At 44.2% G+C, this 71,907-nt stretch overlaps 1 protein-coding gene, 1 long non-coding RNA gene and 1 pseudogene across 5 annotated transcripts; 2 read left to right on the forward strand and 1 right to left on the reverse strand.

Annotated features, from left to right (window-relative positions):
* The first annotated feature begins 17,403 nt into the window (after positions 1-17,403).
* Positions 17,404-36,975, forward strand: GJA5 (gap junction protein alpha 5). Of its 4 annotated transcripts, none has more exons than XM_008528209.2 (3): positions 17,575-17,713; positions 18,211-18,357; positions 33,800-36,975. In XM_008528209.2, exon 3 carries the CDS (start codon positions 33,832-33,834, stop codon positions 34,906-34,908), a length of 1,077 nt encoding a protein of 358 aa, XP_008526431.1. In that variant the 5' UTR covers positions 17,575-17,713; positions 18,211-18,357; positions 33,800-33,831; the 3' UTR covers positions 34,909-36,975. The 4 variants fall into 4 exon arrangements, with proteins under 4 accessions (XP_008526430.1, XP_008526431.1, XP_070463695.1 ...); XM_070607594.1 differs by having other exon boundaries at positions 18,211-18,333; XM_070607595.1 differs by lacking the exon at positions 18,211-18,357 and adding an exon at positions 29,817-29,944 and having other exon boundaries at positions 17,585-17,713.
* Positions 25,643-27,419, reverse strand: LOC139081524 (tigger transposable element-derived protein 1-like; annotated as a pseudogene).
* A 21,833-nt stretch (positions 36,976-58,808) lies between the features above and the next one.
* Positions 58,809-60,588, forward strand: LOC139081514 (uncharacterized). Its single transcript, XR_011536663.1, has 3 exons — positions 58,809-58,942; positions 59,877-60,063; positions 60,187-60,588. It is a non-coding gene; the product is annotated as an uncharacterized lncRNA (long non-coding RNA).
* Positions 60,589-71,907: the final 11,319 nt, after the last annotated feature.

Consider the following 71,907-nt stretch of genomic DNA (forward strand, 5'->3'; position numbering starts at 1 on the left):
TAGATATCTAGTTATATATAGGTAGATAAATCTGAGAGACATAACAGATACCAACCTATTTCTTGGATCCTGTGTCAGGACTCTCTAGAATACTGCACTTAAAAAAAAGATATTCATAATTTTAAAAATCCATGACTTTTATGAAAAGTCACATATGTGTCTATATAGCTATATGGATATAGATAGTGATATATAGATTAAATAGATGTAATCACTGAATGTTATTTCAGGGTGGTGGCATTTCACATGATATTTTACTTTATGATTCATATATTGTTGAATTTTTTTTTCTTTGAGGATCTATTATTTGTATAATCAGAAAAAACAGTCCTTTTCATGGTGAAGAGTACCTAAAAGACTGTAATTCAGATACAGGTATAAAGATAAAATTATTAAAGGTAAAGATTAGCAAAATGTTGATGTAACAACTAAACGTAAACAGACAATACCAAGACTGTCCTAAGGTAATAAACCTCTAACACATGTTTTGAAATGCACTATTTTAGATGTTTTTCTTCCATAGTTGAGTTCTAGGGCTTCTTGGATGTCTCATAGGACTGATTACAACCTGGAGATGCTAGAAAATGTTTAGTGCAAGGACAATTTAGCCTTTTGAGGACAATCAAGTACTTCAACACTTGGGTAACACATTTCTTTGTGTAGACTAAATTTTCTTTAGTTTTACAAAACTATTCGATTCATCACATTTGTATCGGGTGTTTCAATATTAATACTGGGGCACCCTTAGACTGGTGCCCTGTCTCAGCCTGCCCCCAACACTCACACACACACAGAAACACACACACACACTTACACACACACACATGCACACATAAGAACTCAGTCCTCATTTAAAAGAGAGCCCCTTCCCAAGGGCAGTCCTGCCCCTGTGTTGGCCCAGGCCGTCTGGGCTGTGGTTCCCACAGCCAGGCTATCAGGAGAGCCGTGAGCGCTGAACAATAGCAGAGGAAGCTGGAGCAGGCTCTGAGCTGATAGCCTCCAGACTGCACATCCGGGGTAAGTGAGGGACCTGGGCACACTTCCTCCACAGTGGAGCTTGTCTCCTTTGCTCTGGATCAGGTTCTTCTTGGGAACAAAGAGTCTCGTTGAACAAAGAGTCCAGTTCCCACCGGTCTGGGGGTGGGGGCAGCAGAGCACGAGGGCTGACATAAGACCCGGTGCCTCCAAGACTGCTGCTGATCTGCTCATTTGCCCCTCGTGGCCTCAGGTGAGGAACCCCCAGAAGCCACTCAGGCGATAGCCCAGCTGGCTAGAGAAGAATTCTGCTTAATGATGCCAGCCCCACGCATTCCTCTTGTCTGAGCTCACTCTCATTTTTAAAACTTCTACTCAAAATGCTTATTTAATGCTTAATACAATGGTAGTAGTGAATACTTACTAAGCACTTATAAAGTGGCTGGGGCCAAGCTAGATGCCTTATGTGTGTGAGCTAATTTAATCTTCACAGTAGCACTAGGAGGTAAAATCTGTTATCATCCCCATTTTACAGGTGAGAAAACTGAGTAACACGGAGTTCCTTTCCCTAAGTCACACAATGAGTAAGTAGCTTGCTAGAATCCAAACCCAAGTCTAACTTTCCCTTGAACCCATGCTTTTATCCTCTGTTCTCTACAGCCACCTACTCTGTTCAAAGCTGTGAACAAGGCAGGTATGGACTCTGCCTTCAGGGGGTTCCCAGTCTAACAGGAAGGAAGGACAAAGAAGAGTTAATTACCTGTGTGCAACACGAGTGAGAGGAGAACGCCAGGTTTACATCCCTCACAGCACAGAGAGCTAACCTAGGCTGGCCAGATGCCTTGCCTATATTTGTGAAACTGTATTCTAGAATATTTTGTGAACATAAGTCTAGTGTAGAAAACAGAATCTTACCGAAAACCTTGTCTCAATCTTGCTGTTAAGGGACTATAGACACTTGGGTGATTCAAGGCTTGCCATTGGTCGGGTTTGGGGTTGGTGGATAGGAACAAGGGGAAACAGAAATGCATATAAACTCAATGTGGAAATTAAGCACTCTCCTCCTGCAAATCCTTTACTTCATCTTGCCCAACAATTTTGAAATTCTATCTGACAAGGAAAGTGGGAGACTCTTTTCTCTCCAAAACATTTCTTTTGGCAAATATTTGAGGATTCTGAATGTGACCAGTGATCTATTGGGCCTTTGTCTGAGAGGAAACAGAGTGATTCCAGGACAAGAGCACAAGCACAGCCGCTCATCAGTTTCATCCCCAAAGCCTCTTTCGTTTCCACGTCTCGGTGTGGAAGCTCGCAGGCCAGACACAGTAGGAAGGGTTAATATAGAGTGTTGGCCTCCTAGAATAGAAATTTAATTTCAAAAAGTACATGATTATTCATATTTCTGTCTCCATGAAAATAATAAATTATATTTTATTCAAAGTACTCCAGTAAAGAAAGGATTTTTTTTAAATCTGTTCTTTGTGAAATAGAAGATAGTGTCAAAATATATTCCAACTGATGCCACTTCTTCCAGGCAGGCAAATGGCTTTAGAGCTTCATAAAGTGTTTATTAAGAGAATGGCAAATGTCAAAGCTTTCTCTGAAGCCTCTAGTTGCCACGTCAACAATTTTGGGAAATTAAAGCTCTGTGCTGCCTGGTAAATATCCTTTCACATTTTGATTCATTTCAATACTCAATTACTTAGCTCCTAATATATAATGTAGTGGGAGAAAGGACCCAAAAGTCTGGGTTCTAAAGCCATTTGTTAACTGCTTGACCTTGACTAAATTCTTGAAACTCTCTGTTCTTCAGTGTCTTCATCTGTTGAATAAAGATCATGCTTACCAGACACGGTCATTTAAAGGATCCATACAATGATTTCAAGGGGCCCAATAAATGACATCCCCATTCTCTTCCCAAGTTAGGAAAAAATGGAGATTTAATCCTGGCAGGCTGACCCCAAACTCTCACCCTGAACACGCCGGGGCTCAGCCTCCTGTAACACTTGGAGTTTCACATCACTTCTTCACTATTTGTGAGAAATTGGCTTCTCTGCTTTTCTCCAATTAATTTCAGTTTCTCAAAGTTCTTCAGTATTTGGAATCTTTGTTTTGTTGTCTTTCAAGTTATCCTTTATATACCCTTTTTTGCTCTCTCACAATTTTGTCATTTGGCTGTTTCTTATTGAGAAATGATTAATTCTCTTGTATCTGTATTTCATCCAGTCCTTTTGTTATAGATATATAACAATTTAATTGTTATATATCTGTTATTTACTTCTCTTTTTGCTCCTTCTTTCTTCCATGTTCTTGCAATGACCAGAGGCGTTCTCCCTTTTCCCTCTAGCAGGACCAGGCCACCAGGAAGCATCCGAGGGTTTTATCTCTTAGCATCTATCCCCCTTCTTCACCAACACCAAAATTCTACTTTCGGAGACCTGCCCGTTCCCTGTTGATATCAGAGGAAATATAGCATGGTGGCGCCACATTGCCTCGGCTTGAATCCCAGCACAGCCGCCAGACCATCTGTGCAAACTTGGACTGGAAACTCAAACTCTCTGAGGCTCAGTTTCTTAATTATAATAGTACTTGCCTCATAGGGTTATTGAAAGAAGAAAACATGTGTAAATATAGTGCTTAGAATAGTTGCCTGGTAGAAAATAAACACACCATAAATATTAGTGATTGTGATAATCAATCTTTCCTGAGGCTAGGCGGAGAGAATGCTCTTCCCCTGGAATCTGAATCTGGAGCAGAACGGCAAAAAGACAGAAATCCATTAGGGACAAATCCACTGATCTGTTAATGGTTAATCAGTTCCTGCTCCCCGGATCCTGGGGCAGTCCTTGTTCTGGTTGTTCTTGTATCTGGATCTTCAGAAGTTTCTTTTATTCTGTATCCCACTCCCAACATTCTTCCAACAAATGTCCCCTCTTTCTCCTCATTTTCCTCTTCCTTTTCCTCCTTCTTCTCCTTCTCCTTCCACCCTCTCTCCTCTTCTTTGTCCTCCTCTTGCTTAAAGTAGTAAACTTTGGTTTCTGGTGCTTTCTGCCAGGGAAACTTTACTGAGCCAGAATCCCTTGAAAATGGCCCCTTAGCCTTGGTTTAAATATTTCCATTAAACAGCTCACTTTCTTTTTCAACTGGTAGCCTCTGAAGGTACTTCCTCATATTAGGCAAAAAGCCCTTATAGGCCTCTGGAGCCGGAAGGTTTGGGTTTGGAGCCTGGTTCCATCATTTACTGGCTCTGTGCCTTAGACATGTTGTTTAACCTCTATGCTTTGGTTTCCTTATCTGTAAAATAGAAACTAATAATAGTAACCACTTCATGGTATTGTTATGAAGATTAGCTGTCTTAATACTTGTGAAGCACTAAGATGCCTGGTAAGAGTTAGTTAATGTTAGCTCTCTTCCTTCTCCTCTTCGCTCCCGCCATGGATCCTAGCTCCAGCCTTTTGAGTTGCACAGAATAAGCCAAATCTTCCTCTTCATGCCAACCTTTCACATACCAAGATGCTCTGTTCATGTCTCTCTTTCCTCCAGGGGCACCATGCCCCACTTCCCCTCACCCCCAGGGAAGGTCTGTGCCAACAGCTTCCGGACTCCAGAGCCATTGAGCACTACTCCACTACCTGGGCCTGAGGGTGGAGACAGGGGTCAGGATGAGAAGGGTACAGGAAGGCGCATGGGTACAATAGCAGCGGGGAAAAACATTCCCACCTCCCCTGCCTGGCCCCACCCAGGCTTGTGCAGAAGCTGACCAGACACACTTCCTGCACTTTGCCTGCTCTGCCCTAGAATTACAGGCTAGGCTCTGTGCTGAGCTGTTTCTGGTTGCTGACATGCCACTGACAAGCCTGAATAGTTTCCCCTCACAGGAAGAGTTTTTCCCAGGCGTGGAGAGCAAGAGTCTGATTGATAATAACATCGGTTGCATGGCACTGCAGTTTGGAACACATTAGTTAATTACTATATTATGATGGATTTATCGGAGGCAGAACAGTCTTTTTACAAAAGGAATACCCTTTTTAAAATGAGGACATTAGGCTTGGAGAGGTTAAGGGACTTGCCCAAGTCACACAGCCACCAAATGATAGAGCTTGCATTTGAGTTGAGTTTAGAGTTCTTTGTTGGATTATTCCTGTGATTGCATCACTTTGCCCTTGCAGCTGCATGACCTCCAGTAGCCTCTTTCCAAATGGTCAGCAGAGACATCAAGAAGCAGGTGGTCTGAGAGCCCCTGGACCTAGACTTTCTGCTTATGAATAGGGGAACTTTTGGATATAGAGATGTAGCTTGTGACTTGAAAGATTCCTTATGTTTGGTAAGGCTGCAGTGTGTCCTGGAGAGAAGGATCATAGACTGGTGAATTGGAAGTCGTGTGATGGGGAGAGTCGATTTCATTGTCTATTCATCCTTTCACTTATGAAGTCCAAGGGAGCCTTCGCATATTTTTGGAGATCTTTCCGGAGATTTTAAGGAAAATAAATTCTTTTCTGACCTCCATTTGGATTTTCTTGGATTCAGGGCAAAAGAGGAGCCCAGTATTCTATGCGTAATGCTGCTAGGGTGTCCTGCCCAGCTTTGCCTTTGAGCAACTATGCATCCTTCACTTTCCAGCCCTGGACTGGCAGTAGGACTGAAGTTACCCAGCCCTGAACTCTACCTGTAATTGCTGGGGGTTGGGGTGCGGTGCTGAAAGCAAGGAGCAGATGGCCAAATGACTTTATATTGGGTGTGATCCAGGATAAGGCAACTGAGAATTCATCCTGTAGATCCCTGAAAATTGTAGAATAGTCTTGACTCATCCATTTTCTTGGTTCCTTGCTGCCTGTGGAACAAATTAACGTGGTTTGCAAAGCTCTTAACAATCTTAAGCTCTGGCTTCTTTGCAAACCAAGCTCCCATATACCTTTTGGTCCAGCTGTGTAGAATTATTTTTTAGTCTTCAAAAATGCCACGTCCATTTCTCACCTCATGCCTTTGCTCATGCTGTCTCATGCTGCTTGGGATGTACTTCCCCTCATTTCTCTGTCTGGAGAACTTCTACTCATTCTTTAAGACATGCCACAAATGTCCTCTCCTCTGTGGAACTTCCCTGGCACTTTCATTACTTTCTCTTTTCTCACTTCTCATAGCATTCTGATCTTAGCTCTATTGTTGCACTTCCCACGTTGTCATCTAATTTACTTTGTGGCTGAGTATGCAGATGTTGAAACCAGACTGCCTGGATTCACATCCCAGCTCTACCACTAACCAGTTGTGTGACCTTGGACAAGGTCTCTGTCCTTGCTTTCCTCCCATGTGAAATGAGGACACTAATACCTATCTCACACAGTTATTATGAAGGTTAAACGAGCTAACATGCATTAAGGACTAGGCCACTTTCTGGCACTATAAGTGTTAGTTATTATCTGTTTGAAGTCACCTGTCATGGTCCCTTCTTATTTAGGTCTACCTGTGCTTCAACCATCATGATTAGGCCACTTGCAGGCCCGCGGTCAATAAGGCAGACTTGGGAGTGAATGGCACTCTCTCTCTGCACCCTTCTGTGTGGGGTGAATAGATGCTGATGTGCATGGTTCCTGATTTCCATTCTATGTTCCTCTGAGGTCAGAACTCCATTTTGATCCCTTTTACAGTCCTTGCCAATTCCTTCCAGCATGCATTGCCCAGCTTCTCCATATGGATAGACCCCTTGGATATCATGATGTCCTCACAGACAGTGATCTAAACCAAAACAGCATTTTTTTTCCAACTAGTTCTCCCTGCCCATGGGACTCTTGGCTGGTAATATCACTCAGCTGGCTCTCAGAGGAGTCTGGGAGCACCTGATATTTTATGACATCCCCAGGTTTTGGTCTTTTTTAATGTAGATGCCATGCTTAAATCACTTGTGTATCTAGTTCCCAGCACAGTACCAAACTTAGTGAGTTTTTTAAATGGATAGATGAATGATGGAATGAATAAATAAATAAATGGGTAAGTTATAAGTGGGCCATCCATCAGCTTTAACACACCCTATACATTCCCACAGTGTTGTGGGTCAGTGTGGTTGACTGCCCCTGGATTTTCTGTTATTAACAGCTGAAAGCATCCTGATTGAAACACACCTCCAAGTGTTTGCTCATTTCTATTCTCCTTATCTGGAATACCCTTGAGATTTCAATACAGTGCCACCATCTGAATACAAAGAGTCTAAGACCATTTTGTACTCCCCAGAGTGCTGGACAGGTAAGGCAGAGCAGAGCTACAAGAGCTGATATAGTCGGGTATCCAAGACAAACGCCAATTTCTTCCAAGCTTTGGCTTAGTGTGAGAATCATAGAGACACTGAATTTTAGGACTGGAAGGAAAAGTCAGTGTAATTTAGCCCAATCACTTCTTTTCACCAACATGGCAGCTGAGGGCCAAAGAGCGTGAGTGACATCTCAAGGTCACCCGACTCTTTAAGTATCAGGACCTGAGCTTAGGTCTCCTGAGTCCCTGATTTAGGGACATTTCTTCCCCGGTTGTCGCTGTCCCATCACCTTTGTCTCTCACACAAGCCCTCACCATCACAGGCAGAGCTGCCGCCTCAATCCCGGGGACACACAGGAGCTCACTGAAGCCTGGGCAGGACTGGAGGCAGGAGGCACAGGTGACAGTTGTTCTAGGGGCAGCAGGCTCGACGTGGGTGGCAAGAACTTTTACCAAGTTTGGTTTAGCTGCTCAGGATTTAAACATCCACCCCTGTTTACCCACAGAAATCTTCTCCCAAGATTTTTGAAGGGTTTTCTCAGGGTCTGTCAAGGTCACTGTTATCTCTCCCCGTGTTTCACCACTCACCCAGCACACTTCCTTCTGTGTGTTATGTGTGTGGTGGGGAAGGGGCTGATTGAATGGGGCAGGCTAGTATTTTTCATTTTGTTTTGAATTGTTTTGTTCAGATATTCTGTCTTTTCCCACGAGCTGTTTGCAAGGCTTTGAAACAAGGGTGTAGAATCACATGCAGTAACTTATTTGGGGAAGAGAGAGGAAAGCGTCAGCAGCACCAAATTAATTTGTTTTAGAAATTGAAAGGTCACTGCTTACTTTCAGCATAGTGATATTTATATTAGCAAAAAATCGAAATGCCCAATAATAGGGTATTAAATGAACTTTGGCAAATCCACAGAGTAGGAAACTACGCACCCCAAGGACTTAGCAAAGGGTGGAGGGGACAGATCAGTCTAGGGGGTGCCGCACAGATGCTAGTCTTTGTGAATTCTAGTGTGATGATAACATCCTTGTAGAGAGAAAGGCATAAACACATTATGTTGCCTTTGGGTGCCATCTCCTCTCACCATACTCCTGGTAATCGTTAAAAAGGTGAAGAAGGTGTGTATCTATTGACATAGAAAATGTCCTGGGCATATTGTTAAGTGAAAAAAACCAGATTACAAAACAGTGTTCATAATACAATTCCAATTTTGTAAAAAAAAGTTGTAAGGATAAAAATGTGGTGGCCAAGTGGTTAAGTTTGTGTGCTCCGCTTCAGCAGCCTGGGGTTTTGCCAGTTCGGATCCTGGGTGCAGACATGGCACCGCTCATCAGGACGTGCTGAGGCGGCGTCCCACATAGCACATCCAGAGGCACTCACAAGTAGAATATACAACTATATAGGGGGGCTTTGGGGAGAAGAAAAAAAAAAGAAGACTGGCAACAGTTGTTAGCTCAGGTGCCAATCTTTAAAAAGAAAAAAATGTGGTGGATAAAAAAAATAGATATTGATATTTTAACAGTGATATAGGTAATTTTAACTTCTATTTATACTTTTTCTGTATTGCCTACGTTTTTACAATAATACACTGTTACTTTTGATGCTTGGACAACACTATAAGGGTTTTAAAAAATAAAGCTTTCTATTTGTGGCTGGGCTCAGAGATTCGTTTATGAAGGGGATATTGCTGAAGGGATCAATCCTTGCATTAAGAAAGTTAGGTGATCAGTAAATGTTATTTCCCTTTCCTTTGGAGAGAGGGAGGCAGGAAGAGGCCCTCCTCAGTGTAGGAGCGCCTCTTGAATCTGAAACCCTGGAGAGGGAGATGTATTCCTGGGATCCCCAATCAGAACTTGGCATCATTATTTCCCATCCCAAGCCCATCTTTATTAGGTTCTTAGAGTCTCCAGTACTCCCAGCACTGTGGTTAAGCAACATTATGCCTTAAGTAAACTTTTAGAGGCTAGCCGGGGAAGCTATCTTTTCCAACATTATTTCTATGGGAAAATATGCTCCAAATTCCACACCATCAATTTACCTTGGAGCTTTTAGGATGCAACCATTTTCAGTTTGGAGACCTTCTTGCCTCTTTCGCCTTTATTCACTAATTATTTGAAAAATCCCTATTCGTTTGTAATAGCTTGTAAATCTGTGGACAAATCCTTTGGCTTATCCTTCATTTGTTAGTCTGGCGCACAGTCAAAGGTTTCCAAGACTGGAGGGATCTTAGAGATTGGCACCACTAACTAATTTTTGAAAGAGTTTTACTTCTCACCATTCAAGCTGGCTGGAGTTGCCCAGAGATGAAGCAGTTACACTATTGACTTATTCTTCTCCTATTCTCAGTGTGATGGTTAATTTTATGTGTCAACTTGACTGGGCTAAGGATGCCCAGATAACCAGTAATATATTATTTCTGGATGTGTCTGTGAGAGTGTTTCCAGAAGAGATTAACACTTGATTCAGTAGACTGAGTAAAGAGATCCACCCTCACCAGTCTGGGCCAGCATCATACAATCTGTTGAGGGCCTGAACAGAACAAAAAAATAGAGGAAGGGTGAATTCTCTCCCTCTCTCTTCTTGAGATGGGACACCCATCTTCTCCTGCCCTTGGACAATAGAACTCTTGGTTCTTGGGCTTTTGGATTCTGGGACTTACACCATTGGCTCACTGGGCTCTCAGGCCACTGGACTCAGACTGAATTATACCACTGCCTTTCTTGTTCTCCAGCTTGTGGATGGCATATTGTGGCATATCTCAGCCTCCATAATTGGCTGAGCCAATTCCCACAATAAATCTCCTCTTGTCTATATCCTATTGGTTCTGTTTCTCTGGAGAACCCTGACTAATGCACTCACTTACCTTTCCCCAATTGTTGGGAGAGGCTTTAAGGAAAGAATTCTTTGTTCTAGCGATGTGCACTCATTTGCTCAACACATTTACAAATTCACGCGGTGAGAGCTAGGTCCTATAATCCTGAAGCTCCGCTGGCACTTGGGACAATTTCATGACCATCTAGAAAGTGCTTAATAAATACTTGGACATCTTATAAGGCAGTGGAAAGAGTGCTGGACTGGGTGTGATTAAAGCTGGTACTGGTCTTCGTTAGCTATGTGAGTTCAGAAAAGCTACAAAAGGAAGGAATGGACAAGCTGAGCTCAGAGGACCTTTTCATATCTGACAGGTGAAGACTGAACTGAGAAGCTCATCTCATGTCTATGGGACAGATTTCAACCTGTTTGATAAGAGGCCCCTAGCTCAGGGATGCGGGGGGAAATGTTGGCTTCTGTTAGATTTGTCAGCCGTCTCAGTTACTTTGGAGGTTGGTGGAAAATAACCCTTCTTGACCTTCTAGACCTAGAGCAATGATCTTTGACTTTTTCTGGGATAAGAGTGCTTGGTGAATCAGATCAAGACTATGGTTCCTTCTCCCCTAAACCTTTGTGTGTGAACGCAGGGGTTTCTAGCCCCCATGAAACCCACCATAAGTCTTCTAGGCGTACATGCATGTAATAATAAGATCCTCTGGCCAAACTCCAAATCATCAGGTTCACGATTTGGCCAGAGATGTTTAAAAACAGCTCAAGAGCAAAAGTTTTGCATTTCCTCTCAAAAATGTTCAGGATTTAAAGTTATCTCTGGCTCTTGGAGACGAGTTGATCTAGAGTCTAGAAATCATGTCTTGGGGCCGGCTCGCGTAACAGTTACATTCGCACACTAGCTTTGGCGGCCCGGGGTTCACCTGCTGGTTTGGATCCTGGATGTGGACCTATGCACCGCTTATCAAGCCATGCTGTGGCAGGCGTCCTATACAAAAAATAGAGGAAGATGGTCAGGGATGTTAGCTCTGAGTGGATCTTCCTCAGCAAAAAGAGGAGGGTTGGCCGCAGATATTAGCTCAAGGCTAATCTTTCTCAAAAAAAAAGAAAAAAGAAAAGAAATCATGTCTTTTCTGTAGTTTTTAATAAGATAAGCTCCAGGGACTTTCAGCTAAGAGCCTTAGTGGAGGTCAGAGGATCTATTATCAATTAATTGGCCTGTTTGGCCCTAAGGGAAGTCCCCAGGTTTCCTCCATTCTTTGAGAGATCTGGCTTCTTCTCCTGGTGTTGGACAAGCTGTTTCTCCACTAGGACCTCAGCATCCTCATCTAGTGCAGTAGCTCTCTAAGTTCTCTTTAAGCTCCAGTGTGGTGTTATCTGTGAGTCCTTGATATCTGCGTAGCACTGAGACAACCCTCTAAAAAGTCCTGCTTCGGGATACTAACTTTGGTCTGCTCCTGTCACTGAGGAAATTTCTGTCCAGAGAGGAATTTCTACAGTACCCTGTCTGAGAAGCAGTTGGCTTCCCAGAGGCCCACAGGAGGAGGGCAGGGAACAGAGTTTTTCTGGTTTTCTTCACTGGGAAGAAACTTCATAAGAGCCATCTCAGAGGGCAGACGTCTGCTGGGCACATATTTGTATCCAAATGTAACCCTCACCCAGAGGACCAGGAAAGGCAGGCCAGTAGCAGCGATTTAGCTATGCCCTGAAGAAACAGAAATCTCTTCTCCATTCTCAGGCATTCTCCAACCTCTGTGACTCACCTCCTCCCATTCCAGAAAGTCATGCACAGGAATTAATTTATAGGTCCTGTCCAGAGGTCTTTAAGTAAACAGCGCTACCAGGCCTTTCAGTTAGCCAGACAAGCTTGAGTTTGGGCCCCAGGGAGGAAGCTAATGACTTGTAGTTACTTTGCTATTGTTTTCCGAAAACAATTTGACTTCCTTTCTGATAGCCTCAGAATTCCTTCTTTACGAATTAAGGCACTAGAGCCAGGGAAGGGCTGAGCTCACCAGCTGGGGCAGAGCCACGCTCCAGGGCAAGATCTCCTTTCTGCAGCAAGTTACAGAGGCTCCTTAGAGGATGTTGCGTGGGCAGCTCTGGGGATGCAAGACCCATCTTGGAATGGAAGGGACCTCTGTGCCTCTGCCTCTCTCCTGAGATCTTACCTCCATACCAGAGCTTGTAATAATAATGAAGGTGTCCAAGAACATACCTGGGAAGATGGTATTGTGATCATTTTACAGACAAGGATGTTGAGGCTCAGTGGTTTGCCCAAGATCACACAATAAGTAAGGTTCAGACAGGGTTGAGATTCTACCTCCATCTTCTGACTCCGAGTTACAACCTCTTTGAAAGAGGCCATATAGATGCAAAGAGAGGCCATTTGTCCAGAGCTGGCAGACTTTGGTTTGTTGTCTGAGGACTGAGTCTTCGTGTTAGATAAGAATCTACATTTGAAATTCACTGGACGTGGGTTTAAGTGATAGATCCCTGTCCCTTCTCCTCTTTTCTTCTCTCTCCACGCACTTCAAAGCTGGGGTTGGGTTGGGTCTGGTGTTGGGGGAGCTATTTCTGAACGTTCGTCCTGCCAGAGAGGCTTGATGGAGGTTCTCAGCAGAGTGGCCAGTCTCTTCTTGACATAAAAAAGATCCCCACTGACTTTCTCTGGCAGTCTGGATCCCATTACAGAGATATCTTGACTCTTTCTTATTATGATGCTTGTGGGGATTTTTATTTTTGAAGGGAAGTAGACTTTCTCACTTTTTGCTATTGTTGATCATCATTCTACCCCCTGCCCCACTACTACCACTACTTAGAAGGAAACCTGGTAACCCTCTAATACCACTTCGTATATATGCCGATTTAGCATTCAGTACATTGCATTCTACTCATTGGTGCACACGGCTCTCTCCCCAGCCTTGGGCAGCATCAGGGCAGAACTTGTGTCTCTTTTATCTTTGTATGCTGGGTCCTTGCACATAGTCCTTGTGAGGTGGGAAGGGTAGATCAACGAGAAGTAATTTGTTAGAGAAAGAGGTGCTCACCAGGTATGCACTGCAAACTCTAGATGTTGTTTATAATTGAGCCAAAATATCATAAGACTCTCAGTCTTCTTGCTTTCAAGGACTTCCCTTCAGACCTAGAGGGCAAACACCATCCCAAGTTCTCCCAGGGAAAGGTCCCAGTTTTGTCCTGGGATGAAATCCTGGGACCTGGGACTCTCAGAGATCTAGGGAGGCTGTATCCAGCTGTTGTCTTCATGCCTTGACTTCAGTGGGAGAGAATCAGGCCTGGCTGATCCTGGATTCCTCCTCCTCCTCCTCTTCTTCTCACTTCTGTGGAGGCTGCTGGCCTCAGCCCACCACAAGAGAGTTCTTAAGTTTGGGATCCTAAAAGATCCTATCTGCCTTAAGCCCAAGAAGAGGTATGTGTGTGACTTTGGCCTTTGCTTTGGGATTAAAATTTGAGATGTGTTGAGCGTAGATTCATAGACCAAAGCACCAGGGGCAAAGAAGTCTGTGTTTCTTTCACTTTCTACTTGTTGGAACGGGGTGTTCTTGCCCATTTTAGCTACTATCTGGAAAGTAAAAGTCTTAAAGGGGACGGCTTACGCCTGTGGTATCTGCATCTCCACCGCAGAAAAATGTGACCTCAGCCCAGTAACCTTGGCTCCAGTTACCCATTTTTTGCCCTCTAATGAGGCCTGGGGGACTCATTGCTCTCGCAATTAGATGCTAACAGAACTTATTTGCATGTGTAGTCTTGTAGGCTATAAGGGAGGCAGCTCTTTAAACATCTGGACCACAGTGTCTTGGGAAGGAAACTCGTAGAATCAGAGATTCATCTGGTCGAAAAGACATTGAAAGGTCTTTTTATTTGCCCTCTTACCTCTAAGGAGAAGCAAAAAAAGAGCAATTTTCAAAATGCCCCCTTAGAAGACTTGTAGAAAAGGTGATTTTGCCTCTTCCTGGAAATCTCAGACAGTGCTGCACCACCTTCATAGTCATGGCCAAGCACAATCTCTCCTGCTTGGGTGGGAGCCCATCCTTCTTGCGCCAACTACAGATCTGTTTGCTCCCACCTGGAGGGCTCAGTGCCATCCCCTCTGACCAGGCCAGTGGGTTTCATGAGAATTTCCTCTACAGCCATGGGGAGAAAGTGCCTGGCCTTTGCCATCAGACAGACCTTTTCTCCACTTATTAACTGAATAATCTCGGGCAAGTTACTAAACTTCTCTGAGGCTAAATTTTCTTTTCTGTAAAATGGAAATACTATCATAGTATCTATCTTGCAGTGCTGTGAAGTGAAAATACCTGGTACATAGAAGGCCGTCGATAAATGTGCCTTTCCTTTTCTCCTTCATTACAACAAAACAAAGAGGTTGCTTTATATGAACCTGGTTTCCAAATGATTCTTTTCCTTACATAATTTAACAGTTTATTCTATCACTTTGTATTGAGGACAAATACATACTGCCATTTATACCAATTGTTTTGTCTAAATAGTTCTTTTCTGAAACTAGAATGTCAGCTTCTAGTGGTCAAGGAAGAGTCTTGCCTCCCACTTAGCAAAGCTGGGCCCACGGGAGTGGCCAATGAATCCTTGTCCAAGAGACCTTGATGGATGGTTCAGATGATCTTTAGAAGGTCATCTTTCTGTCTTTCCATCTCCAAGGAGAAGAAGGTGAAGTGTGCCCGGCACAAAGCCCGGCACATAGCAAATGTGGAATGAAGTCTATTTTGCCATCCCATATCCTTACAGGTATTATTTACCAATTCTTCGACCAGATTTTGGCTTCCCCTCTAAATCCTCTCTGAGTTCTCCAAGTTTTTTCACATGTGGAACACAGACCTCGGCACCCTTTCTTCAGCTGAACGTGAGGATGAAGGGGAGGGGCTGGCAGACCCTCAGTCCCCACCCTGGCCCTCGCCCTACACCTCCTTTTCTGGGCCATCAGGCATCTGGTCATGGCATCCTTCTTAGATAAGTGGTGACAGCCAGATTCAGACCCTTTAGCCAATCACCGCGGCCCAAACGACATTTTCCTTAATTTTATTGGAGTCCTAATGTGACCCTGGGAGGGACCCAGGTGAGGAATAAACCAGACATCTGAAGGCCTTGCCAAAGCAGCTTGACTTTGGGCCATCAAAATACACCATGTCCTAGACGCCATCTAGAGCAGAGTGCCTAGCTGGAGAGCTGCTCGACTCCCTTCTCATGAGACAGTTGGGATGATCTGAATTTAAGACTTCAGTCTTCTCTTAGCCCTGACTAGGACTTCCTGGATCATCTCTAGTAACCCATCCAGTTTCTTCACTGCTTTATTTCTCTACCTGTCAAGCAGCGTGGGAGCATTTGCTCTCTGTGCCTGTGCTCTCTCCAGGATCCTGGATGTGCCTGCATCTCCGCAATTCTTCCCTTCTGGGCATTTAAAGGAAAATGGCATTCTCCCTTCATCCCCAGCCCTGCCCCCAGCTAAACTCTTCTTCGGCAGCCAATGATCTAGGAATTAACCTCCACTAAACCTTCCCCACGCTCAGATTATCCTCCAGCTGAGACTTAGGAATTCTTTAACTAGCTATCTCCTGGCTGGAGATAAGGTATTTCCAGGAGCCTGAACTGTTGTAGAGTGGCTAGGATGTAAAGACAAGGCCATAGTGTAGGGACAATCTCTGTTTTGGAAAAGAAACTGGGTATCACCAGGGCTCTCTGTGGTTTTACATGCTGAATTCTATCCCGGGAGTCTGGTCCAGCCATGGTAAGTACCAGCAGGAGGAGATGGTGTTGTATTTTACAGTCACATCCATAGCATTTACTCCATACCAGACATTATTCTAAGCGCTTTATCCATACTCATTAGTCTTTATGATAATCCTAGGAGGTAGTTATTATTATCCCCAATTTACAGTTGAGGAAACTGAGATGTATAGAGGTGAAGTCAACTTGGCCAATGACACATAGCCAGTAAGCTGTAGAGCCAGGGTTCAAACCTGGGCAGGCTGGCCCCAGAATCTGCTCTGATGCTACATAGGAGAAAGGGGGAAACTTTGGCTTAAGAATCAAGAATCCTGGGTTTGTTTTCAACAGGGCTGCTGCTCCCCTGGACACAGGAAATTTGGCCCCATGTTCTTTCCTCTCTTGCTGATCCTAAGCTTATATACCCATGAAAAATATTGCCCACTAAAGAAACAATTTTTTGCAAAATGTTGGAATGTTTGTGAATGGTGCTATATGTGAAGGTGATAATGTGGAGCAAAGGAAGGGATCTGAGTTTTGGTCCTGCCTCTGCCACTACTTTACTATCTGTGACATTGACAAGTGGCCCTGATTCTCTGAGCCTCAGTTTCCCTGGCTGTTCCAGATGATCTTTGGGGTTTTCTTCTAGCTGTCATAATCTGTGGGCTCTTAGTCATTGGTTTGTCTGGTTTCCATCCCCTCAAAGTAACCTCTGCCATCAATATTTATCACATTCCAACTGGGTTCATGGCTGAGTGCTTAAGTTGAGGAGCTGAGGAAAGGAGTTGAAAATGAGGGGAGTTGGAGGGGAGACACTGCCTCACAGTTTCTGAATTTCCTTCAAGTGAGGAGATAACCTTACTTCCATTGATTCAATTCCAGCTGGGAGACTTGTATGCTTTTGTGGAAAGAGCAAAGAGGTGAATTTTGGCATCAGCTAAAACTTCTAATCCTGACTGTAAACTTGCCAAGTGGGTCACCATGATCATGTTACTTGATTTCTCTGAACCTCAGTTTCTTCAAACGTGAAATGTAGGAATGTCTACCTTGGAGAAGTAGAAATTCTAATCATTAAGTGAAATAAAAATAAAATGTATATGGATCTATCTCTATTTATCTGTATCTAAGTCTATATCCACATCTACGTCTATATCCGTCTTGCCCTTAGCAGAGTGGCTGGCACACAGAAGGCGCTCTCTTCTAGTTAGAGGAGGAGGAGGGAAAGGACAATCCTGGCAGTGGAGATGCCCTCTCCCAGTCCTCTGGAGCTTTTGGGTTAGTCCTGGTGTCTAGTCTGTGTGCTGGTGCTGCAATTTGTGAGACCATGTTTCCTGTGCTAGCTGGTGCTCAGCTCACTGATGTGGGCACACTAGAGGTCCCCAAAGATCTGTTCCATGAATGAGCACCTTTTTTTCTGATGACAGGAAAAGGATGGGAGGAGGGATCTCTTGAGTTGTGCCCATTTTCCTGCTGATGCTCAGGGAAGCTGTGGCTTGAGGAGCCTCAGGAGGCTCAGCCGAGGGCTGGGCAGGCAAAGAGCTAGGAAGGCGGTGCACCACCAGCCCAAGGGAGAGGGCTTGTGGCAAGGACTGTGGTGACAATGACAGTGGGAGGGCAGCGGGGGAGGAGGAGGGCTCTGTCTCCTGAGAACACAGTGAGAAGAGGCTGCAAGGAGGTAGAGGGAAGAAAACTTTTTAAATGAGGAGCAAAGATTCTAAGAGCACAAAAGAGAGAGGAGAGGGAGGGATCCAGAGGGGGAAGGGGGTGGAGAGAGAGAGTAGGAAGTGGGAGGAGGGAGGGCGACAGATACGGATTAAATAGAGGGTGGAAGAGGAGCAACTGACAGGCTCAAGAGCAAGAAACAGTGGGCAGTCAGAGAAGAGGCGGCCAGAGAGCTAAGAAGCCAATGGAAATTCCAGAGAGGAGGAAGAGGAGAAGGTAAGAGTAGACTTGCATTTTACGAGATAAAACTACCAGTTGGTGGGAAGTAGCCAGAAGAGAGAGCCTTGAATTCCAGGCTGGATAAGAGCAAAGTTCTTTCTCTGTACCTGTGAGTTTATTCTCTACCTTTCTCACCATTCCCTTTGATGGTGAGGTTTGGGTATATTAAGGAGGACGGTTTCTGAAGCAGCAGATAAATCACTTACTTGATTTGTAAGGAGCTGTAGGAATGTGAGTGGAGGCCCTTGGAGTTAATCTACCTCTTGTGGAGTTGTGGTGCCCCAGGGGCACCTTGCAAGCGGGTCACCAATCTATTACCAAGGACTTTTGTTAAGATGGAATTGGCCCTTTAAAAACACAAACCGTCCCTGTTTTACGATGTTTCTTCTAGGCTTGGAATCTTTTTTGAAATGCTTTCCACAGCATCTAGGGGAGTGTTTTAATTTTTTTCCCCCTAAGGCATGTTAGATGGTTTAAAAATATTCCCTGCTTAGTTTCCTGCAGAGTATCATGTCCCTGCTGTGCGTTGTGAGCAATCCGGCCTGCCACTCACTGTCGGAGGAAAGAGGCTGGTGAGACCCAGAGAGGAAGCCGGCGGGGAGAGACACCCACTGAAGGTCTCCTTTCCTCCTGCGTGCAGGGTGAGGGAGAGGGCCACAGGGCAGAAAGGTTTCTGTCAGCTCCTTGACATCTCTTCTGAGAATGTGGTAAAAGACCCTGGACTCAGGGGCTGAGAGACCTGGGTTCTGGCCCACTGAGTGGCTGTGTGTCCTTGGGCTGGACACTTCCCCCTTCCGGGCCTCAGTTCCCTCATCTCTAAAACAAGGTGTTTGAAGTAGAAGGATCCTTCTGGTTCCATTCAGCAGTAACATTGTACAAGGCTATGATTCCTTAGGCTCAAAGGTGCCTCAAACCACTGAAAAAGGGAAGCTTGAAGTGAGGATTTTACATCCTTACTGTACTTTTGTTCCCGCTCCTTGTATCCCAGCTTAATGGAGGGACTCCTGGTTCTTACTCCTCAGCATCTCACTGGGCTGTTTCCTGAAAAATGCTCTGGTACTCCGGGTCCGAATGGCCTGAGAGAAGGAAGGGCAGTGCGAGAAGCACTGGACAGAAGCCAGGAGACCTGGGAGATATCCAGCAAAACTGAACAGAGACGAGATCAAAGGCAGTGCAGGCACCTCCATTTGCCTGGTGGGGTGGGCTCATGGCTCGGAAGACAAGCTGGTATTTAGAGGCGTCCCAGCCTGACTTTCACATCAGTGGGCCAAGTGGCCTCTGTCTCTCCCACCCACTGCCCCTACAGTCACAGCCCAGCCCAGACCCTGACTCACTGCTCTCTGGGGTCAGCTCTGAACTTCCTACCTTTCGGCCAGGTTCCCCAGGGCGGCAGAGCTGTTCGGAGCCTGCTCCCCTGGCTGTCCCTCTTAGCCTTTTCTTCACTCAGCAGCTGCCAAGGAGCAGTCCCGGTGGCCACAGCACACAAAGCAGAGAATACCGGGAGGTGTGTTACCCGGCTTCCAACCTGGCACCCTCTGCACATCCCCTCACCAGACACGTGAAGTTTCTAGAACCATGGCAGTAACGTGAGCATGCTACCCTGTTCTGCCACTGCCTCAGAACCCCAGAGATGTTCTTGCCGGGCCCTTGAAACTGGTTATCGATCTTGTCTCCTAGCTGCTCACTCCTGTGCCCCCTCCTGGTCCTGGACTAAAGTCCTAGGCCATTAGAAGTGGAAGAGGTCTCTTAGACTGCCATCAATCTTTTCTTTGACAAATAAGGAGAACAAGGAAGTGACTTGTTGAAGACGACATCCTGAGTCAGGGGCAATTCAGTTGGGAGAACATCCTGCTCTGCTCACTCACATCTAGGGCTCTCCTGACTTCTATTCTTGGCTGTGTTTTCCGAGCCTCTGTTTCTCCCCAAGCCTCCCTGCTTCTTCCATTTAAGCATCTCTACAACCCTATTTTCTGTCAGTGACACCCACTCGCCCACCTGCTCCTCATCATCTCCTCTGGCTGGTGAGGGGCATATGCAGTGGAATGTTCTAGGCTCTAGCAGCCAGCAGGGCTACCACAGTGCCCCCTGGCCTCTTGGATACTGGCTGATCCCACCTCTGGGCCCAGCCAATTAAAGCATCACAGGGAGCCTATCTGTGTGGATCAATCAGGACAGGAACTCTAGGACCTGCATTCCTCCAGGCCAGGAACACCCAAGGCCCAGGCTCTACCCTCCGTCCCAGGGAAGATTTCACCCACCAGGGATTCCAGAGCTCTCTGTGGGAACTCGCCCCACCTCAGGCTCAAGGATTGAGCTGACGAAAGGGGAGAGAGGCCCATTTTTCCAGGAAAGCTTCAGGTCTCCTAGAAGAGAAGCTGACTTCCTTTCCATAGTCAGAAGCTGCTGGCTCCCGGCAAATGACAGCTTAATGCCACTTTGTAAATCAATTGTTTCTGACATATTAGCAAATCATGGGCAAGTTAAACTTCACCCTTCAACAATCTGCTCACCTTTATAAGGAAAGAGAGTCAGGAGGTCTCAGAATCCGAGGTATTGCAAAAGCACAGAGGGGTCTTAGAGTTTATCTAACCAAGGGGTAGGGCAGGAGGAAGAGCCTGGGCATTTGGCGTCACATTTGGGTTAGAATTTTAGCTGTGTGACCTTGGGAAAATTATTTAATGCCTCTGATGTTCAGTTTCTTCATCTGCCAATCCAGCTAATAAATACTTTCCTTGTAAGGTTTTATGAGAATTAAATGAAATAATGTATTTAAAATGGCTATCACACTCTAGGTGCTCAATGAACAATAGAATAATAGGGTAGGATTTAGGTCACCTAGCGCTCAGCCCAAGTCTCTTTGAATTGCATCTCATTTGATGCAAAGGCCTTTCCACAGTGAAGGCTCACCATGACATATAATTCTGAGAAGACTGCTTGGTCTTTATGACCAGAGATTTCTTCTGGGACTACAATTGCTGACCTCTAAGTTGGGAGTCAGAAAATCTGGATTTGCCTCTTGGCTTTGTTACTAACTTGCCATCTATCATAACTGGGCAAGTCACAAACTCCCTGGATGTTCTAACTTAGAGCTAGAAAGGACTTAGTAACCATCCAGCTCAACCACTTTGTTTTACACATGAGCAAACTGAGGTTCAGGAAGGAGGAATGTCCTGTCTAGAGTCACAAAGAAACAGCTGGAACCAGAAAGAGCCTCTCTTGTGAGGCTCCAGTTCACAGAGCCTTCTAGAATCTTAATCTAACCTGGCATCTTTGTGTTCAGAACCTCAGGAGAGGGCAGATGTGGTTAGGAGTCAGGATGCCCTTTCTTCTCAGATCACAGTGTAGTCAATCTCCTATTTCTCTTCCAAATAGAACTGAGCCAGCTTCAAACCTACCCGGTGGACAGGCCTTCAGATTGGTGATCATTCAAAAGTGCTGCAGCACCTCAGAAGGAAGGAATTACGCAAAGCACATATTTTATAATATGGGCTCGTATGGAGTCCATCTCATGGCCCAAAAGCTTGAGTTAAAGAAAAGTTCAGAGACAGCCTGGACCAATCACAAGAATGAGAGGGGCCTGATCTGAGTGGGGCCCTGCACCTCCCTTCCTCTCCACCCCTGCCTCCGAGGGTCTTCATGCCTAGTGAAAGAACTAATTTACAGTTAAATTAACATCTGTTTCATTGCTCATGTTATCCCCACCTCTGATAGTCATCCTTCCCCACTCAGTGCCATGGGGAGATCCTTGCAGTGTCACTCTAACCAGCCTGCTGCACTGTCAAATTCTGCATCAAGTTGGCTAGTTAGATCATGTTTGAGAGGAGCTGTTACTGGAAATGTCAGAAAAGAAAATAAGGAACTGACTTTATTGAGTGTCTACTAAGTGCCAGATACTGTTCTAGGCATTTCCACATACACCTATTGTTTAATCCTCATGAGTAAACTTTCCTTTTGTTCACATGAGGAGGAAACTGAGAAGTTAAATGACTTGCCCACGGTCACACAACTAGAGAGTGATGGAGGAAGGGTTTGAATCCCATTATTCCTTATGAGCCGTGAGTCCCACCACCTAACTATTCTGTTTCCGTGGCTCTTGTTATGATTTAACATCAGTGGAACCCCAGAGCCTGCCGTTTGGCCCGCTGAGAACCCGGCAGTAGACGCTGCTGCAGCCAAGAGCACTTACTGGCTAAAAAAGGAAATAACTTTCCATATGTGAATTCTGGCCAAATGGTGGCAGACGCTGAAGAGTCTGGGAATCCCGAGCACTGTGGGTTGAGGGCCTTGATATAATCACTAATTCTAGGAACAACATATGCAAGGGATGGTCAGCCAATAAGCCAGAGGCTGAAAGGAAAAGTGGGAAAAGCTTTGCTTCGGGGAATTAAGAGACTGGAGTTCTGGTTACAGGTTAGTCACCAGCTGTCAGTTCTGGGGCCTCTTTGATTTTTCTCTTCCTTTTAGAGAAACAGAGAGAAAGCAGGCTTTGGAGTCAGGCAGACCAGGTTCAAATCCCTTATCCAGCGTTTGCTACTTGTGTGACTTTGTACAAGTTTCTTACCCTCGGAACCTCAGCTTTCTCAGCTGTAAAATGGGATACTACTACTTTCCTAGCAGGGTTAATGTAGGATTAGAAGGTATAGTTGTAAAACGGGAAACACTCAACTTAGTGGTATCTGTTATCACTATTACCTCACTTCCCTGCACCCTAGTCATCTCGTATAAAAATGAGGGGTTGAGTTTGATGGACCTCTAGATTCCTTTCAGCTCTACTGTATCTGATGTGATGGTGGAAATAAAAAAGAAATATAAGCATTTCATGAATATAATTCTCACTAATAACTGCATAGGTTTTAATCAACTCTTTGGGGTAATTAATAAAAACCACCCAGTATTTCATTGTAATTGAATATCTTGATTTGCCACTCCCTCCTGTCCACTCCTTGTAAATATTTCTTCTTCCAACATTTTAAGAAGAGAATTACTTATCCTAGCATAATTCTCTTTCTCCACTGCCTGCTCCCTTCCACCTCCTTGGCTTTAAAACAACTGTCTGCAGCAGGGTGTCTCTGAGTGGACCACTCTGTCCTTGCCGGAATAAAATAATTAAATTGAAAGAGGAGCTAATTATCTGCCATTGGCTGGAGTAAGAGGAAAACTAAAGTGATACTTTATCTCCCCCATCTGTCTCTTTCTCCTTCTCTCTCATCTTGATCTCCCTGCCCGCTCTATGGTGATCAAGGTTCGGGGGTGCCAGCCCCCAGGGATTTCTAATTCTGAGTGCGGTCCCCATGGACTTCTAATTCCAAGAAAGGTGCCTATACTGGCCAACGCCGTATCTGTAGCTACAGCATGTACCTCCCCTGAGGCTGAGGTAGCTATCCCAATCCTAAATGAGAAGAAAGTAAATTTAAATGTGAGAATCACCCCCAACCACTTACAAATCAACTCCCTAGCCTAACAATTATCTCAAACATCCCTGCATCAGTCATCTTATGTACAAGTGGCCTGCCTTTGACTGGTAAGGATTTCCAAAGAAGGGAACTTTAGGTGATTTAGATAGCATCTAGTCTAGTCATCAAGGCAGGGGCATCGCTGTCCCGACAAGACAAGAGCTGGGTTTGATGCCAACTCCACTGCTTACCAGCCATGTGGTCTTGCTCGTCCCCCTCTCTGAGCCCTGTAGAGAGGAGACAGGATAGCCCTACTTCCTCAGGTTGTTGTGAGAATCAAATGAGAAAATATGTATCAAGAAACTTGCAGAATGTCTGGCACATAGAAAAGTCTCAATAAGTGTTAGCTTATTTTGTTATTATCACCTAGATTCAAATTCTTTTTTTGTGTAACTCTGGTAAACTAGAAAACGGAGCCGAGAATCTCCAAGGATGATGAAGATTTCTGAGGTAGCTGAGAATCAAGACCACTTTCTCATGTAATCTTCCCTATTTATCCATTTTAAGGAGAATCTATTGGGCTGAGGGAAAATCAGAAAAATGTACTTTAATGAATAAGGTCTAAAGAGTTCTGAGATTATGGTTATACTTGCACTTCACTTTATAAAGCCAACTCTGATGGCTGGCAGAGCATAGGAGCTCAGTAAACACTTCTGAGCCGAGCTGCACTGACATGATACTATGCCTAAGGCATCCTTTAAGTGAGGCCCTTTGGGTTCTTTTACAACAGAATTGTCTTAATTGGGAAGCAAGTCAACCCTGCCCTGTGCCACATTCCACTGTATGGCGTGTAGAATTATAGCATGGACCCAGGGGATTGTTATTATTACTATAAATAATGACCTTTTTTGAGAACCAGAGATCTGTTAGATACTGTCCAGAAACATGTGTCATTGTCCAGAATTAGACTCAGACTCTGTGGAGTGGTCTTATAATCTAATTTTGACAAATCTGAGTGAGCTCCCCAGTGATCTGTGGGGAAGAGGCAGAGAAGGAATAGTCCATGGTGACTGTTTCTCTCTCATGAGCAGAAGGAAGGCTTAGTGGCTTCTGTCTCCCTGGTGTTCTGGTCACCATAGTCATTGAGCAGGTACCCCTAGGCCAGCCTCCCAGGGAGACCCCTCTATGGGCATTTGGTGTTTTGAGTGACCTGAATGCTGTCATTCATCCATCGTTGTTGTTTTTAAAAAGTATGTAATCAACCTACCAGATGCAAGGCACAATATTACACACTAGGGGGGAAGGTAGGGTAGGAGGACTTCAGGGGGAGGATATGATGATGAACGGATATGGGGCTTGTCTTCAAGGAGCTCAGGCTGTGTTAGAAAGACAATACACAGTCCTGCAATATACAGTAGATCAAATAATTCTCATTATGTGTGTGAAACTCCAATGGCTTTACAGTTCAGCCCAAGGCACACCTGCTGCCTTGGGGGGACACAGAAATTGTTGTCAAATCCTCTACTAGAAGGGCTGCTATGTGTGGCTCCAGAGGACAGAACTAGAATCAACAGAAGGAAGAAAATTTTCAAGGCATGCCTATGGCAGCTTCTTGCTCACTTGCAGTATGCCTTCTTGAGCAGGAAGGACGAGGGAGCAGCTTCAGCAGTGTGCTGGGCAGCACCTGTCACCCGCAGCCTACCTAGTTTATGCTGCAGCCATTACTGAAGGACTGCCATGAGCAGGGTGATTACCAATTGTGCAGTGCCTCATATCCCCCACCCCATGTGGGGACTGTGTCAGATTAGGGTCTGCCCACAGGAGCAAGTCATGTACTGAACATGGTCCATTATATAGCTTGAGAACTACTCCAAACTCCTAGGCATGGCCTCCAAAGCCCTCCATAATCTGCCCCTGCCTACTCTGCAGACTCTCTCTCCCTGTTCCGCTCACTCTCCTCTGAAACCCACTGATCCTCACTTGGTGGATTTGCCTATGTAATTGCCTTTGACTGGAATTCCATCTCTTTCACACCTCCCCTCTCCCCCAACTCCTCACCTCTACAAACATCACCTACAGCTAACTCCTATTCAAGGGTGGCTTCTTTTGGGAAGTCTTTTCTACCCACCCCTCACCCCTACCCCTGGCTGGGTTCAGTATTCTTTTGTGCATCTGCATAGCATCTGCAGGTACTTCTCTTCTAGTATTCACCATATTCGGTTGTGTTCGCATCCCCCACCAGACGATGAATTCCTTCAATATAGAGTCTCATTGATCTTTAGGTCTCTAACTTCTAGCACATAAGCAGACACTCAGTACAGTCGTACCTAAGAGATACTGTGGGTTTGGTTCTAGATCACCCCAATAAAGCAAATATCACAATAAAGCGAGTCACGCAAATTTTTTTGTTTCCCAGTGCATATAAAATTTATGTTTACACTATACTGTGGCATATTAAGTGTGTAATAGCATTATGTCTAAAAATAAAGTATATACTTTAATTACAAAATACTTTATTTTTTGCTAAAAAACGCTAACCACCATCTGAACCTTCTGCAAGTCATAATCTTTTTGCTGGCAGAGGATCCTGCCTTGATGATGATGGCTCCTGACTGATCAGGGTGGCGGTTGCTAAAGGTTGGGGTAACTGTGGCAATTTCTTGAAGGATAAGACAATAAGACAACAATGAAGTTTGCTGCATCAAATGACTCTTCTTTTCATGAACAACTTCTCTGTAGCATGCAATGCTGTTGGATAACATTTTACCTACAGTAGAACTTCTTTCAAAATTGGAGTCATTCCTCTCAAACCCTACCACTGTTTTATCCACTAGGTTTATGTAATATTCTAAATCTTTTGTTGTCATTTCAACGATCTTCATGGCATCTTCATCAGAAGTAAATTCCATCTCAAGAAACCACTTTCTTTGCTCATTTGTAAGCAGCAACTCCTTATCCATCAAAGTTTTATCATCAGATTGCAGCAATTCAGTCACATCTTCATGTTCCACTTCTAATTCTAGTTCTCTTGCTATTTCTACCACATCTGCAGTTACTTCCTCCACTGAAGTCTTGAACTCCTCAAAGTCATCCAGGAGGGTTGGAACTAACTTCTTCCAAACTCCTATTAGTATTTCAACCTCTTCCCACAAATCATGAATGTTCTTAATGGCATCTGGAATAGTGAATCCTTTCCAGAAGGTTTTCAATTTACTTTGCCCAGATCCATCAAAAGAATCACTATTTATGGCAGCTAGAGCCATACAAAATGTATTTCTTAAATAATAAGACTTGAAAGTTGAAATGACTCCTTGATCCATGGGCCGCAGAACGGAGGTTGTGTTAGCAGGCATTAAAACAACATTAATCTGATTATGCATATCCACCGGAGCTCTTGGGTGACCAGGTGCATTATTAATGAGCAGTAATATTTTGAAAAGAATCTTTTTCTGAGTAGTAGGTCTCAACAGTGGGATTAAAATATTTAGTTAACCATTTTTTAAGCAGATGTGCTGTCATCCAGGCTTTGTTGTTGCATTCGTAGAGCACAGATAGAGTAGATTTAGCATAATTTTTAAGGACCCTTGGATTTTCAGAATGGTAAGTGAGCATTGGCTTCAACTTAAAGTCACCAGCTGCATTAGCCCCTTACAAGGGTCAGTCTGTCCTGTGAAGCTTTGAAGACAAGCATTGACTTCTCCTCTCTAGCTATGAAAGTCCTAGATGGCATCTTCTTCCAATATAAGGCTGTTTTGTCTACACTGAAAATCTGTTGTTTAGTGTTGCTGCCTTCATTAATTATCTTAGCTAGATCTCTAGATAACTTGCTGCAGCTTCTATATGAGCACTTGCTGCTTCACCCTGCACTTTTATGTTAAGGAGATGGCTTCTTTCCCTAAACCTCATGAACCAACCTCTGCCAGCTTCCAACTTCACTTCTGCCTCTTCCTCCCCTCTCTCAGCCTTCACAGAATTGAAGAGAGTTAGGGCCTTGCTCTGGATTAGGCTTTGGCTGAAGGGAATGTTGGGGCTGGTTTGATCTTCTATCCAGACCACTAAAACTTTCTCCATGTCAGCAATAAGGCTGGTTCACTTTCTTATCATTCGTGTGTTCACTGGAGTAGCACTATTAATCTCCTTCAAGAACTTTTCTTTTGCATTTACAACTTAGCTAACTGGTGCAAGAGGCCTAGCTTTCAGCCTGTCTCAGCTTTCAACATGCCTTCCTCACTAAGCTTAATCATTTCTAGCTTTTGATTTAAATTGAGAGACGCGTGACTCTTCCTTTCACTTGAACACATAAAGGCCATTTAGAGCTATTAATTGGCCTAATTTCAATACTGTTGTGTCTCAGGGAACAGGGAGACCTGAGGAGGGAGAGAGAGAGAGGGGAATGGCTCGTCAGTGGAGCAGTCAGAACACATACACGTTTATCAATTAAGTTTGCCATCTTAAATGGGTGCGGTTTGTGGTGCCCTGAAACAATTACAATAGTAACCTCAAAGATCACTGATCACAGATCACCACAACAAATATAGTAATCATGGAAAAGTCTGAAATATTGTGAGAATTATCAAAGTGGGTCAAGAGAAATGAAGTGAGCAAACACTGTTGGAAAAATGGCGTTGATACGCTTGCTCAAACCAGGGTTGTTACAAACCTTCAATTTGTAAAAAACATCGGAGAAGTGCAATAAAGCAAAGTGCAATAATGAGGTATGCCTATAAATGTCTGTGAAACTGAACTGAATTATACTTTTCCATAATCCCCTCAGCACTCCACCCAGTGCTGGTCACATCAAGGGAGTGTCATAAGCATTTGCTTGATTGCGTAAAAGCTGACCCCACAGGCCTTATCACTAAATGGCAGTGTTGTGTCTCAAATCACTCACTGTCCCATGGTGAACAGGAGATTTTGAAGACCCAAAGGGGGAGACATATGAATTGCTGGGCTCCATCCTTGGAGAGAAGATATACGGAAACTTTTTGGTGTGCGCCAGACTTGATCAGAAACTCTGGAGTGAAGCCCTGTTTCTTTGAACAAGTCTCTTATCTTCTCTACATGTTTCCCCTTCTGCAAACAGAGGCAGTAACCATCAACACACAAGGTAGTTATGAGTATTCATCCACTCGACAATAAAAATTGAGTGTCTATATGTCCTGAAGGGCTTCATTCTTGAACAAAACAAATATGGTCCCATGCTCTCGGAGTCAACAAGAGAATGTAAGAAAAGCACACTTTGCACTATGTGAGGTTTCATTTTTTATTGCTGGACTTACGAAGGAAGATTTGAGCCTCCCTAGGATCACTTTGCAATCTTACTTGTAGACCATTTTTTTCAATCATTAAGAAAGCATTTATTGGGGCTGGCCCCGTGGCCGAGTGGTTATGTTCGTGCGCTCCGCTGCAGGCGGCCCAGTGTGTCGTTAGTTCGAATCCTGGGCGCGGACATGGCACTGCTCATCAGACCACGCTGAGGCAGCGTCCCACATGCCACAACTAGAAGAACCCACAACGAAGAATACACAACTATGTACCGGGGGGCTTTGGGGAGAAAAAGGAAAAAATAAAATCTTTAAAAAAAAAAAAAAAAAAAGAAAGCATTTATTATATACCTAATGAGAGAATCTAATGCAGTAAGTATACAAAGTAGAAGAAGCCTTTTGACTTTGAGAAGTCTACTACCCATTTGAAGGAAAAAGCTGTTAAATCCTTGAGAGCAGGAATCATGCCTGATTTAATGAATTCACCAGATATCACTGAGTACCTAATATGTGCCAGGCCTGGAACCTCTTAGGTATTATTTTCAGTACCCAGAAGAGTTCTACGCACATAGTAGGGACTCAATGTGGGTTGAGTTGTGGGTTGGCTGATAGACAAGAAGCTTTTGGAGAACAAGTATAAGGCAGCATATAACCAAGCGCAGGAATGTATCCTACATGCTGGATGGTAATTTGGAGTCTTCAGCAGAGCGCAGGACACATTAAGGAGGGCTGATATCAATTTGAGAAGACTTCTCCTTTTCTACCTAGAGCTGTGAGGCCAGAGGAAGAGGTCCTGGCTATACGTGTATGTTCATGTGGGTTGTTCTAAATTGGTTGTCTTTGAAAACTGTGTAGGGAGGCAATAATGCCAACACAAGGAGAAGCACTGGGTCGGGAACATAGATACCTTAATTTTATTTCTAGCCATATAATACATAAAGCAAAGGAATAAAATGATTCATGCTGATTCTACACAAAAGCCTTCCTTTGGCCCTTTCCCTCTTATCCAAGCGCCATGTTGTTATTACCAAATAAGTTCCCTGTGACTCCTCCAAAACTTTTGCTTTGTCCAAGCGTATGACACACTGAAAGAGGATGCTGAAGGTTTTGGAGTGAAGAACCTTCAGAGTTGGGTTGTTCCTGTCCAGGTTTTAGGGGCCATCTCTTTTTGCCTTGGGGATTTCAGAACTTGTATCAGTTGCAAAGAACTGTAGAATTCAATTACCCAGGGCTCTTTGCAGGGCTCTGATCTAATGAGGCCCTCGCCGACCCCCTAAACTCGAGTCAACCTCCTGCCATATGTTCCCATAGCACCCTGTACTTCCTTAATGCTAACACACACTGTGCTTTATTGCAATTATGTGTTTGATCTCTCCCCTTAATCAAGGGAAATAAAGGCAGTTAAGCTCAATAAGGCAGGGACTCCTTGTTTGTCTTTTTAAGTGCTGTATCTTCAGTGCCTCAGAAGATGCCTGGCACCTGGTAACCACTTAATAATCTTACTAAATGAATGAATGAAAGAGAAGAATGACATTGTAGGCAGAGGGAGCATGAGGAGCCAAGACAAAGAGGTAAGAAATTGTGGGCCATGTATACATGTAAGGGGAGTTGTATAGCTTAAGTATTGAGTATGTGTGGGGAACAGTGGAAAAAGATAAGATGAGGCTGTGCTGTGGAGGGTCTCAAGAGCAACTTAGAGAGTGGACTTTATGAGTGGTAGGAAGCCAGTGAAGATCACAGCTAAACAGTGAGGTCTGTTACCATCGTATTTGATAGAATTTATTCATGGCATGGGCAGCTTCCTTTGCCCCTCCTAACACACTTCCTGCTAAGAAATGGATAACAACCTACAAAGCATTTTATATGCTCTACACCCAGTAAACTCAATGAATAATCTAAAAGTTTCTTTGGCTGAGGTTGCCGGGGGCCTAAAGGGCCCCAGTGTAGCTGGGAAACTGACGTCAGCCAGGGAACTTTCATTTTTAACCTGAGCAGCTGGTAGATGGTAGCAACTATAAGTTTCTCTGACCTTGCCTGAGTCATCCAGGAAGTCACAATGAGAGGTCTTTCACCCTATCTGCTGTCCCTAGGGCCCATGGCGTCTGCTCCACCCCCGCCCCTCCTCAGCTAGTTTCTCTTGTTCCCTCCTGAGGAGGTATCCTTTCCAATACTGTCTTTCTGATAGTCCAGGATGTTCCTTTCCCGTACCTGGGCTTTACTTCTTCCAGGCCGGATTCCTTGGACCGCAAATGAGGGAGGCAGCAATTAGGCCTCTTGGCAGACCAGACCAAAGTGTCACATTCTTTGCCTGGAACTATTTTTATACATCCTTGGGGACTTGCAAGGAATGAGTGACAGAGTCAGAAGGTCAAGGGAAAAGTCTTCAGGGATTGAGGAGAGTTTGGAAAACTTGCCACAAATCCTGGAAGAATAGGACATTTGTTTCTTTCTTTCTCTTTATTTCTATTTCTGTTTCCCCTCTCACTTTCTCTCCTGTTCCTCCGTTTCTCTCTTCTCCTTTGTAACGCACCTCTCTCTACTTCCTACTTTCTCTTTCTCTCCCCTTCTATTCTTGCCCTTCCCCACCACTTTCCTTGCTTGTAATGGCTGAATTTTATTCTCAGTTCTTCTTTGTGGAGCACTGTGCTGTTTTTATAAATTTTCATAAATCCTCTCCTTACACTCTATGAGCGGAATAATAGTATCCCCATTCTGCAGATGAGGAAATTGAGACACAGATCCAGTAACTTCTCCAAACTCAGAAGTATAAACAGGGGTTTGAACTCCACTCAACTAAGCCCAAAACTATCTTGTCTTAACTGTTACATGATCTCTTTTTCTCCATTTCCAACTCCCCCTTGTCTTTTCCCTCTTTTTGCTCCCCATCTCTCCCTCCCTTCTCTCAGACACTCACCACATCCTGGTCCCTGCACGTGTATGGCTGACTGTGAAGGTGCTGAACGCTGTGCACGTGCCCAGAAGAGATGACAGACCATTCTAACTCTTATCTAATCAGTCATTTTCCTTTTGAGCAAACGCTCCAAAATTTTCCACATTTGGAGGCTAAGGGAGTGGGTCCTTTATTTCACCACCTGAGGAAAAGGGTGGATGTCTGATCACAAACCAGAGGAAAGGCCTCAAGACCTGGGTGGGTCTTTGATATGGAGGGGAATTGAGATAAGGCTCACTCAAGGACACCCTCATTCCCAGGGACTCTGCATACTCTCAGGGTTGGGAGCGGCTGGGCTGGGAAAAGACAAGGCCAGGAGGCTCATCTCTGTCAAGGTATCAAGTCAGGAGCCAGGGAAACCTGGACTGTGAAATGTGGCACCCCTGCCCTGTTCTTCCTCATACGCATAAAGAATGTTCAGACAGGAACCAGGGGCACATTGGCAGCAAAGATGCGAAGCTCAAGGTTGGAACTTGACAACCTCTAAGGTCCCATGAGAATCTGAGGTTTTATGATTCTAAGAAGGGAATATTTACGTTCAATTCCCTCCTATTTTTTTTTGGTCATTCTGTTGATTAGAATTGGTTAGAGGCTTAAGCCATAAGGACATTTATTGCTCATCAAGTAAGAATTCTGGAGGTAGGTGATTCAACTGTCAATTCAGAGGTCTCAGGGCACTGGCTGGCATTTCAGAGATTCTCTGGGCAGCTTCAGACATATTGGCTCACACAACCATGTCCTCAGGCAGGAAGGAGGGGGGTGGGAAGGACTTCAAGTGAGGCTCCCTCCATTTACTGGGGGATAGAAAAACCTTTTCTAGGGCATTCCCTCCACATTAGACTCTCCCTACGCCTCGCTGACCAGAACTAACCGCAGTGGAGACTGAGAAAGTGATATTTGGCCTTTTCACCCTGCTAAGGGGCTGTAGGCAAGGAACAGGGAATTGGTTTGCCACTGGGTAGGAAACACCAGTGCCTTCCATCCCCTCCTTCCTTCACTCAACCAAGATTTACTAAATACACATGTTGGGCCAGGCTCTGGGCTAGGTGATGATGATACAGAGGAAAAGATAGTCCCTATTTTCCAGGAGCCCCCACTGGAAGAACATAGACAGGCAGAGGATTACAAAACAAGAAGGAAAGTGTTGGAGAGGACTAAGTGTCCCCAGGGCCACCACATGAGCAGAAGAGGCTCAGCTTGAGGGAGAAGGGAGGGCTAGAAAAAGCAATGACTGGGTTGGTTTTGAAGGGTTAATAGGATTCGGCTAGGAGAGATGGGGCATACAGGAGGCAGGTGGGAGGAGGGCATTTGGGAATTTTCCAGGACTTGACCTGTCTGGACAAAGGGAACTAATGGGAACAGGCAGGAAATGAAGGCCTGATGAGAGAAGGTTTTGTATGTGATATAAAGTCTGGGGCATTTATTCTGGGTATGAGGATGAACAGGTCTGTGCGTGGGTACCTTCTGCATGCAGAAGGACAAGCCAAGCTGTACAGTTGAAAGGGCTGCACTGTACTGAGGTGGAGGAGATCGGCATTGCCAGCTGCTGCCAGCTGGGGGAACCTGAGTACTCATTTGCAATACCTTTAGCTGCAGTAACCAAACACGGACTTGTTGTCCTCCTCCCAATATAGCCGGTCCATATTAGACGGTTCTGACTGTTAGAGAATGCTTCCTGAGAGGCCAAATTGGCCACTCCCACCCTCACTCTTTCTTCCTCCACATAGTTCTGTCCTCTGTAGCCACAAAAAATTCTTTCTCCACCTGACAGCCATTCAAACACATGGAACATTTGTGGTATTTTCAGCATATCACATACTTCATTTCATTTAATCCTCAAAATCCTCTGGTGTAGCTATTCTCGTCCTCATTTTACAGACAAGGAAATGGACTCAGGGGGGTAAATGCCAGAGTCACATTTGCAGACTCGAGTCCTGTGTTCTTTCTACCACTTGTGTTTGTCCAGGTTTGGTCCTTGGACTGCCTGCATCAGAATCACCAGGGTGCTTGTTGCAAATCCAGATTCCGGAGGTCCACCCCTGACCTCCCGAAGTAGAATCCCTGGGAGTAAGAGTATAGAATCCACACTGGAACACACAGCTTAGTTGATTTCCAGATCCACCATACTGTAACCTGCTAACACGACCACTCTGATTCTTCTTTCTTTTTATCTTTGCTGAGGGGAAAAAAAGAGAGTTTTTAGGTGAATTTATCTTCTTTCTTTCTTTCTTTATTTTATTAATTGCAGTAACGTTGGATTATAACATTATATAGCTTTCAGATATACATCATAATATATTTCGAATTCTGTGTAGATTACATCATGTTCCCCATCCACGAATTTGACTTCTAAGTTGCCCTTTCTTAAAGAACACAGTGGTATGGATCAGTGGAATCCCAGAGCTTGACTGGACCTTCCAGACTTTTGCAGAAGCATCCCTCTCTTTTTCTCTCTTTCTCCCTCCCCCATTTGCAGAAGTCTTGGCGTTTGTCCTCTGCTGAGCCAAGATGGGTGACTGGAGCTACCTGGCAGAGTTCCTGGAGGAAGTACACAAGCACTCCACAGAGATTGGCAAGGTCTGGCTCACAGTCCTCTTCATATTCCGCATACTGGTGCTGGTCACGGCTGCTGAGTCATCCTGGGGGGATGAGCAGGCTGATTTCCTGTGCGATACGCTGCAGCCTGGCTGCGAGAACGTCTGCTACGACCAAGCCTTCCCCATCTCGCACATCCGCTATTGGGTGCTGCAGGTCATCTTCGTCTCCACACCGTCTTTGGTGTACCTGTTCCACACCATGCACAGGGTGCGCATGCAGGAGAAGCAGAGGCAACGGGAGGCAGAGAGGGCCAAACACGTGCAGGGCGCTGGCTCTTATGAGTACCCAGTGGCTGAGAAGACAGCGCTGTCCTGCTGGGAGGAAGGGAATGAAAAGATTGTCCTCCAGGGCACTCTGCTCAACACCTATGTCTGCAGCATCCTGATCCGCACGACCATGGAGGTGGCCTTCATTGTGGGCCAGTACCTCCTGTACGGGATCTTCCTGGACACTCTGCATGTCTGCCGCAGGAGTCCCTGCCCCCACCCCGTCAACTGTTATGTATCCCGGCCCACGGAGAAGAATGTCTTCATTGTCTTTATGCTGGCTGTGGCAGGACTGTCCCTCTTCCTCAGCCTGGTTGAACTCTACCACCTGGGCTGGAAGAGGATCAGACAGCGATTTGCCAGGTCACGGCAGGGCATGGCTGAGTGCCAGCTTCCTGGCCCCTCTGCTGGCATAGTCCAGAAATGCACACCACCGCTTGACTTCAATCAGTGCCTCGAGAATGGTCCTGGGGGGAAATTTTTCAATCCCTTCAGTAACAAGATGGCCTCCCAGCAGAACATAGACAACCTGGCCACAGAGCAAGTGCGAGATCAGGAGCAGATTCCTGGGGAAGGTTTCATTCATATCCGTTATGCCCAGAAGCCTGAGGTACCCAATGGAGTCTCCCCAGGTCACCGCCTCCCCCATTGTTACCAGAATGACAAGCCTCGTCTCAGCAAGGCCAGCAGCAAGGCCAGGTCAGATGACCTATCAGTGTGAGCCTCCAGCGTGAGGGAACCAGAACCAAGGGGGAACAAAGGAGGCTCAGAGAGGGAAGACGTGTCCGTTCTGACCGCGTCTCTCTCATTCTCATCACTGCTCTGCTCCTTTTGGGCTCTGGATCTCAATAGCATTGCTCATTTATTCCAGAAGGTATGACCAGGGCTCAGCAAGTGCAGTCAGAGACATGGCTACCCACCCAGGCTGCTGTCCCTTCCCAATCCTCTACCCAGTGTACTCAGTGAAGCCTTTCAGTTTACTCATTGGACAAGGAAGAGGAAGAGAAGGGAACCATGGCAAATCTGGCCTGGGACAGATAGCCAGAGGGACAAGATGACTCTCTCTACATGAGCCAAATACCAGATGGGTTCTCCAAGTCTCTATGGCTTCTGTGTGTGTGCGTGTATGTGTGTGAGGGAGATTGTCACTGAGCTAACATCTGTGCCAATCTTCCTCTACTTTATATGGGATGCTGCCACAGTATGGCTTGAAGAGGTGTGCTAGGTCTGTGCCCAGGATTTGAACCTGTGAACCCCAGGCCGCTGGAGCAGAGCATGAGAACTTAACCACTATCCAACTGGGCGGGCCCTCCTTTTGGCTTTCCTGACCTGATCTCTCTTCCTGCTGCAAGGAAGAGCCCAAAGTTCCCAGCCAATAAAGAGCATGAATGAAGGAACTTGTGTTAGATGTGCCGTTCAATCTATTGTCTCCTTGGGCCATACTTTAGAGTTCTGGTGAGGTTTCTTTAGGCCGCCCTTGGCTACCCCCTCCCTCTACCCAGTCTTACTTAAAAAGAGGTCATTGGAACTTGATCAGCAGCCTCAGCTTTACAAGTGCCTTGATCTGTACCTCTGGCAAATGTCCCACCTTGGTGATGTTGCAGCCTTTCCTTCTGGCAGAGTGTACAAGCAGCCTAAGAAAGTGCAAGCTCCTCTAGGGAGTCACTGTGTACACAGACTCCACTGGAATTCCTGCCACCACCTGTCATCCTGTGGCTCTTTTACAGTTCAACCCAATGATAGAAACCATCCCTTCTCTTTCTCCCTTGGCTGTTCACTCAGTGTTCCTCCAAAGACCCTATCAACTGGAATGCCCCAGAAACTGTCATCGTCTCTCAGATCTTGACCAGATCACAGCCATGGAGACCAGTGGAATTTCCCTGGACCTATTAAAACAAAGAGGGCATTGTGCTTCTAAGATTCCCCTTGGGAAAAAATAATTCTGCTGTGAAGATGAAAATAAAAAAGGAGAGAAAATACTGGAAAAGGATATTTCCCTCCTATTTATTTCCCTTGCTAACTGTCAACTTAAGAGTGCCAAGAGGTGGTGCCATGACAGCTATAGAGGCTCCCCAGATCGCTCTCTCCCTGGAGGATTTAGTCGGGGCATGGAAGCAGTAGGGGAATCTCCAGCTCCCTTGGCAGGGCCCTTGTTTAAGAGCATAGAGATTCCTATGGTGCTCCTGATGAGACTGCCACATGGGGACTTCAAAAAAGCCCTGCCTTCCCCAGGGACTGGCCTGGTTTCTCTATTCAGTCCACTCATAATGGGTGGTTGCCATTTTGGATGAAGATAAAGGATACTCAAAACTGAATACCAAGACTTATAGGGAGATGATTACTTTCTAAAATGCATATGTGTGTGTGTACACGTGCTGATAGACCGGGTGAAGGAGAGGGGAGTCCTGAAATAAGGAAAGGAAATCTTAGGGAAAATTGTGTCTTCCTGCCCTCCTTTCTAGATGCCTGGCAGAGAGCCTGAGCCTCACTGTTTTCAGTATCATCAGCCTAAACAGATAGGCATGAAAAGTAGGAACAGAGGAGGGTGAAGGCTCAGAAGGAGGCTCAGCCTCTGCCCTACCTGCCCATCTCTAGGCCCCTCTGTTGATACCTAGATGTTATTGGTGGGTGGAAAGAAGGGTGAAGATAGAGAGGTGGAGGGAACTGATTGGGATGCCAGTTAGAAAAGAATGACTGGTCATCCCAGGTCCCTGGAGGGGGCACCTTTCTATATTGTCTGGCATTGGCATTGACTTTCTCTCTCTCTCTCTCTCGAAAAAAAAAGAAAGCCTCTCTCTCCTTCCATCTCTGAAATGTGTTTGTTTCATGAAACGAGTGTTCCTGGATTATAAATTCTGTGAGACCAGTCCTTGATGATGTGGCTTCCAGGAAAGAAAAAGCTGTAAATGTGTAGTTTGTCTTAATAAAATTTGGCCCTACATCAATCTCTCTTTCTTTTTTTTCTTCTTTTCCTCAAAGCCCGCCAGTACATAGTTGTATATTCTAGTTGTGAGTGCCTCTAGTTGTGGCATGTGGGACGCCACCTCAGCATCTCTTGACGAGCAGTGCCATGTCAATGCCCAGGATCTGAACCAGCGAAACCCTGGGCTGCCAAAGCAGAGCCTGGGAACTTAACCACTTGGCCAACAGGCCAGCCCTGATTTCTCTTTTGTGTCCCTCTCATGCTGTGACTATAAGAGAAGGATAGCAGACTTGATGGGGGATGGGAGCACTCAGACACCTCCCCCCGACATATCAGTCAGTCGGTAATGCAAAGAGTTTTAGAGTCAGATATGCAAGGATTAAAATCCCAGCCGCAGATTGACAGCTGGACTCCAGGAGGCTACTTAATGTCTAAGCCTTGGTTTCCTCATCTGTGAGTTGGATGTAGTACTTTCTACCTCATAGGGTTATTAAATGAGAGATTGTTTATAAAGTGTTCAGCAGAGTGCCTGAGAAATAATGTCTGCCATTAAATGGTAATTGTTGTTATTATTATCTTTATTATTTTTGTTATGATGTTGAATGCATAGTGTTTGAAAACCTTGGCTGTTGAGAGATGATTCCAACACATGATCTACCTAAGGTGATCAAATTAACTCACATAGAGGAAACAATTAGAATAAAATTATATGGGAATGCATTTACTATCAAGTCTAAGAACTGTAGGGCTCCAGGACGTAGTACATACGAAAAACATATATAGAAGAGGAGAGGCCTGACCTGGGCCTTAAAGAGTGGCTAAAGTTTTAGAGAAAACCTCAAGGATAGCTCTGTGAAATAGGTCTTGGTATCCCCATTTTAAAGACATGGAAACTGAGGTACCGGAAGGCTCCCTGACAATGGACACCTTCTCATTGGCCTCTCTGATTGGGATCACATCTCTTTGGAAGAGGAGAAGTGACTTTTGCTCCAAACAAAGGTTCAAGGGATCACCCAGCCCTTTACTAACAAATGGGTTCCATTTCCTAGAGAACGAAATAAAGGCTGGGAAATACAAGCAGAAGTATTATCTTGACTATCAATCAGTCTTATTTATCAGGGCAGGAAAGCTCTTTAAAGAGGGCTTGCACAGTGATCGTAGAGCACATCTTATGACCCTGGTGCTGAGATTCCAGGGCATCCCTGGCATCTGTCCAAGGGCAAGGTGCTCAGCCCAGAGGAGCCTGAGGAGTCCAACTGGAAAGACCATCTGGGATCCATTTTTTCTCCTAGGAAAAAAGCAATGCATCTCATGGTTTTATAAACATAGCTATTAACATTTAACAGTTTATATTACACCCAGACTGCAAAAGCCGAGGGACTTATTTTATAGTGAGTAAGATTTCAACCTCATGTATCTATTCTCATTTTCTCTTCCTTTTTCCTCTAGAGGTTCACCACTGAAGAGGTAAGCTGGGTAGTAATATAATGAACACACTCTGGGTTGTAGGCCCCTGTAGGCCCCTTTCCTTAATTTCCTTCCTTGAGCACCAGATAAGAGCAGAATTTCTACCACTAGTGTTTCATGCCTATCATGAATGTGTTCAAGTGGTTAAATGCTAATAACACTCCTCTGAAGAATCAAAGTATGAATGTTTCAGATTTCTCCCCAATAGCAAATATTGATAGCAGAGAGCAAAACAAAAGAATGAAGGCACTAGGTGCCTTGCAGGTGTCTTGAAGGATTGCTTTCATGGATGTGGAGATGAAGTAAACAGCGAGACTGGAGGGGGCTGCCAAAGATAAGCTGCTCACTTCTCAGTCCTGAGAAGATCCTGGGAGCCCCGCAGTCTGTTCGTGTACTGACCCTGGAGAATTATAAGAATTTACAAATGATAGATACATGAATGGAGTAGGGTCAGCGGTTTTGACCCTTGTTGGTCACTTGATTGTCATCAGAGATGGATATGGTCTATAGTTTTTTACTGTCGTTTCAATTGGAAAAGAGAAAAACTTTCATTCAACAAATAATTATTGAGTACCTACTCTGAGCTAGGCACTATGTTAGGCCTTAGGAATACAATTTTATAAAACAGATATGGTTCCCACCTTTTGGAGCTTATAGTCTAGTGGGGAAGACACCCTAACGTAAGTAAACAAGCAAAATAATTACAAATTGTGATAAGTATCAAGAAGGAAACAGATGGGAGGTTTTCAAAGGTCGGGGTGGAACCTTCATCAGATAGGGTGGGTGGAAAGTCCTTTCTGAGGAGGTGACATTGAGGACAAGGTCTGAGAAGAAGCCAGCCACTGACAAGCAGGAGAAGAATGCAGCTAGGAGAACTCAGATTCTTTCTGGAGGAAACCCCGGAGTACAGCTGTCCCTGCCTCAGTCTGTCCAAATTCCAGAAAGGCACAGAATTCAAGCAGCAGCCAGGTAGCACCTAAAACAACATTGTTTGGCACCAACTGTTACAAACACACATACTTCTTTCTTCAAAAGCCTCAAGGGATGGAGAAGTTGAAGGAAGCATATAAAAGGTCTTAGTTAAAATGACTGGCTATCCTATGCTAACACTCTAAAAAGCCCTTTTTGATGTTGCAACTATTATTCCCACCAGTATCAATTCTTGTAATAGGCCTGGGGCCTTCTAAACTAGGCCTGTTCCCTGGAGTCCAGGCTGGTAGGCAGAAGACTAGGGCCGGGAAAGAGCCAGCAGGGCGTGGTCCAGAGGAGCCTTGGCACCAGAGGAGTGAAAACAGGGAGACATCAAAAGCACAGAGGGAGGAGAGTGAGAAAGGAAGGGGAGCACGTCAGCAGGGAAGCCAGGCCACAGAAGCTGTGCAAGACACCAACCAGGCAGACACCGTCAGGGACACCGTTCCCCTGGCAGAAGGGTCACAGCCCCTGATCTGGATTTGGAGCTAGACCTCCAGACTCAGAGGAAGGAGTTGAGACGGGCAAAGCAGAGCTTCATCCTAGTGGCTAGGTTACTAGGCAGGGCACCAGGACAGAGTTTTAGACAGAGTACAAGGTGGGTGACCATTTTCAGAATTACAGTGAGGTGCTGATGAATAAATTTATTGCCAGTAAAATATATGATCTGATAGATGCCTTCAAAGCCTTGAAACAAAGGCATGACCAACAGTGAGACTTCCAGGCACCTCCTCGAGCGTGGTGGTGGGTGGGGAGATGATTTTTGGCATGGAACCAATACTGCTCTGAACTCACCCCAGGTTGGCACCTACCTCCTTCCCATATACATAAGGCCAACACAGCCCTGGGGGGTCATGGCTTGGAAACAAGGCTTAAGTCCCCCCGTCCCTTCAGCCTGGCTGACTTTGCCATTAGCCTGATTCAAAGCCCTTATGGGAGGGGGCACATTTACAGCTAACAAGAGATTCCTCAGAGAGACACTGAGAGCCAGGCAGGAACCCACTCAGGAGAGCTCGTTGTCCTGGTCCCCGCAGCCTGGCCAATGCTAAACCCCCTCAGCAGCAGCTGCTGTTCAAACAACAGCAGGCATTCGGGGCAGGGTGGAAAGTTGCTTTACACCCTCCTGGGACTTTTCTTTTTTTTTTTTTGAGGAAGATTAGCCCTGAGCTAACTACTGCCAATCCTCCTCTTTTTGCTGAGGAAGACTGGCCCTGAGCTAACATCCGTGCTCATCTTCCTCCACTTTGTATGTGGGACGCCTACCACAGCATGGCTTGCCAAGCGGTGCCATGTCCACACCCGGGATCCAAACTGGCGAACCCCGGGCCGCCGAAGCGGAACGTGCAAACTGAACCACTGCGCCACCAGGCCGGCCCCTGGGGCTTTTCTTTAAATGGATTGAAATATAACTTGGAGGGGTTTAAGCTTACAAATATTTGGGGTAAAACTGCATATTTGAAAACCAATGTAAAAACCCATATAGGGTGTCATTGGCTTGGGAAAAGTCAATTTAAAATCCTCCCCCCCATTTTTTGGTAATAATTATGAAACAAGTGTGCAATTGTTAAGTGCTGTTTTCTAGGGCCTGTGCTAAGAGATTTTACGAATTACATCTCATCCTTACAATAATCCTACGAGGTCATTTGACCCCACTTTACAGATAAAGAAACAAAAAGATTCAGTAACACGCACAGCTAGTAGGTGGTAGAACTGAGATTCAAACACCCACCTCTCTGTCTACAGTATATTCTTCTCTTAAGTGCTTATCATATATTCTTAAGTAGAAAGGCAAGATATGAAATTGTATGTGCTCCAAGATTGCAATGTGTAAAACAGGCATTTACAAGAACAAGGACCTGAAAGGAGCAAACAAAAATGAAAGCAGTTGAGCTAGTATGGTGGATCTGTAGCAGTGCTTAATTTATCATGTTATTTTTGTAATTGAAAAATTTAAAATATATTTATATTCAGCCTTTGAGCTAAACTTAGTGTTCCCTTGGGGTGGCTGCCAGGAGCTGCCTCTATTCGTTTCCACGGTACTCATGCCTGGGAAAATTTTTCTTTGTTTGAGCTCTGACTACCACCCTTAAATGGAATAAGATTAGCAGGAGGCACCCACCCCAGGGCCCAGGCTGCCGACTGTGTGACAGCAGATGGTCTGCCAGCCTTGCCTCTAGAAATGGCTGAGCATTAGAGTGAGGGTGGGAGGCATGACATGTACCCATGAGCTCTAGCACACCCTTAGTGTGGTGAGTGTGGAGAGTGCCTGCTCCATGGCAGGTCAGGGCCATGGGCAGGGCACTGTTTGGGCAGTTTGGGAGGATGTCAACAAGAGAGAAGCCTGCCCTCAGATGCTCAGACCTAGTAGGAGAGGAGAATGATGCTGTGTTACAAGGGAGAAACTCAGTGTGGTAAGCAAGAGAAAAATGGCACCGAAGAGTCTCGGAGCAAAGAGGGGATCCAGGGAGAAGGAAAGTTCAGGAAAAGCTTCATAGAGCAGGTGCCACTTGAAATTGGCTGTGAAAGATGAATAAAATTTTATACAGAGAGGAGAAGACTTTCTAGTGGGAGGAAAGCATGGATTAAAACAAACATACACCAGCGTTAGAACCCAATAATATGTTCCACGAGCTGGGAGGAACCTGGAGGGGAGCTCTGAGGCCAAGAGTGGGAAGTGCACATTTGGAGGATTCTTGAAAGCGCAATTTTGACTCTGTAGGCCTTAAGGAGCTATTGAGTTTCTTTTTCATCTGGGGAGTGGGGCGATCTGCGCTACGCAATGGGCTACAGAGGGAAGATCCTGGAGGCTGGGAGGCCATGGTCATCCATGAGGCTCCCCTTTGAACTAGGGATAAAGTGAGAGGACACAGATAGAGCCTCGACCATTGGGGCTTGGTGACTGGTTAGGTGGGGATGGAGGTGAAGAAGGAAGTCAGGAATAACTAAGAAGTTTCAGGTCTCTGTGACCATTTATTTATTTATTCAATGAGATTAATTGCATTCATTTATTTAACAAAAATATGGCATGAGCCTGCTCTGTGCCTCACATATTGCCAGGACCTGGGGATTCAGAGAGGAAATCTGTGGTGAGACAGTGATTATTATGCAGTAAAGGGGTAATGGTGTATTAGATCCCATTTGTGTATCACTTCAGATTCTCTCAGCCTTACCTACCTCTTGTTCCAGCTGCCTAAGGGTGTGGACCAACTTCACCAAGGTGCATCTGACCTCCCTCCAGGGTTCCCCTACTGACACAGTGGTGGAACTCTGCTCAGCACCTATGCCAACACATGAACAACCCAGGAGTGTGGGGTAATCAATGCAACAAAGGGCAAACCACCAGAGAGAGACAGAAGCCCTTCCTCAGCCCCTACTCCTACTACCCTGGCTGTTCTAAGACCTAGCTGATGGGCTTCTCCATGGCACAGTCCTTTGGATTGAGCAACCAGTGCCCAGCTTGATAATATATCTTCCTATTGGCTCTGCCTCCTTCCCTGACTCTCTCCCCTTGCTCCCTACTCTTGCCCCTGGAACTGTATACTCTAATAATGCATTAGCACACCAGTCTCTACCTCAGGCTCTGCTCCCTGGGGACTCCAGACTGAAGGAATGCTTCCTATTTGAAATGTAGCTGTCCTCATTTGACTCAGAGTTGTATTGCATTCAGACCAAGCCTGGAACGTCAATGTTAGTAGCAATACTTCACTTCTAGAGCAAATATAGGTGTGTAGGTCAAAAATTCTGACATTTGATAGGGTTCTGTTCAGCATTTATAGGGATTCCCATAGTTTCTTGTGTGTTAGTCTTGTCTGCCTGGAGAGATCTTTACCTCCAAGATCCTGTGCTTCACAGCATTTAGGACAACGTTGGGCAGACAGAAGGTGTGAGAAAACATCTGCCAAGTTAAACTGAAGTTGTTCTCTTTTATTTCCCTGGTTTCCACATTGCCTTCTGCTGCCTCACCTTATCTATAAACTAGTTTCCAGAAAAGCATTTCCTTCCTCTCCTTATTCTGCTCGTGCATGGTGAAATAACACCAATGGAAACTTCCACTGAGCATGAAAGCGTGACCGTGCTCCAACAGATATTTTGTGATTATACAGTGGTTTATCCAAGGAGCTCCCTGCTCCTTAGCAGTAGATCTTGAGGGTCTGCCTGGGAACTATCCAAGCTGGGTGCTGCTATCATATCACTATGTCCCTCTTTCCAGGACATCTCCACTCTCCCACCTCCCCCTCCCACTAGCAAACCATGACAGCCCCAGTTTTGCTTGAATTTTCAGTACAAAAGGAAGTTAAGATATAGAAAGAAATTATTCTCCCCTCTCCCAGTTAATCAAGGATGTCACTGTCGCTAACCTGTCTCTCTTCCTCCTCATCCCTAACATCGTCTCAAGATTTTTGGAAAATTAAAAAATTACTACACACACACACACACACACACACACACACACGAACACACACGTGTCGGGGCCCCTATGTTAACATTTATAGCAGCTCTTAACCCACAGGACTTTCTGGGAGTAGGAGACAGCCAAAGCAATGGTGGTCCTCTTGGCCTCCTACCTCATGCTCAGGTGGAAGACCAGGAGGTGGAGGTGTAAAATTCAGGACAGCCAGGGCACTTCAGCTGGTTAGAAAGGCGCCCTCTGACAACTGGAGCTGGGAGTGTCAGAGAGTGGATAGAGCCTCTCGGGTGGCAGCTAGGCTTTCAAAGGGAAACACCTCTGGCTTTTTAAACATGCTCCCTTTCGGCTTCCTTTTCCTGGCACCCACTTAGACCCTCTCATTCCAAAACCCCTGCTCATCCTTCCAACACTTTCTGTCCACTCTGCTGACCTTCCCCTCCCACCCAGCAGAGCACTGGGTCATGGGCAGCTGGTATACATGCATATGACTCATCCTTCCAACTAAACCCTGGGATGTCAGAGAGTACATCTGACATTTCTTTTCTGTTGTCCTCTGTCCCTAGCACATGAATCATAAGATTTTGAGACAGGGAGGAGCCTCTAGCAAATCAAATTTAACTCTTATTTTCCAGGAAACCGAGCTCTGGAGAATCAAAAGTTCTAGAACCTCAATGTTGAGCAGTCATCCAGCCCAGCCTCCTAACTGGCATTCTGATTGTCTCTCCACTCCCTGCCAGCCGTCCTCCAGCTTCTCCTGAGCACTTCCATTGGTAAAGCAGCAGAGTGGTTAGGTTTAGTTGGCCTGGCTTCACAGACCTGGGGGCAGAGCCTAGATTTCTACTTATATAACCTCTTTGAGCTCTTGTTTCTCATCAATGAAATGCTATACTAATATCTAACTCATAGGACTACTGGGGAGAGTAAGTTAGGCAAATAATACCTAGTATAAAATGATTACTTAGTAAACGTCAGCTATTACTATGCCATTTCCCAAGACAACACAGCCTATCTTCAGATCGCTCTGTTAGAAACTTCTTGCCTTTCTTTTAGTTGAAATTTTTATTCCTGGAGTTTCTGACCTGTATGAGTTGCCCAAAATCGCCCAGTGAGTTAGTGGCAGAGCTGGGACCAGAACCCAGATCTCTCCATAAGCCAAGCTTCTCTGAAATATTTGCTACATGAATGAAAAAAAAGCAACCTGTCATAATAAACTGCTATTATCATTATTCTCATTTTAGAAAGTTGAGATAACAAAGTGATTTTCACTAGCCTCAGAGCTGGTTAGTAATAAAACCAGTTATAATCACGTTTCCTCTCTAACCTGCTACCCAGTTCCACTACAGTTGTGACTTTAATGAGGTTCTTTCTGCCCCTTCCATCTTGGCAGATGAGAGAGGGAAGTATTTGCAGATGCAGATAGATAGCAGCCTGCTATGAGATCCCTTCCTTCTCCCCTGGACACACTTTCTCATGCTAAGGAGTTGCTTAAAGGACAGGAAGAGTTCTGGCCTGTGAGTGTATTGGAGAGACAATATTCGCCCTTCAGTTCCATAGGGGGTCTTGCATCAAAAACTGCAAACACATTCTGCTTCCAGAGAGCCTATTCTGTAGGGATGATGGCCCAAGCATGGGGTACCCCAGTAAAAGCATCTTGGGAGAGGACAGAAGGAGCACCCTGAGCATCTGAGGGGACTGTTGGAAGGTTTTTTGGAAAGGTATTTACCAATTCTATGGCAATGGAGTGGATTAAGCACAGGCTGAACCTCACACTTTCATTCCACATCAGGTATGATACATAGAACATTTGAAAATCCATCCATACATAAAACATTAGAAAGAGAAGTCTTCATGGACTGGAAATAAAGTTGTCACCCTAAAAAAAGGAGAAGAAAATGCACGGAGAGCACTCACAGTCACAGGCAAGGGTTGGAGCCTCATGACCCGTGGGAGGAAGAAATATACAAACATCATCAAAGCCACAGTTTTAATGTCCAAGCAAGGATAGAAGTCAGTGTTCCTGTTGGGAGCTCCATTATTGGCAAAGGGTCTGAGTCAGAATCCTTGAGTAAGCTAATACTTACACAAGGAAGCTGGAATAACTCTACCCTCTCTCCTGGAATTGAATGCAAAAACAAAGTGCCTGACAGTGGCTAAGGAAATTCACCTACATAATACTCAGGCAAAAACCTTTATGATGAGTTCAGGGCTTAGTATTATTCTATTTTCTCAGAGCCTGAGTCTTGAGCCAAACCACAAACAAAGGACCTGCTTTGGTGCTGTGCACCAAAATTCCAAAACTGCCCCACAGGGAGGTCGTCATAGTTCAGGGTGCATATGGGACAAAATGTCATGGAATGGGTAATGAAAAATTGACTGTGGGATGGATGTACAACCATGTGAATATTCTAAAAGTAACTGAATTATATGGTTTAAATGGGTGAATTGTATGGTAAATGAGTTACATCTCAATAAAGCTGTTAAGATGTCATGGAAGACAAACTCACAATTCCCTAAAAAGCATTTGAGGAAAGGCAGCACCATGATACAGTCATCATATCCAATACATTGGAAGAGTCACACCTGAGAAAATAGAAACAACAGAGTAATCTGAAAAAGGCTTTAAAATATACATGTTTAAAACCCTTAAAGAAATAAAGGATGGAGTACTATCTGCAAAATAAAAACAGGATTTATGAAGCAAGACCAGACAAATACCAAAAAAACACACAACTGTATATCTTAAAAATGAAAAATATAGCATTAGATTAAAAACGGTCCAAATTAGAGATTGGACAGAGCTGAAGAGAGAATTAGTGAATTGGGAAATAGAACTGATGAAATTTCTTGGAATTTCAGTACAATGAATTAAAAGATAGAAAATCTAAAAGGGAAATTAAAAGATATGGAGGCACTCTAATATGGTCTAATAAGAGTTTCAGGAGAAAATAAAGGGAATGAGAAAGACGCAATAATTGAAGATAGAATGGTGGGGATATTTCCAGAACTAAAGAAAAACATGAATATTCAGCTTTATAAAGCTTATCAAGTGCTAAATATGATAAATCTCCAAACTGCACATTATAGATCAATTGTAAAACATAAAAATAATGAAAAATTCTAAAAGTTATGAGAGAGAGATTAATTACAGAAAAACAGCAGTAGACTTCTCATCAGCAACAACAGAAATTCCTTGGTATAATGTAGAGGGAAGAATCCAAAGATTGAGGGAGATAGGAACATTACAGCGTATTTATCATGTGGAATTCTACTTATTCATCCCCTAACTTTGTCCTCCAAGAGGGCTCAAAGACATTCTCTTTGTCACAATATTGAGAAATGCATGCCTTTTGGAGTAAAAAAATGTCATGGCTCTGGAGAACTGACGGAATTTTGAAGCAAGGTGGACAAAACTATCTCTTCTATGTGAAAGTTACTTGATTATAATGTTTTCTTATTATGACAGAAATAAAATCATCTTCCAGATGAACAGTTGCATACTACGTGCCAGGGTGTGTATTGATTTACTCTGTTAAAAAGACTATGTTTGGAACAGAAGCTTCAAATGTAGCCTCCACCTGATTTGGTTTATGAAAGTCTACTACCATGCTCCAAGATCTGTCTGTCTTCTACATAAGCTAAACAAATAAAGACAACAGGAATACAATGGGGATCATCCTCCTTGCCTCTTTCAAGGCTTTGGTGGTAGTTCTAATCCCTGTGATTCTGCCATAAATGAGGTATTGCTTTGGTCCACCATTTCAGTAGGGTAGGCCCAAGTATTCCACTATCTTCCTACTGTGATAGCCCTCACTCTACAGGTCAGGGAGAAACAGGAGGATTTTTTTAGTTTTTGAGTATCTTTATTCCCAATATATACTCAGGAACTTGGGAGAAAACCATGTATGTATTAGTGGACCTACTGGGACTACTGTGATATGGGCTTAGCCCCAAATCCCATGTATTTCCTCCTTAAAATCTTTGTCAGGGAGGAAGCTGGAGGTAAAGCCACCAACTCTAATACCCTTGATTTTAAAAAAGTTCTCTATTACATGACATACTTCCCAAAAGCCTTCACCCTAGCGGGTCAGTTAGGAGTGGTGTTCTGGGTTGTCAGGGTTTAGCTTAGAGCCAGTGTTCAATAACCTCTGAAAAGGTCTGGGTATTTCCCTTCCCCCAGTGTACAGTTACCTGGGAAACAGCTGTAGGAAGGCCCACTTGGGGAAGGTTAGAAAGAAGATTTATAGTACTTGCTTGTGGCAGTATCTCAGGGTTCTTAAGGGTTTTTAGCCTTCCTTCCACTCAGTGAGCTCTGGGTCTTTGAATTGATCCTGATCTAGATTCTCTAGATCAGACTTGTATTTGCCAGACCAAGAGTTTCTTCAGTTAGACAGGTCAAGAAGGAATTTATTAAACTGCTCCTTATGTCGCTTCTAGGGACCCATTATCAGCTTAAAACTTAGAATGATTCCTGTGGGTCAACCTTGCTGATTACTACTCTAACCTTGTTGCCCTTAATGGTAAGCTCATCCTGTCTCTGATGGGTAAGTGCTTCTACTTTGCCTCTTCCACTTCAGAATCCCAATCATCTTCTATGAAATCAGGGAGCACATTTCAACTGCAGCATCTTCCACCTTTAGTCTCAGCCTAAAAGGACCTGGTTTAAGATCTGCACCATATGCTAGCACCAACAGTAAGTGTATTGCTGTAGTGTTACAGCTCTATTTAAGTGGTGGCCCTGAAGGACTATAGCAGAGAGAAATCTTTTCATTGTGTAGAGCCTTGAGTGGTATTTGTCATGGTGAACTTCAGAAGGAGAAACAAAAAGAAGAGTGATTTAATACAATAGATATTTATTTCTTAATCATGTAATTATCCAGTGTACATATTTCCTTTTGGTGGTTTGCAGACTTCCTTCACGTAGCGTTTAGGAGCCATCTCGTGGCTCCACTGTTCCCTAGAAACTCAGAGTTCTCAACATTCAGATGTCAGAAAGGAGAAGAAAATGTGGATATGCCCCATCAGCTTCTTGAAAGTCCCAGCCTGGAAGTGACACACATCAATTCTACTCGAATTCCATTGGTGATAGCTAGTTACATGGATGCAAGGGATGCTGGGAAATAGAGTCTACCCCAATGTTAATTCCATACTATATGAATATTGAGTAGACAGCTAGCCATCCAGGCTTGCCAGGCAAGCCTGCCAGGCAGGTAGACTGGTCATCAAATATCAGTGCACACCTTTCTTCCCGTACTTACACACTTAGTGCACACATACACACATACACATCAAAATCCCACTCAGTCTCTATATCCAGCTCAAAGTCCAGGTTCTCTGGGTGATGTACAGTTATCTTCAGCAAGTCTGGATATATCTCCTTGTGGCCCAGCAACCTATGATCTCAAAGACAAGTATCTTCCCTCCACTAACCACCAATCAAAATGCAAGGCAGAGGCAGGAACGGGACAGCCACAATAAAATTCCCTTTCAGAAAAGGGAAGTATGGGAGCTACAGGGCAATCACCTGTCCAGAGCAATGATGACATTTTGCTGGGTAGACACAGTAAAGACTGTTCGCTCCCGTATGAGGGTGAAATTCCTTGATTAGACCTTAATTCTGGTCTCTGAAGGAATTTCCTTGTCCATTGTTCTCCCTGGCACCTGAATCCACCTTTGGAAGGTTTGTCCATGTCCATTTTCCTCCATGGCCTTATCTGAAGTGAGCATTGCTGAGCTGGCCATCCTCAGGACTATACAGCATCCACAACCTGCTTCTAGCTAGTGCAAATTTGGGAGCCTGAGAGCTATTTTATATTACAAGCTATTTTTTTTTAGTTTTATTTTTGTTTTTAGTCAGGATCATGATTTCCTGACAGCAGAATTCTCTCAAAAACAGTAGGCTTGTAATCTATTTTTTCCCAGTCAATTCCATGTGCCAGTAGCCATACTGAGAAGTCTTTTCTAGACATAAGTCTCAATACTGCCTTATTCCTTTGCTTCTTCCTTATCGTGCCTCTCTCAACTCATTGGGGGCTACCCTGAGGCCATCTGAAGCAACAGGCTTGAGTATGGAGGTGATAACTTGAAGTTCATCTTTTCATAGACTGAATCCCTCTATGTAACTGTGAAATCTTAATAGACCTTTGTTGCACAAATGTATTTTGCATCTTAACTCCCACTGTTTGAGGCCCCGACGATTTGACTTTTCCAATCTCACAAGGTCCCATATCTCTTTATTATCCCTATCACTTTTAATTTCCATTTCATTAACAGATCACTAAACCCAAATCATCTTCGTGTCTGCTTGTGAGGAACTCGACCTTAGATCACTGTATATATCTGTCTCCCTTTAAAGACATAAATTTCATAATGGTAGAGACTTTGTCATGCTCAATACCATATCCCACTGCCTAGAACAGTGTCTGGCATGTAATTTAAGGTGCTAAATAATATCTATTGATTGAATGAATGGAATAGGCACAACCAAATATTTGTTTAGTGAATGAATGAAACAAATTTAGTTCTCCCTGAGAGATGTCCCGGTAAACATATTTTCTCTCATTTTGTTACATTCATTGAGGTTTTATAGCCTAGTAATGTCTTAGCAACCCTTATAGATTGGCGCTTTCGAAATCTGCCTGGTTGGCCCTGGATCAGCCCTCACTGACTGAATGAATAGGTGCGTGCTTAGGACTAGGAAGAACAGAGGACACACAATGGGGGTAAAAGAGGTAAAGCAGGGCTTGCCTGCTGGGTGCAGTTGAGGTGGGGCAGCTCCACCACTGGCAATCTGTATGGAAAGAGAACTCTGCAAGCTGCCACCACCCCTCTGTACAAGCAGCCACACTTCCTTTTGGCCAAGTAAGACAAAGCTAGCCTTTCCTTGTAGGGATGTGGGAGAGAAGAGAATATGGCATTCTAGGTGTTTCCCTCTGACAAGATAACCTGTGGGGCCTGATGCCTGGTCCCAGAGTAATCCATAGCTTCTTTAGAACTTTGCAGAGGGTAGAACAGTGTTGGGTGGCAGTTAACATTGGCTAAAAATAAACCCTGAAACAGATATTGTCTGTCAGGAGCAGGTGCTTTGGAGAAGTAGAGTTCAACTTCTGAAAACTCTGAGTACCTCACAGGACCTTTGCAAGGGGAGACTAGGCACCTGGTAGCAGCAATGAAGTTTGCTTTTCTGTCCCAGGCCCCCCAAAGGAAGGTTGTCCAAGCCTTCCCTCCCACCCTTACCCCTAATACGACCACATACCACACCCTCATCTTGGTTCTCCCATGTTGTTTCACCACCTCTTGCCCAATATAGATCCACAAAGTCACCACCTTCTGACTTAAGGATTATAGCGTTTCTCAAAATAAGTTGCACTGAACAACTGCTGTACCCAGAAACAGACTGAGTGGAAATTCCAAGGCCCCAGGACAGGGTTCCTACTCCTTCATGCTTAAGCCCCTGCCCCTGTGCCCCTGTAGGCACTTAACCAGGAAGCATATAGAAAGAGCAAATCTTTCCAACCCTGTACTCCATTTTTATATCAAAAAGAGGTTGGTCAGGTCTAGGTCAATGCGTTTGAAGTCCTTTTGTAGCGTGAAACTCTTTAAATACAATCTTCTGTAACCTCATACAGAACTGGCCAAACCAAGCAGCCCTGATTGAATTGTGAGGCAGGGAGAGGTGTGTGGCTGTGTCTACCCACTTTACTCTGTCTCTGTCTCTCCCTCCTGTGGCCCTTGACTAGGCCATAAGAATCTCTCCCATCATAGCTCAGGGAAGAACAGTGTGAGGCCCAGAGAGACCCAGCAGGAAGGGACACACTGAACAGAGCCAGGTCCTGGAACTAAATTATACATGGGCCGATCTTCCTACCACATGTCAGTATTGTACCAAGGGACTGGTACAATGGGCCGAACCTTCAAGCCTATATGTGTGTGGAGGGGTATAGACAGGGGTGTCAGGTGGCCTCAGCTGAGAGGATAGAGCCCTCAAGGGCCAGAAACCCACGTAGGGCCAGAGACCATGAGCAGATTGTCTTGGCCCAAACAGAACTACTGTGTTTACAGTGTTGGCATTTGCAGATGACAGTGAAGAGGAAATCATGAAGGATCCAGTTAACAGACAACTTTGAAGGTCATGGGAAGCCTGGATTTGATCCAATAGGCAATAGGGAACCACCGTAACATTCTGAGCAGAGGAATATCTCATGAAAGAGCCCCCAGAAGAGTAGTGGCTGTGTTTACATAAAATCAGCTCCAAAGAGCCACAAGTCTGGACTAGAAACCTTTAACAGTCACTTCACAGGGTCTCTTGAATCCTTCCCTTCTCTTCTGTCATCTCTGCCCCTAAGTTTAGATTCCCAAACATTCTGCCTAGGCTTCTGCTCAGCCTTCCTACTGGTGCCCACCTTCCGTCACCCAATATGAGTCTCTCCTCCACCCTGATGATGGTGATTTTCCTGAAACACAAGCCTAGCATAACAGGGCACTCCCTCCTTCTGCTCCTTCAATGGTTCCTCTTTGAATAAAGTCCAACTTCTAAGCCTGGGCTCCAAAGTCCTCCACAGTTATACTACAGCCTCCCTTTCCAGCTTTCTTCTCACTACACCTACCTGCACCTGCCCTTCGATGCTTCCCTACGCTCCCCCCACCTTCCTGGCTTACTCACGCTGTACCCTCCATCTGCTCTCTTTGCCCTCTCCAGCCTCCCTTACCTTCTCTCAGAGCTTTCTGTTGAAGATCTGTTATTCTTTAAGGCCTGGTTCTAATCTCATGTCCCTTGAAAACCGTTTTAAGATCCTTTAGCCTGAAATAGTCTCTCGAGGCACTGCATTTGTGTATCTCGTGTATCTAGTCTAGCACTTATCTGTCTGCCTAGTATCAGAGTTATTTATACATGTCTGCCTCTCCTATTATGTTGTGTGCTCTTAGAAAGCAAAAACAGAGTTAACAAAATAAATACTTGAATTTCTTGTATTGGCTAGCAGGGTGTAAACTTTTTGGGGAATAGTTCTATAGGTATTTAAAAACTAAGAACAGCCATCCTGAGCCCAGAACACTCTGAACTTTCAAGACCCACACACTTCCTAGCCCTTGTTCTATGGTAGGTGAGGTCAGCACTAGATAAGAAATGCTACCGAGTGCGCCAAGAATTTCCGGCACTCCTCCCAGTCCAGTGCTGTGTCTAACAGTGGAGCCAGGCTGGCGATTTGGGGAGAGGCATGGCGTCAATATCCTGACACTAGGATGTTCTCCACCACATGGCTCAGTCCCTTTGTTCCCTATCTATCATCTGAGGCTGACAGGCTGCATAGCCTGTGAAGACTTTAGGAGAACGAGGCCCTTCGCGATGAGAAGAATGGCTATTTAAGAGAAACAGCAGCCATCTGAGATAATTTATTGAGCATGTCTATATGCTGGGCTCTGGGCCAGAGATGATGGGAGATACAACCCTCAAGGGTTAGGAATGATGGTTAAGTACAAGTCAGGACAGTCAGCAGCCTACAGATAGGTTGTGTTCCTGAACCACATTTATTGAGACTCAACGAGCTTGCTTCAGAGAAACCTACGAACAGGAGCGTGAGGCTTCCAGGCTATGCCATAGGAGCTCATTTAACTCAAAATATAACTAACTATAGTACCTTAACACTACAGAATTCAAGCTGCCTTTAAAATCAGATTCCAACAGAAAAGGTCATTCGGCATTCTAATATTGAATGCCATCTCCACCAAGAGCAGCCCCAACACAGACTTAGAGGTTCTCTCCTCTGCACAGGGCTACTCCAGTGGCAGTTCTGAGTTTCCTCGTGCCCTCAGCTGGTATAAATGACAGGGAGGGAGGGTCTCTGAAGCTTCTAGTGTTTGTAAGTGTCCCCAGCGGCAAGAAGGAGAGGGGAGTTCAAATGCTTCCTTCAGAGATGGGAGACCTTGGCTGGAATAGCCATTTGTATGGAATAGATGTTCACTGAGCATGATTTGTAAGCCAAGAAGAGCCTATACACTTAATTAGATGAGTTGGAGAATATTAGAACTGAAAGGTCATTTAAGGCCAGCTAATCCAAACCCCACATTTATAGAGGAGGAAACTGACACTAAAAAAGTTAAATGACTTGCCTGTGATTACACAAAATGAGTGGAACAACCAGGTTGTGAATCCAGACCTTCCATAGGCATGTCCTTTCACCTGGGTTCAGTTTATTCATCTGCTAAGTGGGAAGATGATCCCTCTCTTCACTGCCAGGGTTGTCGGAAGGTTCACATGAGGACAAGATTAAGAAATCTTTGTAAACTGCAAAATATCATGCAAATGGGAGCTACTTTTATTTCCTCTACTTCCAACTGCCTCTTATTCTTTTCAAACATAGTGGTATAATAAAGTGATACAGGAGCCAGGATGTATGTCGGCAGGATGCCCCACAGGCAGCCCGCAAGTCCTGCTGGCCTATGAGCCTAAGAAGCTGTGTGGCTTAACACCCAGCCCCTGTTTTTCTTTCCTTTTATTCCTAAAGCTGACGTTTTATTTTGGACAGGCAGCAGAAAACGTGCTCATTCTTCTGACCCAAGCAAGAGGGGCCCAATCTCCTGGAGAAAGTTTTCAAGCTTCAAAGAAGACAGGCGCTTGCAAGGGACAACACTAGAAACACCCCCAGCTGCCTGTCAGAGTGGCCTGGGAGCCCTTTGGTGTCTCCCAGCAGGAGCTCCGGAGAGCAGGGCATCCTCAGCAGGAGCCTCTTTCTTCCAGGTGCCCCCTTTGCCCTTTTGAACTCGCTGGTTTAGGTCGTCTGCCCATGTTCCATCCTCTCCCACTTGCAGATATTCTTGCAATAAGCTAAACAACATTTTGTACTTGCTTGCCATTGATGGATCACTTGTTTTTTCAGTTACTGTAAGCCACTTTTAGAAGTGTCCTATCCACTCCTAATGTTCAGTTGTGGGGTTCTGACAGCTGATGGGAGCCCACACATCTGAGCGCAGATGGCTTGTAAAGAAGGCTTTGCTGAGTTCTGATTGGTTGATTTCCGTTGTGACCCAGTTGATCCCAACATCTCTGCACCGCCCGTTCACAGATTGCAGGTAACGGTAACCTCTCTGACTGTGAAGTCACATAGCAGATGTGTTATCTCTTGCAAAGCATGAAACAGCGATAAGTAAAAATCATGAGAGCTAACATTCATTGAGCAGTGAATTTGTTGGGCCCTGTGATGAGCGTGTTACTTGAAAGATCTCATTTAATCCTCACAACTGCCCTCTGAGGTGGGTTGACTATTTTTATTTCCATTTTACAAATGAAGGAAACTGAGGCTTAAATAACTTGCCCAGGTTCCCACCGTCAGTAAGTAGAGGAAGTGGGACCTGGTAGTGTTCTTCTGGGTCAATGGAGTTGGTATGTGAAATTCCCAAAAATGACTTAAAAATAAAGGCACACTTGAACTGCATAGTCTGTGAAAAGTGCTCTTGTGTGCATAAAATAGAAAAATGATCACCCTTAACTGTTCTGAGCTCTTGTTTCAGGCCAAGAGGGAGTTTACTCTGGTCTGGCATGAGTCCTGCGGTCCAGAGAGGACCTGGCATGTAGCAGGACTTAGACAGTCACCAAGTTCTGATGATAGTAGAGCCACCTCTGCATGCCAGTGTGAGGTGCCCCCAGAGGGCTGAGCTGGATCCCTCCAAGTTTGCATACTCTGAACAACAACAAGAAATTATCAGAGAGTTCTTAGGATCGCCATCCTGTCCAAGCCACTCCTGCACTTATACTCAAAGGTGCCTATCCAGTCTCTAGGTGTGGGCTGTGTGTGTTCTTGTGGGTGCAGTGCCTGAGCCAGCACAGGACATTGCGGTACACGTGACAAAGCTGATACAAACCTTCCTCACTCCCTTCCTCACCCTCTCCTCCTGTGGCCTCTACCATCTCCCTAGCCTCCTTCAGGAGCCCATAATGTGGACTCTTTTGTCAGCATACTTAATGAGTAAGGAACAGTCAGGAGAGAGAAGTGGGTGGAGGCCACGCAGTCTCCTTGTCACCACAAGCACAGTTGAGACTGGGTCCCATCCAGTCACACTCTAACACCAGCTGCCACAGCAACCACACCCTCAGCTCAGTTTCTGAGAGTCAAGGTGGCTGTTCCCAGTGACCCCTGGGGTGCTGATAGAGCTGAAAATTCAGACTGAAAAGTGACTCGATAGAAAATAGACTAACTCAGAGCTTAAAAACTGTAACTGCCCCAGCCCCACTCTCCATTCTGCTTCCGTTTCTGTCTCTTATCCAGTAGGTGTTCAAGCTGCTGTGACGTGCAGTGGAAGGATAGCACACATATGAAGTGATAATGTTGTGCTGGTCCTTTAGAACTTATCTGGAAAGGATCTCAGTAAACATGTGTTGCAGACACACAGGGAAGCCCAGGAGGCCATAGGCTCATGTCAGACAGATCATGGGGTGATCACATAGCTTCTGCCAAGCTTTGAGACTCTGTTAAATATTAATCCATAAAAGTTCATTTCCTCCCTTTCAACAGGGATGGCATGATAAAAATCTGGGAAGATATCTGCAAAGAAGAAGATTGCCAATTACAGGACAGAAACCTTTCACTTCAAGGTGAAACTGCATCTGCCTTCCCTTGCCCTGACCAACCCCAGCCCAGCTCTCTCATAGGTGGTGGTGGAGGCTCTAGATAGGGCTGAAAGTGTCTAAAGCAACTTTACCTCACACCTTGGTAGTGATCTTCCAGGTCAAAAAAGGACAAAAAGCAATGAGCCCACGGTTCTGACCTCCTGGGATCTGGAGAGCTCCTCACTCTTCAGGGGATACTGAGACCAGGGAGCTTCACACACGAGTCTCCCTGATGAGAACAAGGCAGGCACCAGGAAGCCACTCAGAGTCCACATTTCCTTCCTCTGGTGGATACCTTCTGCACTGATGCTTTGCTCATTTCCTGATTTGTCAGTAAAACAAGGTCAAAGTAACTTCAGCCCAAAGTGCATCCCCATTCAGGCCAGTCCTCCAACCAAGATCCACTCTGTGTGATAAATGTAAAATGAATTGAAAGGACATTCATTAAAAACACAGGAGCAGTGAACTATGGGGCAGGGGAGAAGAATAGAGAGGAGATGAAAGGGGAAAAATTAGAATAACAGTTTAAAAGGTCCTTGAATAAACCAATAGTGATGAGAAGCCAAGAACTGAGGAGTGTGACCAACTCAATTCACTATACCTAAGGTCTAACAGAAAATAAATGAATAAATGAATACGTAAGATAGTGTGTTTCAGAAGTAAATTCTGAGAGAGTGCCCTGAACTGGACAAAAGGATGGCACCACTCATTTACAAAATAGACAGCCATTGGCTATTTTTGGAAAACTCACCCATATTTACACCCCGGCTCTGATTTGATATATTTAAAAACATAAAAACTACCCCATCAATTATAATACAGTAGGAAAAAGATCAAATCATTGTAGAAAAATTCTACAATTTTTCTTCTGTCAAATGCATAGAGATATAGTAAAAATGCCAAGAAAGGAAGAAATAGCCACGTGTGTGCCTGGTATATAGCAAGTGCTTAATAAACATTTATTGCATAGTGTACAAGTCCAGCAATGCATATTTTGTGTACTGTATGTGTTATATACACACACCTTTGTGCATGCTTTATGTATATTTACTTGCATTGTCTTTCTTACATTGCTAAAATTTTCTTTCCTTTCTTCATTTATATAGCTCATGAAATCTTCCCTTTTTGGTAACTTTCTTGCTTTAGTTTTTTAACTAGCATTTACTTTCACAAAATAGCCTCAAGAAATTTTATTTCCCAAGCCTCTCTTCTCCGTGTATCTCTGTCCTTTTTCCTCTCTTTCTTCCTCATACACACACACACACAAACACACATGCTCACGCAACACATACCACAATCTAGTTTCCTGTATTTAACTTCCTATAGACAGCTTAACATCTATCTTTTTATCAGAATTTAATAGTTATCCGTAAAACATTAACATTTTACTTATTCATATATTTTATTGTAAATGCAATTAATCTTGTTCTTCCTAATACTTAAGCCTAATGACAAAAGTCTTACGAGAGTAACATATTAATTAATACATTAATAAATATGTTTTTAATGGCATAAACTGTTGCTATAAAATGACTATTCCTGTGACAGACTTGAAGCTTGTTCAATTTTTTAAAATACTTTTATGTACTGTATTACATAAAATGAGTGACTTACAGGAATTCTAAGATTATTTTCAAAAAAATAAAGTAAAAAATGCTTTTAAATAGAACTTCTTACCTGTTACCTGTCAATGGCTAAAATACAATTTTCTTGATTACTGAATGTCTCTCTATTTGTTGGCTTGGATAGTCACTTGAGAGCCATACCTCACTGAATCCTGGGGGAAATATACTTAAATATTTTAAAAGCAATGCCTTACGACAATACTTGATTCTTCTCAGTCTGGCCTAATACTAGTCTCATCTTCAATTTTTCACCTTCACCCTCCCTTCAAGTCCAGCCACCTTTGACTACGAATATTCACAGCTTTTTCCATGTAGCTTTCTATGCATGGAATGCCCCTAATAATTAGGCTGAAACTTACATGAAGGCCCAGCCTCAATGTCACTTCCTGTGTAAGGTGGCCTCAAAAACCCATGACAAAATTAATCATTCTCTTCTCTGAGCTGCTTGGTACTCTTGTGGCACTTTTCGCCCAGGGGTGTGTATTTCCCTGTGGGACTTCTCCTTTGGCTTCAGAATTCCTTGAAGACAAGGACCAAGACATTTATTTGGTGCCATATTCCCAGATAGTGCTTGGCAGTTGGTAGATAGGCAAGAAATATTTGTGGGATAGACTTATTGAAGCATTTCTGGTCTGCATTAAGCAACTCTTTTTATACCTCTGCTAACTAATGAAGCCCAACAGGTGCAGTTAAAGCCGACCCCAGCCTCACGAAGCAGAAGTCAAATGTCCTAATTCCTTTGTTGGGTCTGCTTCCTTGGCAATGGTGAGTAGCCTCTAGCTCCCCAGTCTTCTCTTTCATTCTCTCTTTTCTGCTCATCTCTCTTCTGTGTTTCCCCAGAGTGAGAATGGGAACAAAACCTCTACAGTGCACATTATTTGAAAAGGTTTACCTGCTAAAAAATGTTTTTGTAGAAATGCAATTAAGCCACATTTTATATACTTCTGTAGGCCTCCAGTAGTGCCTAGTACAGTTCTTGGCTCAAAAATACTTGATTAATTAATGCATGATTTCATCAATGCTACAAGATTCCAAGGAACTTAAGATATTTAAGATAGCAAAAATGATTTGTTATTAGGATATCATTTTTGCAGGATACACAAATGGTTTGAGGAAATTACGTGCCTGAGAATTTTGTGCCTGCCTTATTATTACCTCCACAAGCTACTGGGAGACGTGGCATGTACTATTGTGGTTGTCAAACTTGTTTCATCAGCTCAGCAAAGTTAGACTTCAATTCAACCCATGCGAAAGTAACAGCAATTTTGCATCACAGTATCAAAATGGATGGAGGTTGGTTGTTCTGTACACAGAACTGCACCCAGCCTCTGCATGCCTCTTTTGGTTGGACCTCCAGCCTCCAGGCGTTTCAACTCACCCACAACAGAAGGATGTCATAAATTTAGAGCATTTTAGGAGTAGAAGAGACTTCAGAGATCATCTAGCCCAGAGACCTTAGATGCTCAGGAATAGACTAACGGGACAATGGGAGAGCCAGAGCTATTTTCAATATTTCAGAAAGTCCACTAGAAAGCATGCACATACCAGAAATAGTATGACAAAAGGTCTAAAAGAGCCTGGTTTATTTATGTTTGCTTTTAGTTAAGCTTTTCTCAATTCTGTGTCATAAAACTCTCTCTTACTGATTAAAGTCCGATTAATTATGGATGGAAAAATAAACTAATTCTTTAAAATGCAGGGTTTTTTAGGGGGAAGATCAAATCTTTCAAAACATGACGTCCATGCAGACAGAAACAGTAAAAGAAGTTCGTGGTGGTGAAAAGTTTGCAAACTACTGGCCTCATCCAGCGCTCTCACTTTACAACCCAGAAAAGGAGGCTGAGGTGGAGAGACTTGCCTGGTCACGTGGCAAGCCAGTGGCAGAGGTAGGGTGAACCAGACCTCTATTTCCTGACCAGTGCTTTTAGGGTTCCCACACTGTAACAGTCTCAGTTCCTTTCCCTGAACCTGTCTTTGCTTCCTGATTTTCCTAATGTCGGATGGCGCAGAGAGGCAGGAGCACGCTGTACCCAGAGGGAAGGAGACTAAAGCAGATCCCCAAGAGAAGGAAAAGCTGGAGACCAGCGACACCCACTGCTCAGACTGTGATGAGAAGCGCAACTGTTCCAGGCAAAGGATCTCAGGACAGGAGCTCGGGGGACAGTGGGGATGACTGACAAGAGGTGGCTGAAGGAAAGTACACTGGACAAGAATGAAAGATAAAGATGGCTTCTGTATCCTGGAGGCAAGGCTTCCCTTATCAAAGAGGAATTGAGAATGTAAGAGACTTCTCCATTGGTTTGTGATGGCAAATCATTGACTCTGTGAGGCAGGGTGAGTAAGCATGCGGTTTGGTAGAAACTCAGGAAAGACGAAGGGAAATAAAGGCAAAGCTGCAGAATGACCACCAATTGTGTAGGGGACACACTTTCCTCTTGAGATTTCCCATAGTACCTAACACCTGCCTCCATTACTCGCTTAGTAATAACAAACACTTATACATAGTGTTTACTCTATTCCAGGCAACTCATCCCATCCTCACAACAACCCTATAAGTAGGTACTATTATTATCTTCATCTTATTGATGGAGAAGTAGAAACATAGAGAAGTCAAGAAATTTGCTCAAGGTCTCACAAGTAGTAAGTGGCAGAGCTGGAATTCAGATCCAAGCAGTCTGGCCCAGAGTGTACACTCTTAACCACATGCTGTACAACTAACACTCTGTTGAAATGCTCCTTTTCCCTCTCAGTCTCTGACTGTGAATTCCTGAAGGCCAGGAACTTGGTTGTACTCATTGTTTCATCCACTCTCCTTAGCTGAGTGCCTGGCACATGGTATATTCTCAACAAATGTTTGTTAAACTGAACCAAAATCCCTCTCCTTGACCTCAAATCCTCCAGATTTCTAATATTCCAAGAGCTCCCCTAGCTGGCATAGATTTCGTCCCGCCATCTCCACCCCAATCCCCAGTCACCCAACAGGCTTGTTCTCATGAGCTGTGTCCCCTACTAAGAGTATTTATTTCTCTTTCCCCTCTTTCCACCCCTCAGAATCCTATAGGGCCTCCCATTTGACAAGACGCTACACTCATCAATCAGAAATCTTAATTTATGCTAATATTAATAGCTTATAAGATGTTGCCTCCTTGGTGGGATTTCCTAACCCAAATGGAAAAACACAAATTCATTAATTCAGGCAACTCAATTCTTCACAGTATGATTCATGGAAGGTTAGGGCAAGAGAGGACTTTAAAGACCATCACGTTCAATTCCTCATTGTACAAAGGAGGAATCTGAGTCCTGGAGAAGGAAATGACTGGTCTTCAATCACAGCCAGTTAGAAGCAAAGCCAGCTCCTTAAGCATTTACTGACAGATGGGAAATGGTCCTTCCACTCAAGAAATTTGTGATGGAAGAATTGCTGTTGGTACTAGCAGAGGTGGTGTTGGGGTAGAAAGATCTTCCCAAATCATTCCATGTAGGAGGCAACCTACTTGGTTGTCTCCTGTCTTGGGCACCTAATGGTGGTTCCTAGATTATCTGGGCCAGAGGCGGGGAGCCTGCAAAAAGTAAGGAAGCTACAATAACAGCCAGAAGCCAAATATCACAAGGACCACACTTAATGTGTGCTTAAAGTTTCAGTAGAAGTAGCACCAATTTTCTGAAAACATTTTAAGATCTTTGAATTGACAGAACAGATCAAAAAGCAGGCATCTATTTATTTCAAGTCTTGGATTTTTGGGAACATTCCAGTTCAGTACATTTTTCTTTTAGCTAGTCCTCTCTGTTAGCTGCCTGTAAAAGGCTGTTATTCTTCACTGCTCCTTTCCCCTCTTTACACTTAGACACTTTTTCTGACTGATCTTATCCATTCTCACGGCTTCCGCTTCTAACTTGACCCTGAAAGCCTTATCTACTGGCAGTTCTGTCTCCTGGGCCCACATCTCTATTTTAAATGCCTCCTGGACATCTTCACCTGGATGACCCACAGTCTATTAGACTTTATAACTTTCAGGAAGCCTTCATCAATCCTTGCCTCTAAGGCCTACCCTATATCCACTACCCCTAGAGTGATCAATATCCTGTGATATACTCTCATAGCACTCTCTTCCTACCTATAATTTATCATCACTGATAACAGTTGTGATGGTTAGTTTTATGTTTCAACTAGACGGGGCCACGGGGTACCGAGATATTTGTTCAAACATTAGTCTGGGTGTTTCTGTGAGGGTGTTTTGGAAGAGATTAACATTTAAATCAGTAGACTGAGTAGACTGAGTAAAGCAATTCCTCTCGATAATGCAAGTGGCCTTGTCCAATTAGTCAAAGTCCTGAATAGAACAAAAGGCTGATCCTTCCTCTAGTAGGGGAGAATTCTCCTGCCTGATGGCCTTTAAACTGGGACATCAGCTCCTCCTGGTCCTATGGCAGCCTGCCAGCTTTGGGACTTGAACTGTGACATCGACTTTGCAGATTTTGGACCCTCCAGACTCCATGGTCACATGAGCTAATTCCTTATAATAAATCTCATATATCCTATTGATTTTATTTTTCTGGAGAACCTTGACTAATGCTATAGTAATAGTTATTTATTGCCTTGCTTTACTATGTGCTAAGCACAAACGCATTCTAACTGCACTTAACCTTCTCTACAACCATATGTGGTAGGTATTATCTATATGTTATGGATAAGAAATTGGGCTCATTGTGGGATAGCAATGTGCCCAAGGTACTCTCATCTCAAGGTCCAGCACTATGCTGTACTGACAGGGCTCATTGACTTTCTGGTTACCTGTGAGTCTCCCTCCCTGAGCTGGAGGTTTCCTTCCCTGTCTCTGCATCACTCCCATTCATTATATCCAAAAAAGAATATTTCCTTTTCCTTCAAGTTGCTTATGACAGATATTCCAGTCATCTGAAGAAGAGAAGCTAGTGAAAGTGGAGAGCGCTAGAGGCCCTAGATTTTGGATATGCTGTAAACAGGTGTTACTGCAGAACTCTAAAAAAGGGATGGACACTTCCCACCACCAACATTCTCAGCACAATGCCTCATGCCTGCCCACCGTGTTAATGTCTTTCTTGCCAAGATTTTCAAGTCTGGCCATCAATTTTATAATTTTAACCCGCAGAAGACGGAAGTCCAGTTTTATGATGAAAGTCAGTGGAAAATAGAATGCACTTCATTCATTCATTTATTCATCCATTCATGTCTGTTGAGCAGCTACCATTTGTCAAGTATTAGGCTAGGCATTGAGGTTGACAGATATTTCTAAATTACAGATACAGGTAAATCTCTTTTAATGAGAAATATATGTTCCTACATGTTACCAGGTATACTTTATTTTCAGAAATAGAAATTATATGAGATATGCTATACAAATGCAAGATACTTTTTTAGGAAGCTTGAAGTCATTGAAGATTTTTGAGCAGTATTTGAAGTCTGGCAGCATTCTGCAGAATGAATAGAGAAAAAAAGAGAGACTGAAGGCAGGGACACAAATTAAGGAGCAATTGCAGTAAGTTGGAGAATCTTGTAATTAGGCATAAGTTAATAATGTTCTGGCCTCAGGTGCTGAAAGCAGAAATGAAAAAGGGAGTAGGTGAGTGAAAAAGACTGGCAAAGGAGGAATTGACAAGATGTGGTGACTAGCAGATGTTAAGGGAAAGAAGAAAAAGTGACTTGGGGGTTCAAGTGTGGGTGACCAGAAAATGCAACTTTGGAAGAAGGGAATGGTTTGGAGGGAAAAGCTCTGTTTCAGATGTACTGAGCATGGGAATGTGGTCTCTGGAGGGGCTGCCTGGTGGGATCCTGGTGAGATAGAATATAGGATTACACAAATCACATCTTCTTGTTCCATCCAAATACTCCTTTAGTTGATTCACAGGAATACAATACAATCATTTAAAATGATGTATTTTGAAGTATATTTATTAACATGAAACGAAGTTTGTGTATTAAGCGGAAAAAGCCAGAGAGTAGAGAAGTCTGGAAGGACTTACCCCAAATGTTAACAGTGATTATCTCTGGGTGGTATGATTATGGGTGATTTTTTTCCTTTTTCATAAATGGCATTTTTAAACTTTTAGCATAAGTACGCTATTTTTGCCCTCATCTGAGACCGTCCCCAGGTCAGGGACCGAACAAGATGTGCTGCTCCCTTCAGGCAGTGTGGCTCACAGCCTCCTGGGCTGCTATCCCGGAGCTTCCCACAACTCTCCTCTGGAGAAGAACGCTCCCTCCCTGCTCACGGGGCAGCCAACAAAACTTCAGTGGCCAGGGCTCAGCCATCCTCAGCAGTCTCAGCCCCTTCCCCAACGGGAAAGCTCTTCACCTGCAATGTGTGGCTGGGAGGAGTGCAGGCACGTCTTAGGGGCTATCAGGAGATAAGATCTGTCCTCAGCCCTACCCTAGGAGGTATCCTCCTCTTTAAAAAGTCAGGCTAAGAAGCCATGTGGGAAGAATTGGTGAAGGGAGGTTTGACCCTGTCAAAACAGGAAGTTCAGAGCCTGTTTCTCCTGAGTGAGCAATGAGACCTCTGAGTGTCTTCAGATGGTGCTACCCAATCTCTTTTTTTTCTTTCTTAAACTGGAGGTCAGAAGGGACAGACCAAGGTTTTAAAGGTTTTTGGCAGGGGGGCGGTGAGGAAGATGGGTCCTGAGCTAACATCTGTTGCCAATTTTCCTTTTTTTTCTCCCTAAAGCCCCAGTACCTAGTTGTATATCCTAGTTGTACATCCTTCTAGTTCCTCTATATGAGACAATACCTCAGCATGGTTTAACAAGTGGTGCGTAGGTCCACACCCAGGATCCAAACCAGCAAACCCCGGGCTGCACAGGAACTTAACCACTACACCACCAGGTCGGCCCCATGCCCAGTCTATTATTTCTCCCCATTACCCAAGAACTCTTTGAAAGTGGAAACTTTCCAAGGCCTTCCTGATCCAATAGAGTGAGCATGGGATTGGCACCAAAGGATGAGAATTTGCATTCTGGCTCTACCACCTACTAATTGGATGTGTGCCAGGCATTGTCACTCTGCATGTATTAACTCACTTAATTCTTATACCAACCCTAAGGGGCTCATTAATAATATGTTACTGTCTCTCCTGGCCTCAGCAGTTCTCCTCTCACCCTGAACTTCTCTCTAGCTGCTACCCTCCATTGCTACCATATCTCAACTAAGCTTCTACCAAAACCATCTCTATTTTCTCGCCCCTTGTTTGCATCTCATCCCACTGCAGTCCTCTTCACTCCAATTGCATCAGCAAAGTCCCTCAGTGATCCTCATGCTGCCAACTTCTATGTACATTTTCCTCATTTTTTATCATCTCTCTGTGCATTTGATTAAGTTGACCAATATCTGTTATTCAGCTTCCAAGATACTCTCTGTCTCCCCAACTCCCTAGCCATATATTCACCTGTTGTCTTTCAAAATCTAGTTCAGGCTCCACATCTCCAGGAAACCATCTCCGATTCCTGCCTCTCTCCTCTCTAGCCAATGACTCTCTCTCCCGAGTTACCTCTGGGCACTGCACATGTCCTCTTTGTTGGACTTATCACATTATATTATAATTTGTTTACCTATCTGTGTCCCCTATTAGGCAGAGAGCTCCTTGGGGGTAGAAACCATAATCCATCTCTCTATTCCCAGTATATTATACACAGTAGGTCCTCAATACATTGTGCATTGAATAAATTCATAGAGGAATAAATTAATGAGGAAGGTTAGGCATACAAATAGCTCATTTAAGTTTGCTAAGGAAAGACCCACGGTGGTTGAAAATAGGACCAAATGGTAGAGGAATGTGATTTTGTGGGAGTGTTCATTTTATTTGGGGGGTGGCTAAGACCTAAGAAAAAGTGGTTCCAGAAGAGAGAGGAAGGTTTTAGGAGAGTGGAGAACTAATCACGTTTGCAGACTGAAGGGAGAAACCTGTGCTAAAGGAAGAAGCCAGGGATGGGTGTGGGGACACGTTTGGAGTAAGAGCCTGAGAGGAAAAGTCAGGACGGGCCCAAAAGCACAGGTGGAGGGATTAGCTGTGGACGGAGGAGAAGCCAGGGCCCTCTCCTCACCAGCTCGGCCCTACCCTTCGCAGCTGCTGCCTGCTATTTTACAGCTCCCCTCAGCTGGGGTTCCCACCTCCTCAGGCACCAGCATGTCTGCTACCACCTCACTGCCAAGACCCAGCAGGGAGGGAACAGGTGCTGCTTCTTTTCTCAGTAATTCCTGAACTCTGGCAGTGGCAGGATTGCTACCCGGATGCTAATAATTCCTCTCTTAGACCACAGAACAGAACCATCATGTGCCCTACGTTCCCTTACAGCCACCCTAACCCTAGAATGCCTTCCTTTGACTTCCTCCTTTTACTTATTATCATTCTTGATGCGGGATCGGTGAGCCGAGGAGTCGAAAGAAAGATTTCTTAGACTCTCAAGATCTGGCAGTAGTGCTCTTTTATTTAGAGAATAGTGTGGAATAGCATGGGGACAGGACCCATGGGCAGGCAGAGCTTCTGCTGCTGCCGCTTCTGCTGCCCCCGCTGGCATGGGGACAGGGCCCATGGGCAGGCAGAGCAGCTGCTGCTGCCCCCGCTGGCATGGGGACAGGACCCATGGGCAGGCAGAGCTGGTGTGTGGGGACCAGACCCACGGGCAGTCAGAGCTCCTGCTGCTGCCTCTGCATGTGGACAGGACCCATGGGCAGTCAGAGCTCCTGCTGCTGCCGCATGGGGACAGGACCCATGGGCAGTCAGAGCTCCTGCTGCTGCCCCGAGTTGAGGGTTAGGGCTAATTTTATAAGGCATGGGTACGTGACTTATTTTTACTGGAAAAAAAGAAAAGATGATGTAAAAAGTCATTAAATGATTTCAGTGCAGATGGGGTCTGGTTATTGTGCGGTCATATAACTTTAGATACGAATCTGGCCATATAGATCGGCATGCAGATGAGGATGCCCCGGGCTTCTCTCCCTGGGGCAGTCCTAATTCATACCATAAAAAAAGTCCACTGGGTCATATAGTTTGGCATGTAGGCCAGGTCACCTTGGGCTTCTCTGGCTGGGGCAGCCTTAATCCACATCATAAACCCCCCCTGAACCCATTTGGCCCCGAAATCTTTTGGGGATATGGACGACGGTCAGTCTTCTGTAACTACTTCCGGCTGTACAAGGTCGTAGAGCTGTCCCTAAATGGGGCCATAGGTATAGGTAGGGGGTTCAGCGGACCGGAAGACTGCACCCGTGGAGTCCAAGGCTGACAAGGCATCCAGAGCCTCTGGGGACGAGAGAATCATTTGACGAGTGGTGGTCCAGGAGGTGAAACTTTGTTGACATGCGGAAGACAAACAACGAAACAGACAACAAATTATAATAAGAAATACAAGCAGTATGATTAACCCAATGAATAAGGTTTTGATAGCAGTCCAGAAACCTGGACCTGACCAAGAGTTCAACCAGTCTTTTAGAGATAGGGGAGGGTCAGACATGGACTTAATTTGGTGGCTCATATCAGACAGGAAGCCGGAGATATTTTGATTGTAGTCAGGAATATAGACACAACATTCAGTTTTTATAATGGCTCAGGTGCCCCCCTGTGCTGCTGTCAAGACATCCAGTGCCATTCGGTTTTGGAGGACTGCCTTACGCATTTGGGATACTTCTAAATCGAGCAGCGAAAGGCTATGTTGTGTATCATTTAATGCCTTCATAGTAAATTTGTTTAGGACTTCCATGTGTAAGATGACACTTTCAATTCCTAATTGGGGAAGGAAAATTGAGGAAAGATGGTCATACCAGTGGAAGACAGAGCGGGTCCAGCGCTGTTGCAGGTTGGGTAGGTTAGCAGGAGGAGATATAGTAAATGTAGTTCTACCTTGCATCCAGACAAAGCCTAGGGTGCATCGTCCAATCCATCCAGGTGGCAGCCAAGGCCATAAGTTGGAGCCACATAGCCACTGAGTGCCATTAGGGGCTAACCAACGTGTGCTTGGTCGTCTATCCCAGTCAGTCCCAAACCAATCAGTATTTTTTAAGCTTATGATATGAGAACACATATGACGGGGAATCTGTCCCATAGGTCGGGTGCTATTAGGCCACGTATCACAGGTGTGATTGGTTTGTTCCCAACATATAGTGGCCTTTTGACTGAATTGACCACTAGTAGGAGTGAGCCAAATATATTCGTCCCAAATTTGATATAGTCTGTCCTGTGTGTATTGATAAGTTGGGGACTTTACCTTTGGAACTTTTCGTTTATGATCCACCTGTGACAAGGCAAATCTAGTTAGTATTTGGGCAGTAGTATTGAAGGAAAAAGGTTTGATTGTGGCCAGGGAACTCCCTGGTATCAGAGATGGATGGCCACAAGGAGACATTATGATTAGTAATAGATGAATTTGTAGAAGAGAAGAGCTAGAATCTAATCTCCATGAATGCATACGTACTATAGCTTCTACTGAAACATAATTTTTTCTCTCTAAAATCACCCTCATTTTTATAAAAGATAGCCAAATTAAGATTAACTGGTCTGCCAATTATTTACATAAGTGCAGCAAGAATACCAATTGATTATACAGGCTTTTTTAAATCTGCTTTGCTGGAATTTTTTTTTATGAGGAATCTCAGATTGAACTGTAAAGGCCTCTTGAGGCCAGAAAAGCCAAGCCAAGGACTTGCCATCAGATTTTGCCTACAGTACCTCCAGATTCGGGTGGACTTCTCTCTTCTCGAGGTCCCCCAAAACATTTTGAGGTTCCTTGCACCTGCCAGACAAGCAAGCTTCCTTACTTACCAGGTAAGATTGCCAGAATCTCTGTAAACAAGGTACCAGGCCCATGTTTCCAAGTGGCTGTATTCCAGAAAGTCCAATCTTTGTTCCTGAAAAGCTGTCTTGTCATATCTGAGCCTGTATGTTTCTCTCAAATATGACATTCCAGTCAAAGCCTTGGTAAAATAACCAATGTGTCCTGTTATAAGGAGACCAAATTCTTATTGAACTTATGCAAATAACTATATTGCCACGAAATAACCGTACTCACAAAGAGTTTCCAAATTCTGGAGGGATCAGGTTGGGAGAAAAAGACAAATGTTTCAGTTTTGCTCATAAAGATGTATTTCACTAAATTGCTCTAAGTCATAGTTAGCATAAGAGAAAAGATTTCCTTAAATCTGAGAAAACAAAACAAAACATTAAAACTCAACAATATTTCAAACAGAAGTCATAAAAAATTATAATCATCCTCACCAGTTCACACAGTCCTGTATAATCAGTTCTTGAGCTTAATCTTCTGTTAGCAGATCTATGAGCTTAGTTTCTGTTAGAATTCTGTAATTTCTTACCCAATTCAGTTTTACACTCTGAAAGTCTATCAGAAACCTATAGTTTAGAACCTTTGTCATAATCCTTTCCAGGAATTTCTCTGAAGACGAAACATTTGCAAAAGCAAAAAGTATCACAGTAAAACAACTATCTGCAAATGGACAAAGGACTCAAAAGGGCAATTGACAAAGAAACTTGGCTATTTCTGTGACATATAACACTTTAAGATAATAACTGGAATTATGACTGATAACCAGAACAGATTAGAATTTTAGGACTGCTATATAATGTTAAGACACGTATATTAATAACATTCACCCACGTAATACCACATAAGAAAGTCTATCATCGCTTATTTGACAATGCTTCCCATGTAATTTAATAAACCAAATAAATCTAATTAATTTAGTATTTTCCTCCTTATAGGAAGAGAGCAAATTTCTTTGAGAAGTCTCAGGGGCCCTCTGAAAATCCTCAGAGAAATTCTTCTTCCATCTACCATGTCAAAAGAAAGCCTTCATTCAGGACTTGAATATTTTTGAGGGAGAAGCTTGTCAAAAATATCAAAAGTTTTTAAAATGCTTGTTCAAATAGGAAACAACGCTCACTGCTAAACAATGCTCAGGCATCCATTCAAAGTGACAACAGAGACAGTCAAGAGCAAACGACACCATCAAAAAAAAATTTTAGAAGAGACCTCTTTCTTTCTGAATATAGGAAATTATTTTAACAAAACATAGATTTTCTGTCTTTTAGGTAGAGTCAGAGCAGGCCAAAAGTTCAAGAAAATTATACTTTGAGAGGAAACCAAATTTTAATTTCTGTACCAGCTTATTTTTAACGTTCAAATTCATTTACTTAATTGGATTTACTTTAATCTTAGTCTACTTGACCAGGCATAAAACTCCTTTCAGAATTTCTCCTTCACAAACCTTCTACAACTTTCTTTTTGCCTTCAGAATTTGTCCCAAAATCTTTCTTTTTTCCTTTCTAGTACTTTTAGGACAAACTTATCTTTTCTTAACCCATCAAACAAAAATACTTCCATTCTTTATACCCTCTTTACTGAAAACATACATTTTAACTTTCCTTGAATACAGAGCTGTTTTCCTTATTAATTTCCAGTAGCTTTAATTATATAGGTTAATAAGAACTTTTAACCCTTAACAGACCATAGTAAACACTAAAAAGGTAAGCAATTATGAATTGTCTTTTATACCAGCATTCAAAACACTTCATAATTTCTAGAAACACGCTGCTTTACAATAACAGACCCAAAGACTTTTAGCCTCTCTGCAATAAGAAGCCAAAAGTAGATAACTTAGATAAGTTTAGCTGTAATGCTTGTGTGCTATCCAATCCAAAAATGACCCAGATGCTCAGATTTTTATCATTTAACTTAACTTGGCAAAACTCAAGATTGTTATCAAAACAATTTGGAAGCTGGTTTTTTTTTCTTCAAGTATACAGACCATAAAACAGTTATTGTACCCACAAAAACTTCATGAGACATTAGACAAAACTGGTCATCATATAAAGCTATTATTTTGCTGACAAATTTAACAGACAATGTGAACTTATTTGACTAGTAAACCCAGGCTGCATGCCTGCATCATATGCAAATACTGACAACTCTGACAAGAAGACTATTTTCAATCAAACCAACAAACTTAAACAAGCTTTCATTTACCAAAAGTTAATTCCCATCAAGTTAACTTGAAAGACATTGGATTAATTTCTACTACATTTAGAATTTATGTAAGCGCTTACTTGAAGCCAATTAAACAGAGCTCTTAATTTTGGTAAAACCATCCGGAGGTAAAATATCACACATATAACGTACACATAGACACACGTACACAGAGACTGCACAGCTATTGTTACAGCTATTGTTTTTTACCAATATTTGTGGAGAAGATACTCAAGATGCTAGATTTTTTGCAAGGGCACGCTTATGGCCGTTTTGCCTCTCCCCTCCTCTTTCTTTCTTTCTTTCTTTCTTTCTTTTTTTCTTCAGTTTTAGGAATTAGTGATGGGCTAGATAGTAGTTCCTGGAGAGGGGAGATGATAATCCTTTTCGTGATAAAGGAACTAGGTGGAATCTGAACTGCCTCTAGAGCTGTATTTCCAGTCTTGCAAGGATTTTCTAAGGACAGTTGCTCTTGATTTCCCAGAAACTGGATTGTAACTCAAATTACATTCCAGGTTGATCTACCTGTCCAACTGCATCACAAAGGCACAGAGAAACCCCTCAAATTTTCTCCCAGATGGAGTTAGAATGCATCCACAGGGTGGGTCTCTGGGGATACTTAGGAGCCTTCCACGTGGCGGTAAAGCCAGTGTCTGACTGACAGCAGCTGGAGAAAGGGTACAGAGGCCGATTGTGGGTGTGCAGAGGCCGATTGCGGGTGTTGA

The sequence above is a fragment of the Equus przewalskii genome, unplaced genomic scaffold (genome assembly GCF_037783145.1).
Source record: "Equus przewalskii isolate Varuska unplaced genomic scaffold, EquPr2 ChrUn-12, whole genome shotgun sequence".
NCBI lineage: Eukaryota > Metazoa > Chordata > Mammalia > Perissodactyla > Equidae > Equus > Equus przewalskii.

Bases quoted from the DNA above. Each gene is read 5' to 3' on its own strand.
- GJA5 (XM_008528208.2), top strand. From the start codon at position 33,832: ATGGGTGACTGGAGCTACCTGGCAGAGTTCCTGGAGGAAGTACACAAG.